This window comes from Sipha flava, unplaced genomic scaffold (genome assembly GCF_003268045.1).
Source record: "Sipha flava isolate LNK unplaced genomic scaffold, YSA_version1 36_pilon_pilon, whole genome shotgun sequence".
Classification (NCBI taxonomy): Eukaryota; Metazoa; Arthropoda; class Insecta; order Hemiptera; family Aphididae; genus Sipha; species Sipha flava.
Window position 1 is genome coordinate 3,523,875 of NW_020273076.1, and position 72,089 is coordinate 3,595,963.

Genomic DNA, 72,089 nt, shown 5'->3' on the forward strand with positions numbered 1-72,089 from the left:
TGTATGTGTGACAGAGAGAAGGTGAGTGCGCGCTCGCGCGCGTGTGTGGTGCGTTGTATGTTAAGTGAAGGTCTTTAGATTTCGGCCGACCGTGAACCTCTACGGCCGCCTCTCGATTTGTCCTTAAAGGTGTGCGCGCACGCGTATACGTTACGAGCCGTTTTCATTGTCAAGTTCGTAACAGAGAGAAACATCGCGTGTGCTTTGCTCTGTGCGAACTGCAACGGTGGTAGGAAACAAATGGGAAACGACAACGCGGGGAAAGAAAAGCCGCCGGAAATCTTCTACGCGTTACGAAACGTTAAAACGTACGCTTGCTACCCCGGAACTTACGCGCATGACAATATTTATCTGCAACTCGACGCGAGAACATCACTTTATAACGCATATCCGTTGACGATATGTTCGACATGGACCGTAAAATTCCAATGCTATTTGTGAGCTGAAAACAAAAAATCCAAAAAAGTCGCGTCCACAATTACGGTAAATAAAATTACGAGTATGGAGTCATCATCGTTACAGGGTGCAATAGAAACGTCTGACGGACTTGGTCGTAGTCCGAATTCGATGTGAAAGTGTTAGGACTACTTGTTACAGTAAGGGCCGTCCCTAGAGCAGGGTGAGTGGGGATCTCGCCCCGCGCTCTCACCACAGTTGGACAGGCCTTGCTTTCATAGATCATAGATACAATTAAAAAAAGTTAAATTGATGAGCAAAAAAAAAATGTGCATTTCATTTTTTTTCCATGTAAAATTGTTTATTATATAATTAATTTATTTACTTATTCGTAGTATTGTAAGTGTAAGGTATTATATTTGTTAAGACTATTTGCGCACATTAGAGTTTTAATATGCAACTGACGCGTGATAGTGACATTTTCGAAATTTAAGGCCCCGCAATTTTACTCTGCCCCGAGCCCCGCAAATCATCAGGGCGGCCCTAATTACAGTACACGCGTGTATTCTTATCATATCTCGGTAGGTGTAACGTACGGAATGCACCGGAATCTACGTTTCTTTAAATTTTCTTAGAGTGCGAAAAATCGGGGTTCATTTATGTTGCTTAAAGTAAAATGTATTTTTAAAACAAAAACAGTCAAAAACGAAATATTTCAACGTTACTGTTATTTCTACATTTTCCAAAGGAACCGAAATTTGGTGATTCTTCTTAGCTGCGTATAGATCTGTCTACGCCCAGCAATATTATTTATCCGATTACTAATTACTGATTTCCATAGGGATAAATAGAGTACGGTGTTGACTCACATCTGACAAGAAGTCACATTCACTGTAACATCGAAATTACATTTTTCTAATATTTGATATTTCTTAACAATTCTTCAAGTTTTTTCCGAGGGGAGGGTGTGATTTTGGCCACTTTCCGTGCTAACGAGACGTAAAAATCCGATCGATCACCGGTACGCCATAAGTGGCTGCACTCAATGACGTGCCGAGGTGTTAGAAATATACTACGCACACTAAATTTTGTTAATTTAATAATTTGATAATATTACGAACTGAAGCACCCACACAACGAGAACGTATAGTCCATTTATTTTCATTTTCTAGCCGAACGAATATTTACTTTTTTTTACGTTCGATCCGGTTGTAACGAGTAAAATCTGTGACCGACCTGTTACGTGTATTGTCACACGAACAATATCGAAAACAGTCGATTATTATACGAATATAATAGTATAAATGGTGAAACATAACGTTTGTCGGCGGCAGTATTTTACGAATAACATTTTTCACGATTCTCATTTACCCACCCACAACGTCGGCCGTAGATAAATTACATAATCGGCGCCACTGGTCACGCTCCTAAAGTATCCCTTTTGGTATCCCATGCGCGCGGTGGTCCTTTCGCGGAACCCAATGACTGCGGTCCGCCCAGAAACTCTGCTGGCGCAAATGCAGCGGATCCGAATGTATGCCCCGGTGCAGATTGTAAGGAATTCTCGCTTTTTTGCAGCATCTAAATGGGTACCTAAATGGATATGCAAAAAAAAGAAAAAAATCAATAGTTTTTAGCACAATCAACTTCAGTAACATTATTATATGGAAAATGGAAAATTTGAAACACTCACCCGATAACATTTGCGAATTGTCAAACTATCAGCTTTAAAAGTTCCATGTATTTTCATCGAACCGTGTTTTTATAGCATAATTTTTTTTTTTTATTTAATTTTCAATCACTTGTACTGGAAAAATAGCTATTATTACAGTTCATGAATTTAACCATAAACGGTTGCGGAATACATGCGCTTCGAGGGCGTAGCTAGATCTTATCAGAGGGAGAAGGGGGCAACAAAACAAATTCAGTATTATTTATTAAGTGTACGAGTATAATTGTTAAATTTTACCCTAAACTTTTATCTTATTTTATGATATATAATTATAACTTGAGAGGTAATAACAAAAAAAAAAAAAAAAAAAACAATCACGGTACATCAAAAAAATTCATTTAAAATTGTATTAATAAAAAATAACTTAATTAAAACTAATTTTTAATTAGAATAAAACTGATTTGAATGCTTGTAATATAATATAGTTTCAACAGAAATACATTGAAAAAATAAAAATTTAAAAAGTTATAAGCAGTTTAAATATTGAGTCAATATAAGAGTAATTTGAACATTTCGTTAAAAATAAATATATTTTAAGCTACCAGGAAGGGGGGAATTCCATATTTTCACCATTTGTACACGTCATTGATGCGCTCTCATAGTCTTGTTGTCTGTAAAGTGCCAAGTTATATTTTATTGCATAATAGGTATCTTGTGCTGGATGGCGATTAAATCACACCTGAAAACAAACGAATCTCTTCTATATAATTACATACGAACACCCGACGTTTAAATGACGTATAATAATGTATATGATGCTTTATAACACATTACGATTAATGTTTTTTCAAATAAAATCAAACGTACGCTATTCTATTACGGAATTAATTATTTGGTACTATAATAAAGTATAGTAGAGGTTTTTTTTTTTTTTAATTTCATTCACAACTAATTGTTCCGTAAGCAATTCGTGATAGTAAATTAAGCCAAAAATTGACCCATTAAACTTGACGAATTTGTGTAAATAGGTTATCGAAAAAAAAAACAAAAATATATTTACATAATACTATATAATATAGTGATTGTAATGATTTTTGATCGCTCAACTCGATTTGTTTGAATTCAGCCCAGGTCAGTAATAAATTATCATTGCTAAACATTCAAAATCGATAGTCAATTATCGCATTTGTAATTTGATTCTGAATGAAGCCCATCGATCAACTGCACGTAAGTATCTACAAATAAAATAAAATGCTAGTAAATTATTATCAAGTTACATGTAAAAAATATATTTTTCATAAAATATTAAAATATTTACGACTGAAATTTTATTAATTACTATCAAGTTCAAAAATATCAAATCGGAACTCTCTTTTAATAATTGGTGTCATACAAAACCAATATTTTCCTATTTACATTTATCTAAGGTAATCTAAAATATTTAAATCACAAAAATAATCATTTAAATGTGCATAACATATATATATATATATATATATATATATATGTACATATAATGAATTAATTACAATTTTATAAATACTCATTTTCTATGATTTTAATAAAAAGTTACAAACCATTTTATTTATACACATTAAAAATATAATTATTTTAAGACAATTATTTTTCAACTGAATAATGCATAGTTTTCACTGTTTATAATAACATAATATATACATTATGATATCGTAATACATGAATAATTATAAAATTATTTATAATTTTTTTTTTTTTTATATATATAAATCAATGTTACAACTTACAAGAAGAACATTTAAATGGAAAGTAGAAAGGTATTTTCCAGGGTGTAATACTGTCAAATAGAGCTTTAAGGCTACGACTATAAGAATACTACTACTATACACATCATAAGTATTTATAGATATTAATTTGCGTACGTTTTATTTATTCCCAACGAATAATAAACGAAATATGAATTAAAAGACGCAAAACACATGTGTTATAAAAAACAAAAAAAAAATAATCCTAATATTGCTTTGATTAAATTGTTTTCGAAGCGTTCATATTATTTGTATAATTATTGAATAAAACACATATTTAAAGATTAAAAAATAGTACAATGTATTATGAACAATCTTCTACGTTTTACCCAAATGTATAATATCCGTACTTGGTATATATAACCCCCCATTCACTCACTATCTAATCTTTTTAATTCCATGTAAAAATAATTATGGGCTTTGTAATAAGAATGATTTATATTGTTTCTACATTTTCAGAATTGGAAAACATTTAAATACCACAAATCAAACATAATTTGTTAACATTAAACAAATAATAATAGAAAACGAATAGACTTGGAAATAATTAGTGAATAAATTATTAATAAATAATACACAGATCTTTAGATACAAGTATACCAACGCTAATGAAACTATTATCGTAAATCCTCTTGAAGCGCTCTGTACATGAAATGTAGGCTAATACATGTGAGTGTGTGTATTTATGTGTTGCGTAATCGGTAGAAAAATATCTTTAGCACACTTATTATGGTTTATTAATTTATCATGCACTATGCACACATTTTCCGAAGTTCAAACAAATTAAACACTTATCATCCAATGTACTACGTAGATGATACACCATGGTATTCTATCAATGGGATTCGATACAAAAAAAACGTAATACAATGATAATGTAATGTTTAGCGTACAACAATGTCCACACAGAGTTCCGTGCGTGCGATAGCCCGGATTCAAGTAAAAAAATTTAGTTTATCGATTACAATCTTTGTCCTAAGTCTACGGACGTGTTTGAAAATCACGTAAAAAGTGTATCACGAAAATCGGACATTGTACGACGGTCAGTATTAATTGACGTAAAATGATACATAATAATATATACGTAACAGATATTATAATATCTGTTCGTATTGCACAATGAGCGTTGATTTAGTAGTCCTCGGCCGACGATGGTGAAATTAATTCTACGTAACATAGTATAATATAATATTTAATTAAGTTTTATTTTCTTTTTGTGTCCATTAATTGAATACAAATGTATGCAGTTATATTCGTTAGGTATATACTCCCTTCCACGTCTTTTATCGTCATTTTATTATGCGCCGTGGTACGAAATACGCGTTTATTGTAATATGCTGTGTGTTTTTAGTTATTATTATAACTAGTATGAAATTGAAACTTTTGAGATATGAAAAATAGTGATTTGCTATTATCTCGTTCACAACGAGTTTACCCTCACTAGTGATGAATCCGTAAATGCGGATCCTTAGAGAAGATTATGAAATGGTAAAATATCTTCTTAACCTATTGAGTTAAGATGAATTAAAGACTCTTCCAGTTTACAGATTGATAATGCAACGTGATGATGATGATCGTTCCTAACTGCGACGTCAGTCGAACCGAGAAAACACGTATACACGTGCTCACCTATCTACGCGTGTATAACACGATGATGCGTTTCGATCAGTGGAGACGAAATGTACGTCACACACGCACGCACACATACACTCGGAGGTGGAACTAGAATTTTTTACCTCCGGGGAAAACGATAAAATCACGCCCTATCATAGACCAACGATCGAACACTCTTCTCGAGCATTTTTTTTTAACAATCAATACTCAATTGAGTTCTAACCTAATAGCAACACAAAGTTAAAAACATCATATTGGTCGTCAATAATTACAGGAATCACACCCTCCGAAATTGTAAGCCCGGTTATGAATCTCCTCCCCCCCCCCGTTTTGGTCTAGTGCCACGCCTGCATACACTGTTGGTGACGACGGGGGTGGACGGCACCGGCGGTTTTCGACGGTAAAATCGCGTGGACCAAGGCAAAAGCACGTGCAAGAAAACTACGGGCTCGTCGGACGTATGCACCGACGTGTTGTACATGTATGCATACGCACGTGCACGGGCGCGTTGGTCGTGCGTTAAAAACGTACGCGCATCGTTTAAGGTCCTGGTCGAACGCGCACGCGTTCGCCAGTACGAGCAACAGCTGTTGTACCGGTAGTACTGGTAGGTAGTTGTAGAAATCGTTTTCGTCGTCGGCTAGTCGTTTGACATTAATTTCGTTCCATTATATTCGGTAACACAACATCGGTGTGGTGACATTTTCCCCCTCCTTCTCCCTCCGCTTCCCATCGTTTCCCTCTCTTTACCCCGCTCGCGTTTCCTCTATACTTGTATGTACTTGTGTGTGTGCGCGTATACGTCAATCGTTCAGTCCATCCGGAATTCGGTACCGCGTTCGTACGCACTCGTATATTATGCGTAACGGGCTTTAAAAACATAACACCGAACGTATTCCCGAGACCGCACTCGTGTCGTTGACCCACCCGGGTTCGCTCGCGCCCGAGGTTAGACACGCGCACCGCACGCGGTACATCGGGCACGGGAGCGGCTGACGTCGAGCGGTACGAGTGCACCGTCGCCGATATCGTCACATAGTGCAGTCGCACGAAAAACGCTGTCGTGCACATGGGTTAAACCAGCTGGTTGGTGGGGAAGAAGTGCCTATGACAAAAAAAAAAAAATCCGATCGTCGCGATCGCGTGATGCGAATTACGTAACTTCAATGATGTGTGTGTTTGAAAGTTGACCATCGAGTGTCGATCAGTTTACCACTCACCTACCGAGTTAAGCGATTTCCCCGCTCCTGCTGCCCTATATTTATAACCCAACCGCCCGTACAAGAGTCTCCCGCGAATTCGACGGGATCATTACCGTGGGCCGTTGCTCCCCCTGAGTTCTTTCGTGTCGGTTTCGAAATGAGAAGTGCTTTCTGCGCGAATCCGGTCCCGACTCGTATCGGTTACCCCGAGAACCGTGCTATTTGCATTATGAACGGATTCGATTTTTTCCCATCGACATCGACACACGAATTTCACGCGTCCCTCCAACCACACGAATCCAGACCTGTTAGAGTGCCGGACCGAGTACAAGACAATTGTAATGTTTACCGTTCGGCTCTCGGAAATAGCAGTACCCGTCGGCCTTTCGACAACTTCAGCGTGATGACGTTTCGCAACGACCGTCGTGACGCACATCCTCCCCTTCGTCCTCCGTGTTGTCCGTCGGAGGATTTACGTTCGAACGTTTTCAGAAAGGATAGTCGAAACTTTTTCACCCGGTGAGTTCGAGTCCGGGTACGGGCGCGGTACGAAAACGCGTTCGATCGTCTCGCGCCGTCTTCGAGTAACGGACAAACAGCAACGTTGTTCCCTCGCGAGTTCGACAAAGCCGTCGGATGAGAACAATGGTTGTGCGCGCAAATAAGCCCCCCCTTGTCTTCAAGTCTCGCGCAAGATCGTAATTTGTTTTCCCGACCGTTCTCCCAAAACGTTCGCTCCGGGGCAACGGGAACGGTATGCTGAACATACGACCGTCGACCTTTTTCGCCGTTGCGCCTTAACGCGATCCTACGCGTACGGATATCAATCACGTTTCATCGCACGTTATTATTTCGTCCGAGGAGAACAGGAGAGCGGTTTTTCGAAACCGTAAATACCGTTCGCGTTACTCACCGGACAATAAACAGATCAGTGCCGAATGATACAAGATCATAGTCCCGTGACGGACAACGTCCCTTTAAACCAGGGGTGGCCGACCCAAATGATCTTCGGGTTGCTTTGGAAATACATTAAGATCCCGCGGGCTTATATAAAATTATATTAGTATTTTGCCCCGATACAAAATAATTTGGAATAAACATTTTAAACAGGATTAATTAATATTAAAAAATTAATTTTGGTGTATTAATTGTTTGAAATAAACAGAATGAATTATTATTGTTTTGATCACCGTATTATGAATCCAATTCTTTTAAGAACTCTTTAAATTGTCGGTGGGAAAATTCGCTGTTTTTATGACTACTTACATAACATGGTTCATCATGCTTGGGAATAAAGATTTTGTTGATGAATCAAACTGTTTGTTGCGATTACGTTGTTATAATATGGATTTCGCGTTGCGCGGGAATTCCAGAATATTTTATTGGGACAAAAATAATTTTTTTTTTGTAAATGTTCGATAAATCTCGTGGCCTTAAACTTTCCAAGCTGGGCCGCATGCAGTTTGGCCATTCCTGCTTTAAACGGAAATTTTACTACACCCGTCGAAACACCTACTTTGAATGTATGTTTTGCAGTCCGACGTCCATTTCAACGGGCATTCATGTTCTACCCCTCACAGTCCGGTCATGTGTATAGGATAAAGTAAGGTATCCTAACAGCATAGGCGATTTCGTAATATTTTTATCTTAACTTTTACTTTATTAGTACTGCACGGCATGACGCTTTACACAGTACATCTTGTACAATAAAATAATAGTTGGCCAATAACAAAAACGAACACAAACTGTTCCAAGATGTTGTTGATAAATAACAAAGCGATCAATTCAATTTAAAGTTAAAAATGTAACAATATCCTTGGTGGGACTGAGATTTATGTCAGCAAGAGCTAAAATGTAATTTGGGGTACTTTTTTCCCCCAATAGCTCCCCCCAAGTCACGTCTATGATGTTGATCGACGTAAGTTGCTACAAGGCCGATATGAAACGACTTATTAACAACGTATATAATATAATACAACCCGTTACTGAATGACACCGATATCATTATTATTATGATTCTTATAACGGATTGTGATGTATTACAGTTAAACGGTGCGCTTATCCTTGCACCCTCGAACAAATTTACATTAATGCATTGCTACGGCTATAGGATTATTCCTTCTCTAATATAACCGAATCACTCGTCTACGTTTAAATATTCTGTTTGCCTCTGTAGAAAAAATTAAAAATTAGTATTCGAGATAAAGTATCTAATTGCAATGTGTGATACTCGCGTTTATTTTATTTTATTTTTTAATTCGACCCTACAATCATCCAGAGTAAAGACATTTGATGTATTTCGTTTTATTTTTACGAAATTAAAATCGTTAAATCTACATATTAACATATTTGACTGTATTAAACAGCGTTCTTATACATAAAAAAAGTTATTCATGAAGTCGATGATAACATCATAGTGTAAAATTACAATAAAAATTATTAATTATCTTATTTGTGTACCATGACGAAAATAAGACATCAAATATAGTCCCAGCCGTTATCGGAAATACAGTATTACGGCGTAGACGATGAACAAGAATATTTCACTGAGAATACTTTACGAATGAAAATCTATTAAGAGCTTTTAATATTTTATTCTATTGCTTTCGTGAAGAATTCGAAAATATTTTACGTAAACTTTAGAATTATTTGAAGTACTGAACAAAACGAAAATCGCATTGATTCACCAACGATGCTATTTGTTTTATTTCTTATTAATAATATTCTGGGAAAAACATATAAGATCTTCATACAAAATCTTATATTGTAAAAAGTTGAAAATTGGAAACGCAAAGTTCTCCAAACAGGTTATGTCTTAATGTTTTAAATATTTATTTAAAAACCTGAAGAGGGATAAATAATTATCTTTGTGTGTTATAACTAAGATTAGTTTTAAACAATACTTTTAATAGACTGGAATATTATTTAGTGTCATGTTTCAAAAGACTTTTCGCTAAATATCTCTTTTTTATGTTTTCTTTTAAAAGTTTGAAGTAAAATTAAAGTAATATCGAACTAATTAGTTCGACGAACATTGACGATTATTTTAAGCAATTTTCGTTACAAATAAAATGTAAATTAAATAATGTAGAAATTAGAACTTTATTTTATATGTTTATAACATAATACTAAAGTATTATCATATTATATCAGAGCCGTACCTAACGGTACTTGAGACAAAATTATTTATCGATTATATACAAAATAAAAAATCTATCCAGCCGGTAATACTTATCGTGATTATATAACAAGAAAATGTTTCCGTTTCTGTATAGTTGAGGTTCCGAGTAGTTAATTTTACTAGATGTTTAACCGGGTCAATTTATATTTTCCATTTTATGGATAATTCCGTATTACAGGGGATCCGGCATAGAGAGGTTTAACTGTACTATACAATTAAACGAGTGGCGTCATTCGTTGGTAAGGGATATTTACCCCAATGTTGTATTAATCACAACCTATAATCGGTACACTTATGAAATACAATAAGTCTTATTTATTATACTATTGGAAGTATACTTGCGTTTACCAAATACCTTATACCCCCTGAAACCAAGCTCAAAAATAACTATAGTCTCTAAGTTGTAAAAATAAGTAAGCTTGTGTATTTTTAATTAATTAATTTACTCTCGTAACTTATCACTTGATGAGTGATTTTCTTTTTTTTTCTTTTTTTAATTGTATCATTAGCCAGTAGATACTTGACAATATAATACTTATAAGTGTTCATGAATGATTTATTATTTTTTATGAATACATAATAAATATACTGGCATGATTTAATTGTTGTTTTTATTTTTTATTTTTTAATTACCAAAAAACGTATTTAGTATTTGTGTATACATTGCTTAATTGTTCAATTTGACTTAAAAAACTTGATAAAGTTTAATGCTCTGATTGTATTGGTGCCGGAAACAAACACCTCAATCATCTCATACTTGTTACGAAGACTCTGCATATTATCATTAAATTAAATTAACCGTTTAAAATGCCGTTCATTGAGTGATACATTCGAATTATAATTTTCATTGTTTAATTAATAATCCATTACAAATTATAACATGTTACACGTTATCCTTTATGCATCTAATACTTCTTAAAGCTGATTTTGTTTTCAAACCTTTAAAAATAGTGTGACTTACTAGGGATGGGCATGAAAACCGAATATCTGAATTATCCGAATATCCGGATATCCAAATCCGGATTTGAATCAAATTCTTATCAGGATTTCCCGAATTATCCGGATTTATGGATTTGCTTTTTATGTGACTTCAGACTAACAAATATTTTTAATGTATGGTAAAATAAATTATTTTATTATAATGAATATTTAACAAAATGTTATATTATTAAAATATTATTAGTATATAAAAATGATTCATTGAACAGCAAAATCGAGTTGAATAATCCGGATACTCCGGATAATCCGTGAAATCCGGATTTAACAAATCTGAATAATTCGAACTTTTGAAATCCGGATATGCTCACCACTATGACTTACATGACCAGCCTCCAGTGTATCAACTTTCTGAATATTTGTTTTAATTTCTACCTTGCACGCGTCTACCACCCAGTAATCTTATCCATGTAACAACCAAGGACAGATTGTGGTTTACCACGTTTTGTAATTTTTTTTTTCTTTTATATATTTCGAAGATGGTTACAATGAAATTGCTTAGAATTTTAAAAACCTCAATATTCTTGAAAGTTATAAATCTCTCTCTCTCTCATATGGTCTCTGAAATTGTAGATAAATGTGTATAGAAGTGTAAGAAGTGTAATTCATTATGCACCACCAATTGTCCAATATCCTGAAACGTATACTGTACCACGTAAGTGTATCGTTTTATACATCCTCTTTCTTAACTTGGCCATATCTGCGCTTACTAAATATTTTATATGCCCTGAAATCATGTTCAAAAATAACTATAGTTACTAAATTGTAAAAACAAGAAAGCTTGTACCTTTATAATTTATTTATTTAATCCTATAACTTGTCACTTGTGTGATTTTATTTTTCATTTCTTTAAATATATTATTCACCAATAGATACTTAACAATACAACATTTATAAGTGTATGCAAATAATTTATTAATTTTATTATATATGTTACGGTGAATGATGTTAACGTGGTAAAAGACGTCATTCCCCGGTAAATGACATAATTTATCTAAAAATTGGTAAACGTTGTAAATGCAGACATTCTCCGGTTATTGTCGTCAATCAGCAGTTTAATTGGAGAATGATGTTTAATACTTTTATAAACGAAAATCCCAACTATAGTACGGCCAGCGAAACTAGAAGCTTGACGGTTACGCGCCCTAGTGACCGTTTTCGTGTAAACCAGGGGTTCTAAATATTTTGGTTGTTTGTACAGCTGCGTTGTTTTTCGAAATGAATATAGTGAATATGTTATATAGTAGTCTGGCTCACGAAAAGTGGTTCTCATTCTATTGTAAATAATCAGTAAAATGCGTTGCTACGTTGTGTTTAAGAATATATGATAAGCACGCGTATCGTACGAGTAGCTGTGAAACAGGCCTATACAACAAGTGTAAATGTGTTTGAAATTGTTTTACGCGGGAAATCATTCTTCGTAGCCCTAATGAAAAACGGCCACTAGGGCGCGTGACCGTCAAGCTTCTAGTTTCGCTGGCCGCACTATAGCAATAACGTCGATAACCCGAGTAATAATGTTAGATAATCTTTTAGTTTATTAGTTAGTATCGATGGGTATATTATAGCGAGTTGTATTTGCTACAAATATGTGTTTTACAGACGCGGATCCAGAATAGATTTACGGGGGGGGGGGGGGCATCAAATAATATCAATTAATTATCAGGGTTTATTTTGTTACATTATTTTGACACTAGCATAATAATGATTGAAATTAAATTTAATGATAATGTTTTATTATACTTAATATTGTAATAATAGAAATAGTCAATGTAGTATGTGTGATTACGACGATAAGATAACGTGAACGATCTACGCCGTCGTTAGCCAACGCCGATGCGATTATAAAAAAATAGAAATTACAGAACTATAAATAGAATCGACCGAAACCAATATGAATTTTACAAATCATTATAATCTAATAAAGAAAATATGTTATAAGAATAATTTTAAATATTGTTTTAATATATTATATAGTATGTATACATATAATTTTTTCCCCGACCTTTTTTTTTAAAAAATTTGGGGGGGCCATTGCTCCCATAGCCCCCCCCTTGTATCCGCACCTGGTATTTTATAATATTATTTGTAAAAATTTGTGACAGAAATGACAGAATATGAGGTGTTGAAACACAAATATACACGAGCACAAATTTCTCCATGTAAAGAAAAATTTCTAGAGCTAGATGAAGCCATGGAAAAAATTAAAGACAGAGAAATAACATAAAGAGAAGCAGCAGGACATGGAATAGCTAGTCATCAAGGATTTAACCGATGCAACTGCAAAACTGGTTGTGGTGCTAAAAAATGTGCTTGCAATGCAGTGGAAATATTGTGCAGTACAAAATGTCATAGTAACCAAAATTGTACAAATAAATAATTTGTAATATGCATGTATTTTATTATTTTTTTATTTTAACAATAAATCATTATTATAAATAGTACCTATAGTAAAAAAATCAGTGTATTATTTTAGATGTATCATCATTTACCACTAGTTTTGGTAAATGACATCAATGACCGGTGAAAGATGTACATTTGAATTTAAAATCTGGTTTTTTACATCATTTACCTACATAATCGAATCATTTTGGTAAAAGACGTCATTCGCCGGAGAATGACGACATTCACCAATATTCATCTTTTACCGTAACATATACATAAAATATGATCGTCCTAATAATATGAATAACTTCACTTACACATACAAATTACAATAAATTATTTTATTATATTTGTAACAGTTGTAACAAAAAAAAAAATCATACATTTTCTAGTAAATACTGCATACAAAATTACCTAATTACTATAGTTTAGTGTATTTATATATATATATATATTTATGTGTGTGTGTGTGTGTGACGGGTAATGTTAACATTTGGCTAATGTTATATTATCCATGCATATTGGCTATTGTGTGTCATTTTTGAAATATTAAAATATCAATTTTAAAAAAAAAAGTAATGGAGTAAGACACAATTAGTAATTAGTTATTATAGATTATCTTTAATATATTAAACATAGCACAAGTATTTTATTTTAAATATTATTATAAATATTGATTTAAAATAAAAATAAAATAAAAATAGTGTTAACATTTATTATAGCAAGATGATTTAAATCTCACAAAGTAATAAATTTACACTTATAATTATTGATATCACATTTCCTTTTACATGAATACCTTTCATATTATTGACCACCACCGTCTGGCATTTGACTGGCAATTTCCCTCAATTATTCTTTTACACGTACCGTCTTACGGACAAACATCAAACTGATTTATTAAGTACAATTGTTGCATAGTACCATATTTATTTCCAAGTTCACAGCATTGCCTATAAAAATTGCAATAAAAAAATGTCTTGGGTCCGCTCATCCTCAGTTGACATCAGGTTGACTACCCGTCGCACTGTCTCCAGTGTTAGCTGGGACAACTTATGGATAGATATAAGTACTTATTTATTTTATTTAACATTATCCGAATAAGAGTTGATATTTTCTTGATCAAACTCGAAGAATTTAACTTTAGCCAACATACATGGTAATCTACATTACCTACATGTTAACTTTTTATATAATTGAAATTTACTGCATGCTCATAAAGTTGAGCAACTCGCTCGGCTCTTCCCTGTGCACATATCCACGGCCATAATTACATATAACGTTAACAGCTAAACATATTTAACTAAGACAAATAAATTATTTGAAAAAATCCAATTTAAAATTTGGCTCGACATTTGAAAACCGACCGGATTAGAAGCCTGAAATGCACGGCTTAGACAATAAGCAATAAGTTACCGTGGTTATCACGTCGGTCGTGTCAAACGAGTGAGCGATCATTTTACCATCCAATGGATGTGAAAAAAATCTGAACTGGCCGAAATGGTAACAACCACCTTAATTACAACGGCGACCGTGCAGTGCTGAACACTACGCGTGTCGTCCGCCGTGTGGATCGGAAAGAGAATTTGAATAATAAACGATAACATGTTCAGAAACATTTAAATGGTCGGATGAATAATATTTTCAACCATTGAAAATTGAATTCTTATCGTTTAATAACGTTTTCAACGTCTATACACCGTCAATGATTGATAATAATAATTATTTTTTTTTCAATTCTTTTTTATGCTACGTAGTCAATTCTAAAAAAAAAAAAAAATGTATACACATGTGATATAATTTTCAACTTTAATGTATAACATTAAATTAGCTTACAAAAGTAATCATATTAGATAATACTAAATAAAATGTAGTATATTTAATTTGATATAACATCATTAGTTTATTGACGAGTTTATCTGAGTCATTATAAGGCGGATAAAAATGTAAAAACCTTATTAAAGAATTAAACTTCAATAAATTGCTACACCAATTTAAAATACCTTTACGTCATGTCTAATTTGTACATTATTATATTTTATAAGTGCACAGGCCACCAACATTGATATTTTAATTATAGAGTCTTATTACGTTTTTTGGGTCGATATTCATGTAGAATAAGAAACTATCCGAGTAATCGTCGCCATTGAAATATTTGTTATTACTTTTTTTTTTATTTCTGTAAAATCTAAAACGGAACAAGTGTTGCTCTCGAAAATGGTAAAAATTAAATATTACGACTGCAAAATTATGTTCGTGGAATCTATTGCACTTTATTGGTACACTTGAATAGTAAGCTGCTATGATATTGATTTGAACTTGAGTCCATTACGCTCAAAAATGAAGATTCTGAACTAAAAAAAAATATTTTCTATACTTTTTTTTTCTTCCTCTTTCCTTAAAACGTTTTATTCACATAGTACCTATTTAATATATAACATTTGTACTCATTATTTAAAAACTAATTGTATTTTTTCTTCTACATATATTGTGAACTAATTTAATCTACATACTTGTTCTCACCAGGGCGTTATTGATAAAGTGAAATTAAAAATTTATGGTTGTACAAGAAAATTAATTTAACGAATTAAACATAAATAAAAATAAATAAAAATAATATCTATACCAGTGGTGGCCAATCCACGGCCCACAAAGGCATGATACAATTTTTCTTTAAATAAAATAAAATATTAATAAAAAAAAAAGGTAAAATTATTATAAAATACGATTTTTTTAAAATTAATAAATTAAATATTTTCGAACATTTTCAAATGAAAATTTTACGATAAAACCCGTGCACTTAAAGGATGGAATTAATCATATTAATGTGTACCTACAACGTGTACCTCAATTTGTAATCTTTTCAGTAGTCAATAAAATATTTGAAAACAAATTCAATATGTACATTCGTACCAACATGTATATTGCTACTATGCATAACAAAATAACATTATTAGGATTAACGTTGATATTATTCGTACTTTTATATTTGGCGGCGGCCCGCTCTAAGATAATCGCTTGCCAAAGTCGACCGCCGAGGAAAACGGGTTAGACATCACTGACCTATACGTAACCTATTTCATGTGCAATGTAAAATATAATAGAAATATATTACATTGAATATGAACCAGCTGAATAAATCGTTTCTTCAATATTGTACAACGTACAATACTATAGTTGTCAAAATGGTTGTATTAGTTTTGACTATTAGACTATTAGACTATATATATGACTATTAGATAATAATAAAATGATTATGTTTACGTTTTAAATTTGATATCAACCAATATTGTATGTTTTGCGATTCGCGCGATTAATGTATCACAGATTTTACCGATGGAGGTTTTTCGATATCGATACAAACACTTAGCATTTTGATTAAAAAGCTATTTAGCCGATAACGTTCACGATTTATTAGTTTCACATGTTTTCATGTGTGATTTACATCAATATATTAGCAACGCGTTTACAAAATCGTTTCGGAAATATTCTGAGACGAGACAACTATGACGCATTTTATAAAGGGCCGTGGAGAGAAATCAAGGGCCCCAGGGACAAATTCTCTAGGTCCTCTTCACACGAGGTATTAAATTTGCCACTGACATCCAGTCTTCTTTTAAAATGTGCATACCAAAGAGATAATGTAATCGCAGTCATGGTTATTCCACTGACTAAATGAAAATAATTATTTATAACCTATGGGTCTTTCTTGAACATTTTATTTGTGTAGGTTTTAGATCAATATTGTAGTGTTCACTTTATTTTAGACTCCTTATAACTATACAACATACGTTATAATTGTTTGGGTAGGTTATTAGCACGATTTTATTGGTGATCCATAAATACCTCGACACCATGACCGTAGTGAACTTGGTCATGCCCCTGGGCTACAGCCTTAGCTGCTCCCCCCCCTCACATTGAGCCTGGTTATATATGCATAATTAATTTGGTAACATAATACGTTTATTTTAAAAATACAAATTTCTATATCACAATATGTTGTGATCCACTTGTGGGTCACGGCACGCAACGGTTGAGAATCATTGAATCTCAATCATCTATTTCATTGAAACATCGCTACAACGTTCGCCAATCTTGGTTCTATTCAAACCCACCAATTTGAAAATAATCTGTTACGACTGCGTAAACTACCGTTCGTTTTTTACTTCTCCTCTGTCGTTGATAATATATTATTATTATATACGATTATTTTTCACTCTCTCCCTTTCTCTCCCTCTCTTTGTCCCTCTTTATTGCCACGACTATATCATTTTATACAGACGTATACTATGAAATAAAATAATGTTCTGAAACGATAATACCATTTCTTGGAAATCCGTATTATTAACTTCGCATCGTAGGCACTCGTAAAACCATCACCATATTATGTCGCCTTTTATCACACTTTGACCACGTACGGTATGAGTAATAAAGTTAAATAGTTTACCGTATATAAATGTATTCATCTGACACATATGTTTACGTAATAGAATTGACCGTCGAACTGTAACCTCTTAAAAATTTACGTAGGAATAAAAAGTTGTGTAGGTACGTAAAAAAAAAAAAAATAATAATATTTAGGAACATCGTGCTCCTTAATAATAATTGATCACGCAGCGTATCAGATGTTCAATTACATATTATGTTACCATGTTGCATATCAATGCCCGATCAAACGTTTAGTAATGATTAAAAATAAAAACATAGCAGAATCTGTTGTAGTAGTATATATATTCTACGTCGAAGTTTTTATCGTTCACGTTCAGTTCGTATCAAATCGTAGTTATATTATAACAAAATTTAAGTATAACCTACCCGGTGCATTGCACTACACCTCCGCTAAATCTGGTATAAGCTGCGTCACCACAATAGAGTTTAATAAGATATGATATATCTGATCTCATGTAAAGTGCTTCAAATTTAAAATTCTAGAGTTACAAATAAGTAATTACAGTATTCTGTAATAGCAAAATTAGATTTTGTAAATATCAAAAATTACTATCATACGTTTGTATGACAATTCAGTTATCATTTTCAACTGAAATTAATATTATTACTTTTTCATAATTTTGCATTTTCATATAGTTTACCTTGACGCAAACTTTTGAAAAATATTGACCTTGACTTGAAAGAAGCAGTTAAATTTGCTGAAGCCACTGTTTCTACTGTTCAAAAATTATGTGAAAACATAATTAATTAGTTTCAAAAATTGTTTAAAGTAGTTGAGGTAAAGATAACATATCTCCTGATTAGCTAATTGGCCTTCAAATTGAATCTATAAAAATAATTTTACTTTAAAAAATGACTTGAAAGATATCTTATTTTTATATAGAATCTTATATCGTAAAAAACATTTAAACCCCCCCCCCCTCTCACAATTCAAAATTCCTAAGTATGCTTCTTGGTCGAAATATCGTAAATCTAAATATATATATATATATATATGTACAGTATAACCTGGATTATTCGAACTAATTAGGAAATATATATTGGAAATATAAAATATCAAATTTTTTATAATTATGTATTAATTGTTTATTATTTTTAAAATTAAATATTTATTATTATTAATAATATTTTATTAGAATTATATACATTATATTATTAAAAATACATTACATTTATTTTATTTATTATATTTTTTTGATAAAATTATCGTTTTTAATTTGACGATAAGTTGCAGTGCACTTTTCTGCATCCAAGTATCGTAAACGCTTAAAAAAAAGTAATTGTGTTGGACAACATTCGGTCTGTTTTTTCAAACCACTCAAGACCAATTTCAAATGCAGCAAATGCTTCAGCAGATGATTGTCCTTTTGGTATACCCATACTTCCGTCATTATTGCTGTCGTTTTACGTATTCGATAAACCGGCCGGATACGAGTTTTCACGTTCGATTACGCTAATTATAGATCGGATAATCGAGGTTCTACCGTATATAAATCTTAGATATAATGTTGTTCAATTAAAAAAGCATTTAATTAAATTTATTAAAGTTGTTGTACTTTTTTTCTTCTTTTCAACTTGTTAATTTGTAACTTACACAATTAAATAAAAAATGAGAATTGACTTTCATCTCTTAACTTGCATTTTTCTTGATGAACTTAATTAAATGAATAATAAAATAGTTAACCTACATATATAATATAAATTCACATTGAGCATAATAATAACGCATACCATGTCGGCGATCGTTGAGAAAGCTAAGTCCAAAAAAATTTTAGGTCCTATAGCATATACATAATATGAGAGGTACAACACAAACATTCCATTTTTATTATTATAAATATGTTCGCGTCTCCACATGAGTGTACTATGTATGTATAACAATTCGAGATGCTGAATAATGCATTATTCGTGAGACGTAAAAATGCATTAGAATTTATATAATATGTTTATATATATATTTATACGTGTACAGAACAGCGTCTTAAGAAAATACGTCCTAATAATATTATCGGTGTTTCAGGAGACATTTTCTTGAGGCATCGTTTCATGACATTGCGTACGAAATACTATGAGAAGTAACGTACATAATATGGGTAGGAGGTCAAATCCTCCTTTGACAAATTCTCGACAAGTGAATAAATAGGTATTAATAAAAATAATTATTACCCAAGTATACCATTCTCCCCCCCCCCCCCCCCCATTACCATAAATGATCTTTACCCACGCTCTGATGGTGGGGCTAATCGTCGCCGACGTTACGTGCAACAAAATACGCGCGTTACATAATACTCTCACGTTCTCTGATGAATTATACGATTTCCCGGCTTTCTGTGTTCGTTCCGTAACATCCGATACCGTATTATTAAACATAATTTGTCTTGACGTGTACCTCTGCTTAGACTGATGGACTAGTCGCGAACGGGAAACGAACTGATACGCCTGTGGTGTACAATGTATAAGCACACAAACTAATCATCGTGGCACACACCGAACGTAATGTATTTCTATTTCACAAACCGATGACGTTGTATTGGTTCTTCAACGTTTAAAAATAAAAGCAACCGATATTATGTACTGTATCTGTATTTGTTCGTCTAAACAAGTAATCATTTATGTGTACTCTGTATTACATCTAGTGTATCAGAAACTAAAAACACAAGGAAAAATTTCAAAAATTAAATCGACAACCCTGTCTCTCACCCTCATTCACCAACCACTCCAGAAAGCAATTAAATAATAATAACTCGTGATAACAAAAATTAATACAAAATTATTTCTTTAGACAGCAATTTTCTCCTAATTTCTAGAAGTTTTTCTTTTTGAAATAATACGAACACGAAAAATACATATCACTGAAAAACTTTCTCAATTGTCAATCCTCCCCCTTTCATTTCAAGAAAATTTTAAGAAAAATATTCTAACGAAATTATAAAAATAAAAAAATCAACTTACGTTGTAAACTTAAACACACACGGTGACCTTCGTTGTTTCGCAAACAGGATAAATTATGGGTGGATGTACACAGAAATAAAATTTGAACTTTATAGGGTCACTAGAACGTGTTGAAGTCGTATTTTTATATGAATTTTAAATCAATGATGATGAATCGTCGTATTCGGAAAACGATTCTGAGCTAAGGTGGGAGAACAATACAAAATGAATACGTTATCATAAATTAATCATTACACAAACGTTTTACATCAAGAAAGAAATTTTACATTCATAAGTAGTGAGCTCAAAAGTTTCGTATAACACAGTGGTTCCCAAACTGCAAGGCTCAAGTGCTTTTTGAGAGAGGCACAAGTCAAATATTTATATTGTATGTTACACCACCATATATTTATTTTTAGTGATTTGCTTTTATTAAAATAATAAATAAAATTTTGTTTTATTTTTATTCAAAAGAGGCACGATAATTTTTTCTTTTGGGGGATGTGTGAACCAAAAAAGTTTGGGAACCGCTGGTATAATAGATCATAAGGCATAAACTAAAATATCAACATAAATCACGCTTGTGCGTGCAGAGAAATCATAAAATCGTACACATTCAAAGCTTTTCAAGATAGTGAATATAATGGGAGCAGTGACGTAAATATCGTATGGGTTAAGCGGGTGAAAGTCGGGGATCACGGCTAAAAGGGGGTCTCAAAAACGTATTAGCTGGGTATTCGTAATAATGACGCTACATAGGGACATAATTTAAAGTATTTATATGTTAGAGTTATTAGAGTATTTTGTTTAGTTATTTTATTATTTCTGTTTTAATTACCAATAAGTAACACAATTATTGGAACTCAATATTTTTTTTCTTCATAGTTGAGACCCACGTACCTTCTTTTATCTATTAACGCCACTGAATGGGAGATAATATATCTACGTTCAGGTACGACTTTGGGATCTTAAAAATGAAAACGTAAGCGAAAAAATAACCATCATTGCACCGGGCTAACGTTTTGACGAAATAGAAGAAAAAAAAAGATTGTAATTAAAATCCAAGATTATATCACCAGATCCGTTTTTCGTTTTGTAGCCAGTGAACCGAAAGAAAAATGATTTGGAAAAAATAATTAAACCCCGTACGGTCTTTAACAATCGGATTTTCGGTCGTAAACGTTCAAACGGAAAAACGAAGAATAAAAAAAAAACCTCGATAAATAAAAATGAGACCGTACGCCGTTGTTGTTTTACGAGGGTATAATATATGTGCGACTGTACGAATGTGTACGCGCGCGCGCGCGCGTGTGTGTGTGTGTGTTTGACGTTATTGGAGAAATCTATGCGTTCACCGTTATAGGTTAAGGTATAATAATAATATGTGACGGCGGCGGCGGCGGCGTCGATGGACGGTGAAATAATAATAAAAAACCGAAAAAACTCATTTGGTCTGCCGATTTGTGTGTCGGTAAATAGTACGTATATGATATGTATACGAGAATAATATTAATATTTTAATATTATGTGTAGATTTACCGGTCGGCACACAGTCGCGTATGGTGTGCGCATAATCATATTATATTAACGAGACCGAGAGAGATCTAGGTTCATGACATTTCCGAAACAAATAGGGAGGTCCTCGCCGCCGTCGTCGCCGATCGTGTGTGCCGGAGCGCACTGGTGTACGCGCATAAAGAAACCGCAATCTTATTTAGAAAACAATGGCCGAAAAAAAAAAAAAAACACCGGCCTCCGCTGCTGTCGCCGCCGCCGTCGCAGCGGGCCCAGGAACAAGGTTAACCTCATTTCGTAATATGATTTCGTACATAATATTATCCTTGGAAATACATTACAGACCTATTGTGATTTTTTCGGTGCTCGGCAGTGTAAAATTGATTTTTTTTCGCTCTCCACTTCTCGTAATAATATTCTTTCTATTCCTTTCTTCCCGTCAGGGTACTTTGGGTTTTTTATTATTATTTATTAATCGTTGTCGCTTTTTACCTCTCGTTTCGTTCCGTCGTCAATCGAGCGCGCCTCGTCTGCTGCGCGTACATCGAAAGAGATCATCACCACGGCGACGGTGAGCGCTAAACAGCCATTGTACGCGTGCAATCTATCGATCATCAAGACGAAGATCCAATGGTGTTACGCGTATTCTGTTACATAGTAATATCTCGCGATATTCGTTGCGATTGAGGAAACCGTATTTTCCGGGAGGGCCGGTCGAAGGGATGCAAAACTATGACCCGCTGTTCCGATGCGTTGTCGACCAACACAACAACGTACGACGGTCATTGAGCATTCCGAAAGATATGTAGATCTTATGATGCCGGCGATGAACACGGTTTATTCAAGAAGAAATGATTCTGTCGGCCTATGGAGATCCGAGATGAACGCATGAGTTTCACGCTGTTACGACGTTACGGGGTTTAAATGCACTATCGAATCTCTAATGAACGCGACTAAAATTATCACAACGTGCCGGCGATCCAACTGGGGAGACAGCGTAGGAAATGATTCGTAATGATTTCTCCTTCTGTCGCCTAGGACATGCGATCTCGAAAATAATTGGACGAAAATCGAAAAACTCAATCAAGTCGAAGCACCCGTGTCACCATAGTGTCTATAGACATCACCCCTTTCTGTCGAGTCCGTCCCGTTTGTTTAACAACACTATTCCACTAACCCATTGTTCATAATTTGTGCAGATTGCATGCACGACGACATGATCGTGTTTTCGATTGAAGCAAAATAATCAGCTGTAACGGTTTATTAAAATATAATCAACATTGTTCACTCGTATTTTTGATTTAGCAGGTATTTCAAACACCTGTTTGACTCGTTTTCATAAATACTGAAATAGAGCGTCGATGATATCTTCTCGGTAAATTGAGTCCTGAAAAAAAGGTAGTAGATCCTACGTTGAGTCCTAGAAAAAAAGAAATTATACAATATAATTGTATTATTTGTTTAATATACGATAATATTTGTAGGAGTAAAATTTTATAATTATGATATAATAAATCAATTTAATTTTTATTATTAAATGATAGTTAAACTAAAATATATGTTTTTTTTTTATAATATTATATTTTTGGTAAAAATATAATAGATACGGGTTTAAAAAAATCAAATCGGGTTTATCGTATTATTAGAGTATTTTATTTTTACTTGTTTTGATCGCGAATGATATGATCCGCCACCGATTTTTGTACGCGCACGGTGGTTAGGTTACAAATTTTGACCAAATATTTTAGAAAAATATAGCATTTGGTGAAATATAAGTAAGCAACTGAGTTAATAGTCGAGACCCAAATTACCTACCCCCCCCCCACCGAGACTCAATTTACCTCTTTTAAAAGGTATACTAATTATCGCGGACCCAATTACCAAGCCCCGATTAGAGTCCCGTATAGGCTTAATTTGCATAGAGTTGAGAAATGTGTTATTGCATTTACCACGTGTCTTTCTATCAATACGTAACGAATAATTACATTATAAAAAATTACACTCTAACACACGTTTCAGACATGAGTAACGGACTTTTTTTTCTCTCGTAATATTCGGTTGGCTGCTAATCACATGTAATCTCAATATTATGTTGCTATAAAATCGTACACGATAAAAAATTACAAATAAATTATGATGCTAGTCCTAAAATTATATATCACTCGATCTCAGGGTTCTACTACATAATTACAGTATTTAATTATACAAAAATATCGTAAACGAAATGAATATTTAAACCCGTCTGAATACGGTATAAATTTCCAATAACAGTTAGTCATGCCGAAAACCGTACGGATAATATAAAATATGTTAAATGTGTATTATTTCATTTACACTGTCCAAACAATATTTTCGAATTTGTAACCTGTTATGAAAAAAAATATTTTACAATACCTACGTTATTTTCAAAAACAATTTCAAAACATTTTACTCGGACGTGGCTGCCGGTTTATTAAATACAGTTTTCTTTGTTTTCTGTTTAATTGCATTGATTATATAAAAATGTAGACATGTTATGCCCGCAGAGCTTTCGGAAATTTAAAGTGATAGATATGAATTTTATACATTTTTATAAGTAATTATACCAGAAGTCCGTAAAATAATGTAAACATTATTGGGAGATATAAGTTATTGTCCAACACAAGTCTGTATAATAAAACTGTTATGAAATTGTGAGTCGATTAATGGCTTTTTAACATACAAATGATGATTGTAGTGATGCACAAATAAAATATACGATTTGTACATGCCTATATTTTTTTTTTTGATATGTATAGCTTCATAACCTACTTCGTTACTATTTATAAATCGTTATAAACACCTTATTTGTGGAATTTTTAAACGTGACTATCTAACCCATATTAATGCAACTAACTGGAAAAAATGATCTGCGAAATTTTGATACGAAGGTATCAATTATGTAAACTGTCTGTTGTATTAGGCATGAGATTATCTATTATAATTGGAACATAATTTAAATGATAGGTTATGCGCAATTCCGATGTTAATTGAAGTTGTATATGAAAATAATATACAATTACGAGAACAAAAGTGATATTAGATATCGATTTTTAATAACGTGGTCCGGGCAAAATAACCGTTATTTTTTTTTTTTTTTACCCATAAAAAATATTGTTGTTTGTATGAAACATAATTGACCATATTAGTATACGTCTATAGAGATGCACGTGCGTTTTCAAAATAATTGTTAGAACTGCGAAATTAATTTCCACGATCGAATCTAGTGAAATGTATAATGAATTCCAACACGCTCGTTATCACGCGTCAAACAGCCACAAGGAATACTCGGTATTGTTCGATAACAATATTTAGTGAATTAATTATAAGGAATAAATAAATTACATGAACATTTTTTTGTATGAGAAAGAGAGAGAGAGAGAGTGTATGCAGGATATGGTGAGAGACCAAGTGTAAGTATTAGAGGAAGTGAAAGAAAGAGAGAGTGAGAGAAAGAAAAAAACAATAAATTACAAACTCTGATGCTTTGTAGTAAAAAAAAAAAAACTAACGATATAAAACTTAATAAAACAAAATAACGCATTTAAATGCTAATCTAATCTATAACGTTCATTAATAGGTCGACAAGCAGTTTGTACACTGATGATACATGTTAAAATTATATTTCTCAAATAATAATTTACAAACGGGATAATATTAAATGAACCTGCTTTTGGCCAAATTAAACGTTATTATGTGTGAGAATACAACAAAAGTTTAAAAGTATATAAGAAAACATAAGCTTCGAGTAAGAAAACAAAAGTGGATTTAAAAACGTTGAAAAAGTCACAATAATACGGACGAACAATGTCGACCTTAATCATTATAAAACTATTGTTGACATTTTAAGTCGTATATCAACATTGCGATATTAAAATATACCTACAAGCGATTTAGTATATTAATGTTCATGGTGAAGACCCGTGATTTTACCTCCTGGAAACGAAATCTAATTGAAAATCCCGGATGACCCGGGTAATCGAAAAATCGAATCATCCATGTATTCGTTGTGCTGAAAATAGGCCGATCGCCGAACGGATAAAAGAAAACGCTACTACAAAGTCCACCTACGATGGTGTAACCAAAAATGTTTCTTTCGCCATTCCACGCGTGTCTTTCGGATCATCCACGGCTCATATCAATTCATACGTTCTCATACGCTCATCGATCAGCTGTCAACAAGTGTCTTTCGGTCAGAGTTCGTCTTCCGTAAGCTACTCGCCGAACCTCTCCAACCCGTTCGGTCCAGTCCTCCGTTACAGCGTATCCCGTCATCCGCGGGCTCGACGACGTCCCTCGGTCACAAACTCGGCGAACCGGTTGTACGGATACATGAACCACGTACGAGGCATACGTTAAGCGTACGAGGCGGCTTAACTCGGAATATGTCGCGCACAAGCACACCCCACATACCATGAGACACGATGCACGCGGTACAATAACGATACGTAATTCGGACGTAGCGTACGACATCCACCGTGGTCGGAAGACGTGGGGTTATAGATGGAACTTGGAATTTTTACGCTTGGGGAAAATGTTAAAATTACACCCTATCATAGATCAAGAATAAAATACCCTTCCCTACTATTTGTTTTTAATAATTAGTATACAATCATACTTAAAGAGTTTTAAACACATTATCAGTAACAAAATTAAAAATATCAAACTAACCCTCTACAATTTTTTTCGCTCGGGGATGAAACCCCGTCTTTCTTCCCCTATTTCCGCCCCTGCGCCCCTGTATGATCCACATCCGTCGAATGCGATTTATCGTCTACGATATGGTCGTTATTTTACTACTGTTGTTGCCTATTGACCGGAAGCGAACAGGCCTTAAGGCAGTGGGTAGGTGGACAACGTTTACACATGAGTATGAGGTGTTCGGCAGGTCTCGCCGAAAGCTCGGTCAGGCGGAAAAACCGCAGAACGGTAGCCGCACCGTCAAGGAAATTCCTATTAAAGCCGCGCGTTGTCAATCGCGTATGTTGAACGTGTGTAACATCCGCTAAATAAGTCCGGGTTTCGAAAAACCAACACTGCAATTAGTAGAAAACGCGTCGAAACGAAGCGGTAACATTACAGTTGTCCAGTCTTTCGCCCGTTTAAATGTTCTGTACGGATTTCTTCGGCAGTCCGAATGATGAGATAATGTGTAACGCACTCTTGGCGATAGCATTCACCGACCGCTATTGCGATATATAATACTAGACGTACACCACGAACGCGAAAAAAAATCCGCGTGACGTCTAGAACAATTGCGGATATTCAACCCGACTCGATCACGTCTCTACGGCCAAGCTATCACTAATCTAGCATAACTAGTAAAAATGATATATAGTCTATCGCTCATCAATCGGTACACGATTAAGGTCGGCCCCGCTACGTTTTGCCGGTAAGTTTTAGTTAACTCGGAAATAATTTCGTATGCATTACGTAGATCCGAAGACGATGACGACGAGGGTACAGACGGTGGACGTGTTGTTGTGGTCGTTATTGTTTTATTAAAGGTTTTGTCGATCGGATGACGGTAAATCCAAAAACAATATAATAATAACAATAATTAATACACATCAAATTTTTTTCGACAATACACTCTTGCAGTGTCTTCGGTGATAAAAACATAATATAACATAAATATACAACACGATTTACTGGACGATAATAAATAATTGAACAGTTATAATGTATATAACTTGTACCTATGTTGGCGTACAATATATCCAAGCTATAGGATATGAACAAAAATATAAAAAAATATTTACGGGATCGAAACGTGTAAACACTTGCACGAAAAATTTTTTTTTTAGTTTTCCCCTCACGCCTAAATACCTTCTCAGGAAATCCAACACTGACTGCTATAAATAACCATCAGAGTCTGATTTTTGATCTTATAAGATAAGCGCAGAGTGGGCGTAACTTTTAACGCAGATTTATTACCTTTGAAAGTGCTCGCAGATAAGAAAAAAAATCTGCAAACCAATACGTTCCCCTCTCCATTCAAAAAGGGCGAACAGCATTCGGGTAGTTTAAATATTATAACAAGGGTGCACTGCAGCGCAGAACCACATTGCCGCGCAGCACGTGCGAGTGTGTATTTTCCAGCAAACCAATCTTATCGCGGTACTCGCTGGTATCGCACATCACGGCCGCGATCGAATTGGTCATGTTTTCTCTGCCGCACGCCTCTTTTGACCCCCGTGCGCGGCGACCGTTCGCAGATGCATTACAAAACGATCCATACGCCGCGGGGACGACGAACGCGCGTCGTCGTAGCGATCGCGGACGATCAATTAGCGTTTCTCGACGGGAGAACGAGATCGGCCGACCATGTAGGTCGTCGCAACGGATTAGCTGTTATTCGTGAAACACACACCGTCCGCTCGGGTCACGGACGAACAGAAAACATAAACTGAACCGGCGGGCGGAGAGCCCGTTTTGGAAGCGCGTGGGCGGTATCGCGCGTTCTACAGTTTCCCGTCGGTGTCTACGGTCAAGATCGTGTATCGGAGATGGGCTTCTGGTACGTAATCGTGGTTAAAACGGTTTCGAAATGTCATCGCAGATCACCGATCTAATCTGTCGAACATCGATCGTTTTGCGAGTCGGGACGTCACGCAGTAAGGCTCGTTTAAGACGTTCCCGCTTAAAATGTCTTTCCGCGTAAGGCGCAGTTTTCCGTCGGTCCCTAGACGATTTCTATACTAGTCAACGTCAAAAACGCCTTTAAAGACGCTCGGTTTTCTCGGTCTGATCGGATAAGATGGTTTATCGTTCAGCAGATCACGATAGATCTTAGTAATTGTTCGATATTAAACATGGAATTTTTACACGTTTACGTGTACTTATCGTATTCATCGTTTTACATAATCGCTGTCTATCAACTTTATCGTGAACAGTTTTACTAGATTTTAGCATGTGCAGTTCGTACGCAAGAGTACAATCGTTCCACGTCTGAAACGCATTCTCAAGATGTCGAGCAAACAAAAACAGATACTTTTATTAATAAAAATTGAAAAGAATTATATAAAAAAAAAATATATTTATTTATAAACGTATTACATGTTAAATTATGTTAATAGTAAAAATACTAATAAATATGTAAATAAACTCAATAATTTAATCACTTAATTTTGTTCCCGATCAAGACGCTCTACACAGCTGGTCCCCCAAGGAGCTTTAACGAGTTTTAATGTATATTATGATGAACGTTTCTGCGTGATAATTTTCTAGAGTTACCTAACACCTATATACACGTCCGATTGACATTACACCGCCTGGCGCAATGCTAGCGCGGGATATGTGATGTTTTTAATGATTTCGAGTTAAAAAAAAAAAAAAAAATTATATGTTTCTCGGCTTGCGTTCGACCACCGTCTTCAGAAAAGCAATAACAACGCACGCGATCCATCGTCATAGTAATAACACAACGATCGCAAATGGCCAACGCAGCTCCTAATTATTAGGACCTAATATAAAACACTTATGTTCGACGCGTGTTCGTGTTAACCAAATGCGTCCGAATATTTTACTATCGGTACGAGGTATTATGAAAACAGATCTAGCCAGTCAAGTGGGCGAACGTGTGCTCTCGGGTATCGCATCCCGGAGGAGCGTGGTACAGTATTAATCGTCAAAAACTCAAAAATCCCGAAAACCTAAGTTCAGAAGCGCTGTCGGCGGGGACCGTGTCGAGATTTAAAAAAAAAAAACATTTCCCTGGCACTCCCACTTTTCAACTTTGAAACAAAACCAAGAACCTTTTTTTCGTGCATCATTTGCACCCCGGGCGAGACAGTGCCTTTAAGCCCTACATCCCCTAAGACAAATAATTAAGACTATTTTTACATAAAGATTTACGAAAAACCTAATTTTAAAATGTTTTCCTGTACTGGCTATCAATGTCGTAATATTACGACGATATATCAACGCATATACTACGCATAGGCGTGCGCACGGAGCGAGCAGGTAGAGCCCCTGCTCGATTGGAATCATTTTTGGGGCTTAGTAAAATTTCAAATTTGTGTAAATATCTATTTAAATATGTTCGATGAGATCGTGGCAATTTTATATCGTAATAGTGAAATAAAATAACAAATATTTGTGTACCTTTACATCAACTTTATTGATTTATTCATCTAACAAAAACATTGTTCACAAAATAATATGTAATATGACTATGGGCATTAATAGGTTGGTTATACATAAATATATCGTTTTATTTTTATATACATCGTGTATATTTAATAATTTTAATATTAAGATAAGCGGACCTGCACCATCAGGCTCGTGAAAAACACATACGTTTTTAATAAATCGCTTTCAATTAATGAAAGACCGTAAGGTATCCGCTCTGTAATAAATTAGTCGGTTAATTGTTTACAGTTGAATGTTGACACTTGTCTGGTCAGTGTTTAGCGTTTACTGTGTTATTGCGTAATGTGTTAATTTTTTAGTAATACTTAAATTAAAGTGCCGTTAAATTATAGTGTGAAGTATTATTATAATTCATATTCAAACATTTCAAAAATGTCAAGTCAACGATATGGTCGTGAAAATAGAAAACGTAAAGTCCGTAAAGAAGCCGAACAAGTAAAAAATTAATAGTCTATATTCAATAAAAAATAATTGTTCATTAAACACATTACATTTTCAAGATCGTAAGTATTGTATGAGATATCGTATAATAGGTAGATATATTATTGTATTTGTTAATAATTATTAATGTAAGAAATTAAATCAGTTTATAATCAAGAGTCTTATATATATGTGTATATATTTAAATTAGAAATTAAAATTAAATTTGTCTAGATATTAGCAAATAAATGTTGTGTGCACTTACATCTTGATTCTATTTATACAGTTTTTAATTTACAATTAAAATGTATATTAGTGCGTTAAAAATAATAGGGTTACTATCATAGTATTGGGGCGTTAATTTTTCTAGGACCCAAAAATTGAAGTCTGCGCACCCCTATGATACTAGGCAATATTCAACGGCAGTAATATGTCCGGGAGATATCGATAAGATCAATATTAAATAAACTTTACCGTACCCTTTAAATTCAAATCATTGAAACGTGGTAAGCGATTTCTGACTAATAAGCTCTAAGTCTATACGTTGTGGACGATTGCGAAATGTAATGTATTCGAAGATTAGTATAATATAGTCAGATCAACGTGGAAACAGGACATGTGTCAATAAGTAACAGAATGGATTATTGAATGAGCGATTGCGGTGGGGTACAGTGCGTTTCAGTTTCTGAGCAGTCCCAAAGTTTCTTGATGGATCGGCTATGAATGATATACAACATTATAACGATTATGATGTCCTGTCACGGTTACCATGTATAATAATTCAGTCCTTTTAGGAGACTCGTTGCGTACCCAATAGCTATAAGGTGAACACCTAGTTCTAGTAACCTATGAGCCGCTCCACGAGTACCCGTGAGGCAGAGCTCTTTAATATTTTTGTACTGGTTCTGTAATAAAAAAAAAAAAAAGATATGTGTATATAATGCAAAAGTCGATGATAGACAAAAATGTGTAAATGGCGCGCGCCGCGTGTCGAAACCTATTCATTCCAATGTCTAATCGAATTTTACGTTATTTTTGTGAATTTTAAATTGTACCAACGCGAAAAATACGTATAAGCTCCGCGGACATATATCACGGGTACACGCGACGTGTATAGACGCAACTAGGAGGGCACAACAGGGTTTTTAGCACCCCTGATTTCAAATTTAGCACTCCTGTTTTTTTTTTTCAGATCTATATAAATCATAATAAATACAGTGAAATATCATTTAATTTTTATTTTCAGAAATTTTAGCATCCCCAATATTTGGGTTCAAGTTGCGCCCATGGCGACGCGGCTCATAGGTCACTACGATTTCCGTAACTAGAGCTGATAGAAAACAAGCGCACCATAAGGAACGAAACGTCACACAACCTGAATTACAACAGTTTAACGACGCGTGCTTCTTCGCCAGACTCTGTTTAACCGTCGCCGCCATGTATTTAGGTGGCAGCGCGTGACGTGGTAATTGAAACTGAATACATACGGTTTTCGAGCGACGCGAACGAGGGGGAAAAAAAAGAAACGAAAAAAAAACCACTCGACGAAAACGAGTATTTAAAAATAAAAATTTACCTCCAAACTCCTGTGTGCTACATTACTACAGCGTTATGGTTTCCTCCCTCCCACCCTCCCACCACGGTCTATAGATTATAACCACGATTTTCTCCGCGCGGAACGGTTCACGCAGCACACACGTGCGTGTGTAAATATTGGGGCACTTGCGCATAATTTGTGTGCCATTGTAGTCTATGATTTAAAAACGTTTGTTTCGTTTGTTTTTTTTTTGTTACAGGCTGCCACGGCGGCGACGCGGGAGACGTGCGGCGAAAAAAAAACTAAAACGAATTCGAACTCGTACACACCATGTGTCTCGGTATACATACCACACACACATAAGTTTTATACTATGCGTGTGCGCCATTTTTGTGTTACTACGTACGGAACGAGTACGGAAGGTCAACGATCCGAGAGACAGGGCCAGAGATGGATAGAGACGATATCGTCGTGGGTGGACTACGATGACCATACTGCGGGCAATGGGACTGCGGTGCGCCCGATGATCGACTTGACACACACGGGGTGTGTTCAGTTGCCGAGTGTCTGAACGAAATGCCACAGACCGTTAAGAGCGACGAGGGATACATTTACTCACGTACCTGTGGAGATCCCTGTAGCTTTTACTCGTCGAATGCGTGACACGTCCGGAAATAATTCGATCGACCGCGATACCTACCCTGGCACCCCTTCGTCGCGCGATATTTGATTCAGACTTTTTTGGCCATGTACGCCCGTGGAACTCGTATGGTGTCCTTCCGACGTGGCTCTTATTTTCTGGTTTTCGGTGATTTGACGAGCTAACATTTCCGTTGCAACGATGCAAAATGGGTTCGGTTTGTACATTTGTTATCATAGTGATGCTGCTGCCCACAAGGATGCGTTGAGATACTTGGATTACTAGTTTCCCTGAACGCTACGGCGATTTTCCAAACCAAAGGTCTGATAGATTTAAAATCCAGATGTTGGAGCCGTAATCGGTATGTTTCTCGCGTATATGTAAGTGATAGGTCATAGTTTGCGGGAATGACAAGTATTTCGCTTGTTCCGGTTTACCTTTTGCAAGAACATTGTTAACACTTCGACCAGATAAGTTTTTCAAAAGTTACAATCGGTATGGGCACTAAGTTTTCTCGCGCTCCTGCTTCCCCCTGCCCTAAACCACTTGGAGCCCGCGTGGTACACAAAATGTCCACTGTAGGGGTGTTATCCGCAACTAGAACATACTCGAACACATGGGTACCGAAAGCGATTTCCGTTATCGAGTCTGCACACTGCGTAACCGACAATAACGACGGTGCGGCGGAGGGAAGGACGAGGATTTTTTCGCTAAACACATTGAGCGTATTGCGGCCTGGACGTTTGAACGCATACCGATGACGACCGAGGTCGACGAAACCGTTTCGGGCGGGTAAATGCGTCCGGCGCCGATAACCGTATCGTCGGACCTACGTGAAGGTGTGCGCACAAGTGTGGCAGTGGAATCAGTATACTTATGTATAGTGCCTTGACGTGCAATGTTTGGCGAAGATAACGAAGACACGCACACGTGCGTACACTTCTACTCGTAGGCGCAATTAGGGTGGGCGCAATAGGGTTTTTAGCACCCCTGAATTCAATTGTAGCACTTTATTTTTCAGATCTATACGATCTATAGTAATCACAGTGAAATACCATTCGATTTTATTTTCAAGCAATTTCATCACCCCCAAATATTTGGTCTCCAGCTGCGCCCATGCTCCTATTCGCGCGCACCGGTGGATGACTAATAAACGAACGGAAGGGCGAGCAGGAAAAAGTTTCGAGGAAAGCGCGCACCGATCCCTCGACACCGGTACAGCGGTCGCCGAAGCCGTGGTGCGCGCTCCCGTTCGGGATGTAATAGTCGACCGTAATCCGAGTTTGAAAACCAATGCAGTAATCCGAGTTAGTCACTACGACTGTTTTCCTTGTACTTATTTTCCTTATTATTTTACCTTCAGCTAACTAACCACTTCTCTAATGTTTTAATGTATTTTATTAATTTTATAGTATAAAGCGTATCTAAATTGTATTACTTTGGAAAGATAACTTTTGAATATACAAAATTTTCGAACACTTTTAATTTCTAGTATGAATAAAAATACAAATTATATACTTTCCCTCATACTTTAAAAACAAAAAAAAAATCTTTTTTTTAATTCATAAAATTATTGATTTTTAATATATATTTTTCCTGATTTTGGAGAGGGTTTTGACATTTTAATCAGTGGATCCGCCACTGATCACGAACGTAGTAGTCACATTACTCGTAATATTGCTGGTAACGCCTCGAAATTGAACGTTCGACTTACACGAACTTGTAACTTTTTCGTGTTTTGTTTGTTCTTTTTTTTTAATTCCTAACGTACAATGTTTTTGTTTGAAAACTCGATTGTTTTGATCACTGTTCATACAGTTATTAAAAAAAAAAGCTATCTCGTAATAAACTTATTGTTATTATTATGGCGGTGATTTCAGTGCATTAATTCGCAGTGTTCAAGACGATCGGAAGTACAAAAGAGCCCGGAAATAATGGTAAATCGGTATACGGATAGCAAAATTGATCGTTTAACAAGTTAGACATAGAAGTAACACAATAACACGTTTACATCCATTTATCTTTCCGCATCGTCCCGCGTAGTATTATACTTCTGCGGTTGAAATCGTTTCACATTCGGCATAAAAAAAATTTAAACCGTATAAAATAAAAACTTATATTGTTGACATTGAATTAAAAACGAGTTCCGCTTTTAGCTATTGAAAACAGAACTCAAAACGTGTAGAAGATGAATTTTTTTTTTTTATTCTCAGGACATTAAACCGGACTGCACTTGCACGGCAGTTACGGGTGAATCACAATATTATCATGGCGTACCAATCAGAACACGCAGTTGTATATGTTGTTCGTGGGGTATTCATGATCAAATGTGTATTACAAGACTTACGCACATGATCTCTCCGTAAACTCAGTGATATCAGGTCACGAACATTATAATATTATTATGTTTCAGTGGTGACCTCAGTACGGTTTTCGATAAAAAATAAACCCAGTTTTCGAGAACGTAGTTCCAATAGTTTGTGTATAACATATGCTAGCTATTGTTTTTCTCGTTTTCATTTCCGACCCGTGAACTGGCGGAGGAAGAGAAACGAATTTAATCGCGACCGCGTACGCGTAACTGGGATTCTTGATTTTTCGGTGCAGATAACGACCACTGATAGTGCTCACCAAGCAGAAAGAGTGAAAGCTGTACATGAGTACGATTTATGCGCACGTAACACAGGGATTTGCGCCAACAGGTGAAATGCGTTCAACGTCGATTTAACGGTGATACTTGCATACTATTATTGTGATACAGCCGACGGATCGATAGACGTCGTTAATGACGGTGTAGGTCTCCGATAATGGTCGAACGATGATGACGACGTGCATCAATCGGTTTTCTCGAGCGAATATTGAAGTGACCGCTGCGATGGTGATGTGCCATCCGCGCAGATATTCGGAAATTTTAAAATAAATAAATAATAAATAAATAAAATAAATAAAATTGCAATGATCACTTGTTACAGAGCCATACAGATTCATTTTTTATCCCGAGGCAGAACTGTAGCAATGCGCCCCTTAGGTTGTAGGGTTGTCAAACTCGCAGCCTTTAATATGTATATAATACGATTCAGAAAAATTTGAAAAATTGTATTTAGGTTTCTAGCAAAAAAATAAATAACATTTATTAAAATAAGTTAATTATTTAATGTTTTTGCGCCCTCCAGCTTCAGTCACCACATCAACCTAGTTACGGCTCTGGCTCATTACACCGCGCGTTGCCTCGTGCCCGGGAAAACGCGTTGAACGCTCAATCATACGGACGCACATCCCGCGATACGTAACCACGGGCGTCCCTCCAGGGTTTCGACCACAACGATAAGATCTTTCGTCGTTCCGTACCACCCAATGAGGGGTATCACGCGTTAAAAGTATGACCATCTCGTGTTGCCCGGCCGCCAGTGCTCGACATGGCAAGATTAAAGAAGGGCGACTCTGTTTATACTTTAAAATAGCGTCTCCGAAACTTGTTAAGCACGTGCGAGCTGTTTCCATATCTGCAGTTGGGGTGGGTTTTATCACTCACCAAGGGAGGGGCTGATGGAGATTCAAGAATTTAGTTAGTTGTTTTTTAAATCTAAATAAAATTTTAAATTATAGAATATGTTTTTGAGTCCCTCGTAAGTAAGTCATTTTTTTCATAATAGTGACAAATTTTAAACAGTTACATTATTGATATCAATTTTAATCTGAAACCATTTTAAAAATATAGGTATACACATATAATAAACAACAAAAATGAGTATTTATTTATAAAAAAAATGTATAAAATAGGTACCATATTGATCAATGACAATTGACGGATATCTTATAATAATTATTAATATATCAATTTATACCGTAGTACTTGGCTTTGTAAAACAGTTAGCTTAGTCCCAAGGGAAGGGAGGGCTAATTCCTTGTTAGATACCTCCTTAAATCCACCCCTGACGATCGTTCGGGTTCGGAGAGAGACTTTCGAAAAACGACAGCTGTGCGATGACAACGCGTCGCGACCAGCCCGGTTTACCCGTGCAGCCCGGTACGAGCGTACGCGGTGACAATGCGTAAGTGGCCAATTACACAGATAATGGTCGGCGTACCGTGGGTAATTACTCGCACGACCGCCGCCACGTTCGGAATATCAATTGATTTATTTTTTCAACGCGCACACGGTGAACGAAATTACCGCGGCAAAAAAAAAAAAAAAACACAAACAAATGCTAAATGAAAAAATTCGAAAAGCACAGAGGAACGCTCGTGTTCGAAGGACGCGCGCGCTGACGAATAAGGACAGACTGCTTTTCGGATCGCCAAAACCACACTACTCCACATCGTTCGTACGATGTTTCACGACGTCACCGCCGCCGTTGCTTTTTAGACTCTCCGGACAAAATCACCCCCAAGGAAAGACCGTATCGACCGACGGAATATCACCACCGGGGCGTGTGAAAACCTGTACACACTATAGAAAACGAGTGGGAGTTAATCCCTGAAAAACGGTCCGTTCGCAACGATAACGCGGTTCGTTCGGTTTCAACGAACACGTGCAGTCTCCGCGTACGGTCGATGGAATGTTTTTTTTTAGCAATACACGTACCGCGAGAAAAAAACAGCCTGGGAAGTTTATTATGGGTATCTATTTTTAATGATTTATATTGATCATTTCTGATGTCGATAGACCTTTAAACGTGCTAAATAGTCTATGATACAGAACAGTGGTGCCCAACCCGTGGCCCGCGAAGGTAATCAATGTTGCCCGTTATAATTGTTTTTAAAATAAAACCAAATGTTAAAAAATAAAAGTAAAATTATTATAAAATACGATTCTTTATAATTTATAAATTAAATATTTTCGAACATTTTCAAATAGAAATTTCACTATATAACCCGTGCGCTTAAAATTGAATACTGATCAAATCAATGTGTACTTACTGCGTGTTCCTCAGTTTGTAATCTTTTCAGTACCTATCCAGTTAATAAAATATTTGAAAACAAATTCAATGTGTACTTACATGTATATTGTATGCCTACTATGTGTAACGAAATAGCATTATAACATTAACGTTGATATTATTCGTACTTTTAAATTTGATGGGGCGGCCCGCTCTAAGATAATTGTTTACCAAAGTGGCCCGCCGTAAAAAAAAGGTTGGACATCACTTGTATAGGTCAACGCATTCATTAGTGTAATGTAATGTAGTTAAATAATAAAGAGTACAATCAAGAGTGATAATTCGATGTCAATAAATATCTAAAATTTAATTGTATATAATTTAGTTTAATATACATTTAACAATGAAAGTAAAAAAAAAAACCATGTTTTGTTCCTGTAACTTGAGTCAAACGTCGAAGTACATAATAAGAAAAATCGCCAATTAATTTTAAACTAAAAAATAACATTCGATTACTAAAAAAAAAAAAAAAAATTATGCAGTTCAGATCTGCTGAAAAATTTTAGCCGAATTAACGATGTCCCTAATTAGAAACCGAATGTTTTAATCATTAGTTGTACTAGTTAAAAATTGATAATATCAAAACATGTAATTGTGAACACCGTGAACGAAACTGCAAACCAACATTATCGCAATGTATTTATAGTAATATTAGATCATATGCTGGACTATCGAAATTCGTGCAGGCGAGTATTGCGTCCGTAATCGTTAGTGAATCAAACGTCTAAGTAAAATATACCTACTGCGTAAAAAACAACAAAAAAAAAAAATCGATAAGACAATTTAAATAATGTTCATGGTCGCGGCGAACGCAAGAAGTGCACTCAAGAACATTTGGAGAGATATGAGTAACCTAATGATCCAATTGTTAAACACACAGACGATAATGTACTATACCCAACCGGGATTAACTCGAGCGGATCGAATGTAAAAGGTGAACAAACTGAGGATATAAATCTATCAACAACGTTCGAGGCACAGGAAGATTCATTTGAAAAACGTGAACGAGTACAGCAACGTTCGACGTACGATTCTGTGCGAACAAAGTCATCGAGAACAGTTTTCAACGATCCCAGTTGTCGGTCAGGGGTATATTTTAGGGAGGGCGTCGATGGCCCCTCCTCCTGAAACCATATTTAAGGAATCTATTATATGTGAGATAAGCATTTCAAATTTTTTTAATGTAGATAATTTTGTATCGAAATCAAATTACGCGTAGCTGTGAATACTGAATTGGGCTTTTTGTCGGATCTATACTTAGTGAAAAATCAAATAAAACACAAGCATAACCTTCAAAATACAAACAAGTGTTAAAAAAGAACAACACAAAAGTTGATTCTAAGTGGACCTGGCATTAGATTAAAAAAAAAAACCACAAATTTTAAGGATTCACCATATTAAAATATTACCAAAAATCAACCCCCCTTGATATTTTTTTCCTTAGGAACGTCTTAATGGACTAGCACTTTTATCAGTTTATCGGTCAATAAACATAAATACTAATCAAGTAACTGATGAACTAGCAACTAAACAGAGAAAACGTGATTTTGTATTATAATTGCAAATAATAAATAATCATAATAAAAATAAATATTTGCAGTGTACATAGAATAAACTATTTTTATTCCATAAATAAAATATGATTATTATTATTACTATACTGCATTTAGTGAGTATTCTTTTAAAAAACTTAAAGGGGGTTTGGAGGCGTAGTCCTCACTTTTATGTATATCATTCAATGGCCCATCCCCTCCCTATAACAATTCCTAAATACGCCGCTAGTGCCACTTGTTTACCGTGAACGAAACGCACTCGTAAAGCCGCGTATACATGAAAGCGAGCCGTACCTACCGCGAACCGCTCGTGAAGAGTTTTTATCACGTTCGATAATGCCACGTATACCCTTGGGTTCGGCTCACGAACTAATACCGACAACGAACCGACTTGTAATGTGTTCGCGAGAGGTTCGTCAAAGAAAACCGACCCTCGACGAATCGGCACGAACCGCTCACGAAGGGTTCATCACGCCGTCTCAATTATTGTCGCGAGCGGTTCGCGACAGGTTTGGCTCACACATGTGTACCCACTCGTAACCGACGGTCGTCGAAACGTGAAGGTTTTCTGTGGGAGTACCGATTGATCCACGGACGGCGACGACGATCGATGATCGAGGCAAATGCAACGATGACGGGGCGTTCGCCGTGTCCGGGGCTGTATTTGAGGGGTGGTTCGGGGAGGCAATAACCCCTCCACCCTGAAATATTTAAGAGGACGTCAATATTTTTACGGTGATTCTGAATAATATCGATTTTTTTTTTTTTTATATCTGAGTATTTTATTGAGAAATAAGTATTAGTTTAATCTTGATTTTTACGGGGATGGGACATTCAGACCAAAAGGTACTAAATTATTTAAGGGCACTACCATCAGTTTTATAAAAGACAATTGCGAGCGCCTTTTTAATGAATAGTTGGACACACACTTACACTTCTGGCAATAGGGGCGGCAAAATGTTGTTGCCACTGGGCGGGGAAATCTTAAATACAGACCTGACTATATCAGTTTACTAAAAGTTTAACCAAAAGAAACTTTTTCCGAACGTTTTCTCCTGCTGGGTTCGAGTCGGTTTTCGGAGTCTACAACGGTCCAACTGTGATGCAGTGAACGAACGTCGATCGGCAGATTCGGGTCATCGGCCACGAACTAACCACGCTCTCACGCCATTCATTTTACAGCGGACCCCCGACTGCACATCATCACCGAGCGACCGCACCCCTCAATTGTGGCCGAGAAAAAAATGGGTACAAATCACTATTCCATCATCGCTCTTATTGACGTCGATATTTTACCATCCCCGCCGACGTCTGACGCAGACGGGTGCATATTTTTTCATTTTTTTTTTTCCTCCCCAGTAGTATGTATTCCTTTCTTCCGTAACATTACGCGAAATCAAATTACACCACGGCGGCTCTCGAAACCACCTCCCCCCTGACCGATGTACATTACGTATATACTACATGTAGCAACAACGGTGGTAGAAGTTGTTGTTGTCGCAACAGCGGTGCCGGATCGTATTGGCTTTCAACGAATAATGCACTTTAAGCAAGGGGGATATTTTTTTATTTTTTTGTAACCAGACGTTAGAAACGTTTTTACGGCAAACGTACGAGTGCGCGGCGCAGAGATGGGAAAATTTGAACGGAAAAATGAAAACGATTCGCAAACACGACTGAAGCGACGGACGAATAAGTACCGCGCGTACGTTTATCGTTCGGGCTTGCACGACGTTCGTAACAATCGGACGTCGGTGCGTCGTCGCTTGTTTTCTCGACGGGAAACTGCAACGTGGTTTTCGATTGAAATCAATCGGGCGCCCGGACTGCAGTGCAGCGATTCATATGTACCGGTCGAACGATACGTTTGTCGTCCCGATGTACCTACCGCGTTCTAACGCGACCGCGACGGGCCTCCGGTCAGAGGTGGAACTAGCAGTAGCGTAGCAAGCGTATGGTGAACTGTGCCTACGCCAGGGGCACGAATTGCAAAGGGGAGCAAAATTTTGCAAAAGTCGTATTTTTATTCTACAATAAAATCAAAATTTTCCCATTATACATTTTGAAATACGTAGATGTTGTACACGCTACGTGTGAATTTAATGATAAAATTATGAAAATAGCATAAGAGCATTTAAATAAAAAATTTCATACGAAGAAATTAAATCTTACTTGTTGAGTTTTAACGTAATATCAGTATTAACAAAGTAAAACATATCATATTAGTTGTTAATAATTACAAAAATTACACCCTCTAAAATTTCACGACCCGGGGATGAATCCCCGTCTTCCACCCCCTAGTTCCACCTCTGCCACCTGTATTCGGTTTATGAAGCGGAGCGTCAGGCTCAACGCACATGACTGCGTCGCCGAGTTAACAATACGGCGCGCGAACGAAAAATCCGATCATCGTTTCATGTTTATTTTGTTATTTCTTTATGTTTTTTATTTATTTTTGCTGTCTATCGTCCTCCGGAAAGCGTAATACGACGTGGAACGTCTACGTTTATAAATTTAACGACCATCCTCTTTCCCGGGCGACTCGACAACCCTTTGTGTCTCGTAGCGCGTGTTGAACACAAGCGGGGTACGCGCCGAACGAGAAACCCGAGTGGGAAATCTACGGAAAGCGGATTTCGATCAGCGCGCGGTCCACTATCGAAATCGGTCAAGTGCGCGTTTCCGGCGAGAGCTCGCATCATCTACACCGGCTGTTGTAACAGTGTTTCAGGTGTTTTCGTTGAACTTCGTAGGACGAGGAGAAGTGTACTGTCGACGGCTGTGATCAGTGCCCAGCGGAATGTGAACACGATTCCAAGCAGATTACAGAAGAAAAACGTCTTTAACGCGTTCGCCTTGAGAGTATTAAGAAAATCAATAGTAACCGCTATGAAACAACATGTGCGTCGTGTTTTTGTTCGCAAACAGGTCTAACCGTTGGGGCGTTTTAATTGTCGCAAATCAATCTCAACGGTACGGCTCACCGAACGGACCGGCGATTTTTTCGGAAGTTGATTTTTATCCACGTTGACGACCTGAATGGATTTTGAATTGATGAAACCGTCTGTATTTAATGTAATTTATCGAATGATGCAGCGCAAGCCCGGACTGGTATACCTACGTATGGACAACGCGTTCGTTCGCTGCTAAAATAGAACATAACAAACGTTCCCACAGCACTGCGGGTAACGTTCGTGTACACATTATAAACGCATACCGTTCGCCCAAATTGATTTAACCGTTCGTGCCACTCGCAACATGTTTGCCGTACTCAAATACACGCGGTGTACGCGTTCTCTCGGGGCACAATTACGATTTTACAATAAACTTTACCGTCCGATTCGTGTCTGAAAGGTTAACTGCAACGTTCAACGAGGCAAAAATTAAATCGTTTCAATAGGTTTGGGGGTTTTCTTTTGTGCAACGATAACGTTCTTCTTTGATCATTTTGAGCCGAAAACACGAACCGAATACATGCGCGTGTACCTACTATATTATTATTGCCGCGCACGTACAAACGTTTTAATTGGGCGATTTTAAAACGATTGTAAACGTAAAGTAGTTGTTACGTTTACGAAACTTTTACCGACAGCGTTTGTTTCGCGCAAGTCTTAATGCCGTTGGTACCGGTTAACACAATGAACGTTGTTTCGTATTGTTGCTATTTCTTTGTTGTATCTCAGAGGGTGGGGTGTGGGGATGGGGGTGGAACAACCATCTCGAGATAATTGTTTCGTTTCGAATATTATGTTATGTGAATACGTTTTGCCCGCGGAGGGTAACAACAGTAGGTAATCTTTACTATTACAATATATTTTCATATCTTTTCATGTCGAATTCCTTTTTTTAAATATATTCGATTTTCGTATTCGCATCTTTAGAATACGACACAAAAGTTACACTTTTAAAATACAATACGACTTCGCGTGCTCGTGTGTTTGTATACGTGTTAAATGTAATTAAACAATAAATACGTTTTGTACTTGTGCGCACGGCATAAGCCGAGTAAAATACGCATACGTTAGCACGCGGATCGCTGATATTGTGCTGTTGTTGACACGTTGCACAAATCGCTTTATATGATAACACCAGAGCTTAATACTCGGTTTAGCATAATCTGAAACGTACGGAATGCATCCACTCTTCCCCTGAAGATATTGATAATTTCTTACTTTCGTAATTATCATCAACACTTAACGTTCAAAAAACGTTGTCTGCGAGGCGGATATTGCAAACCAGTGGTTCACGACTGCGCGCGAGTACGTGACGTTACGGTTAAATAACGAATATTCGTTTGACCAACGGTTGTCTTATTTATCGTCCGCATGGTCGTACGAACAATTTTTATAACAGTACGCGACACACGTGATCTCCCAAATAATTCGATTCAAGGGTTCCGTGCGTTCGAGAAATCAAAAACAATCCCTATTCCTTCCCCACGCCTTCTGAGTACCTGCACCGCTTTACGTGTCAGCATCACTCCTCGGCGAACGGTTAATTTACCGACGTCGTATCGGTACAAATTATTGTCGTATCGCACCGGTTTTCATATCGTTATTGTTATGTGAGCTTCGCACGCACGATAGCATACGTCAAGGTACAGTATGTTGCGGCGGCCACCCACGGTCCGGCATTGCGAACGCGTATCGCAAAACGTATATTGCAACGACAGCAGGTAGAGTCGGCCGGACACCACGATTACTGGATGAATGCTAGTCGAACAGTCTCAATCGTTTTCCGGCCGCGGGGTATCTGCGTTTCGATGTAATTGTGCACAGTCGGTAATCGTATACAATTTAAAGTTTCGTATCACGTGTTCTTTTGTTCTCGTCTCTTCCGAAGACTCTTCTCGACTCGCCGACGTCGGTGTTGATTGTTCGTCCACAGGTCGTGTAGTCGTCGCGACCAGAGCCACGTTTAACGAGGAACAAAAGGGGGGGGGGCAATTGCCCCGAAACAGCAAATTTTATAATGTTTGATGGGACGGCAAATCTTTGAGGATCAACATAAAATAAAATAAATATATAATAATAACTCTTATTTTATAATTGTATAACTATAATACATATTATTTCTATTACATAAATTATTTTTTATTTTGAATTGTAATTTTCTTAAGGACGTCTACATAGCTTAACGCGGCACTGATCGCGACGATCGGTGTCCAACAGCCCCGTGTACACGGGTGATTCGATTGTCTTCGTTCCGGGGACCATTACGCTGTTAGATCGAGTTTAGTTTAACTATTATTAGTTAACCGAATGCACAAGATACGGAACGCGAAAACGCGTTTTCATTCGTCGCCGGTCGGACGCGGACGGGCGCGACGCCGGCAAACGACATCGGCAGCGATCTCCGAGTAAACGGGAACGGTAAGTCGTGATACGAGAAACACACGTTTCTACTATACACCCACGCAGTGGTGTCCCATAGGATATACTACGTATACGTCGTATACTCCAAGACATTATTACAAAATTACTCAGATAATGCCTCGAAAGCAAATGTAGATTATTTTTGAAATCACATTTTTCCCGTGTTAAAGTAAGCCAATAACTATTTACGATATTCATAGCTGAAATGTTGTACCTACACTATTTGGTTATAGTGATACAGAGGTAGACTGGAACTAAACATTTCATCGGGATTTAAACAACTAGTGAACTGGAGTAGCCACATCTAAATATCTACCTATTGTTTGCGTAGTACATGAAGTTCTATTTAATAGAATACTTTTGTACATACGTAACCTATAACTTATAAAAAATAAGAAAATATTTAAAGCAATTTGATTTCAATTTATTTATTTTTATCTGTACACGTCCTTAATAGACCAAAAGATACTTATTCGTATTGCATTAAAAGTCTGTGTTTTGGTACGTAATAATGGCTTAGTATACTCTCAAAAAAAATGTATGGGAACGTACCTGCGCCAGCGACAGCTCCGCCGAGAACGTTCGTCGGACTTCGGAAGGAGAGGAACGTAAAAATATTCTATGAAAATCATACCCCTACTTCGGTAATATTTTCTAGGGGTATAATTTACCTGTTACACCGATCAAAGGTTTTTTTTTTATTCGTCGACCAAATCTTATGGATCACACGATGGTTCTTCGATCGTACCGTTACAGTCGACCGTGCGATCTAAAACGCGGCACGGGGCGACGACGTAATATTGTTGTACGCCGTCAACGCATGAGATAACAATTATCTTATTAGTTAATTAAACGGGCCCTGTCGAACGAGCGAAAAAAAAAAGAAACCGGCTCTTTCCCCGAACGATTACCAACACGTATTTCTGATGTACCGCCGACTCGCAAGCAAGCGGTTATGATTGTTCAGCTGGCTGACGTCGAATAAAATTAATAGAGCCGTAAAAACGTTCGTACGACTCCGCGTCAGACGTATTGTATTGTTATAATGTGTTTTATATGCGATGATGCAACGGATCTCGTGATCAGATGAACAGAAGAGTGTCTAATCATATACGGCCCGATGATATGGTTTCCGTAAAAAGTTTTGGCCCACTCCAAAGGCTAAAATATATACCTTACCGTACTGCACACTTAAGAATTTTATTCGACATCCCTTTCAAACAGTAGCGAGTAACACAGTTAAAATATGTGGTATTTTAGATTTTGCTGATGATACTTGGGTATTAAAAAATGTGTAAAATAATTTAATAAAAAAATGGAAAATTAAAAACAAATACCATAAAATTAAAATACCGTAAATACGGATAATAGAACCACAACGCACATTTTAATTTCGTGTTACGCACAATTTTAGTCTTCGGCACACCCGCACGATTGCTCCTAATCTATAAAACGTATCGGAATGGTGCATGGGTGCACTCCAAGACGAAGCGTATTGTTACGCCGGAAATTCTTAACGTCCAAGTCGTTATGCAACGAACGCTACTGCGGACCACTCAAACGTTTCCCCACCTCCTTCTCCTGGGCGAGATTTGTCGATGTCGAAAATTGAGTATTTGAAACAAAGCGCGCGCGCGCGCGCACATAAACGGAATAGTAATGCGTGTGGTATTATATCGGTATTTGTGCGCACGCACGCGTACGAATGCCGCCCGGACACAATAAAACCCGAACAGGAAATGTGTCCTGCGAGTCTTTCTCGTCGGGTCGAGACAAGCGCCACCACCACCGTGTGCAGCAGTGTGTCACGACCAAAGGAGGCGCGCGGAGAAGGACGGTAACACGTATAATGTGTCTACATATTTATCGTGCGCTCCGGAGTGAATGAATACCGCGGCGTCGCAGGACGCGTAACGAATATCGTTTTCAAGTATATCATTATATAAATAATTTAATAACGCGCCCGTGTACGTGTGCGTACGTGTACGTGTACTTACAAGTGTATGTGTGCATCACCGCCGATGATCTGTTCGGAAACAATCATAATAATCTGCCGGCCATTATTACAATGTGTACATATATTTGTATGTATGAATTCGTATTACGATGATATGTGAAGACGATCGCGGGGTCGTGGGAACGGGCACAGGAAACGGACGAGTCGCGAAACGTAACCGTTGCTTGATTACGTACCCGCAATTTTTTTTTCCCCCTCTCCTTTTCCGTCCGCGCACTCGGAATGCAAAGTTTCTATGATATCGCGTGCGGATGTCGTACGAAAACTCATCCTGTCCCCGACGTTGACGCCGTTATATCTTACACTCTTCAACCGCCTTTATCGATAACGACGCGGTATTATCGTCGTCGACGGTTTACTTGCGTTACTGGGAAGAGGGGCGGTCGTACTGCAATGAACGACGGTAGGCTAAACAGGATAATACTAACGTCGGGAACGCTTTTGGAATAATTTACGTCAAAGAACACACGACGTTCCCACGACGACCACGTTCGTATAAAATATTGTACACAAAGAATTAGATTTCAATTTTTTCTCCCAGTCGTATTGTAATGATACGTACGCACGGGAGTCTGGCCGGTTCACGGAGACGTGCATAAATCCTTAAATATATTATTAATTTTTTTTTGTTTTAATTGGTCTGCGGTTGTGAGGATAAAAATCTAATATCACGTCTGCAGCGGTTCGTCTGGCAACATGTCGCAGTAAATAAAATCTCAGGAATGTCGGCGAAAAAACGTTGAGCACGACGATCTCTGCAGCCGTGTAACGTGCAACGGTGTACAATACGTTTTTTTTTTTTTTAGACATAACTTTTGGATTTCGAAACATAATAAATCCGATACGTCGACCGGGAAAAATAGTGCAATGATTTATTCGTCGATTAAAATATCGGCTATGCGAGCGCATATGGCATTGAAAAAACAAAATATCCGAAAAATGTGCCCTTTAACAAACATAATTCTGTTTCCTGTATTGCCATTGTAAATGTTATATACGCGCTGCATTCGTGCAGAATAGAATAGCTAATTGTTATACGATAGTGGTAGTAGTTGTAGTATCCGCGTACGCCGTACGAATCGAGATTTATCGTAATAGTAAGAAAAAAACAAAAAAAACAAAACTTGATCGTCCGACCAATTGTATTAAATATGCAAATCGTTTATTTATCATCCGGGCCCGTGTACATTCTTTTTGAGTGTACCGAAAACAAGTAATTATCGACAAGAACACGCACGAATCACGGACGTTGATAATTACGATTAATTTATAAATAAGTACTACGGAGAGCGTAATGAGTTATGATCGAGTATAATGAAATGTAGCGTGATTCTCGACAATGATGGTTCGAAATTCGGTGAAATATTGAGTTTCGCTGTGTAGTGACTAACTCTACGTAGTGCAGTGGTTCTCAACCTGGGGGGAGCCCACTTCCCTAGGAAGGAATTACAAAATTTTAAGGGAAGCGTGAAAATGTTGAAAAAGAAACATGAAAAATGAAAACGTTGCAGTTTTCTACGCCGTGCTTTGCGGCCGTTGTGGTCGATTTTTTTTTATGCAAATAAATTAATTTAATATTAAAAAAAACTTCATTGAAGTTGTATTCTTATTAATCCAATGACCAACATTAAAGCAGGGACTGGTATTCCGGTTCTCAATTATTTTATTAAAAGATTCGTGTTCGGGTTCCGGTATTATAGGGTTATAAATAAAAATTTTTAAAATTTATTTCGTAGTATTTTTTGATACATATTTGAAAATTACATTTAATATATTATATATTATTATACCGGTATTATGGCATAATATACTCGTATGAAAATAAATGTCTCAAAATGTCTCTCTTCAATTAATATATAAATATATATTATATAGTTATTGTGATATATATATCGCAATAAATTTATTTTAAAAGATAGATAGTAATGTATATATGTATGTATGTATGTATGTATGTATGTGATGTAATATGAGAAAATATGCAAAATAAAATTTCATTTTTGAACTCATTATGTTGTGATTCAAATTTGTATCTAAAATAATAAATAATAATAATTTATTTGGCCAAAAATAGAGTTTTTACATGTCGAAGAATAGTAATATATATAATAATATGTATAAATTAAATTAAGTTTTAACTATACATAATAAAATATGTTTCCCAATTCAGCACTGAGAAAACCCTCAATTTGGTGAAATTGAAGTATTAACCTGTTTAGCTTTTAGTCGTCCATCTGTCAGATAACAATATTAAAAATTAAGATTAAAAATAAAATTTTGAAAAACTTATATCTCAGTAATTTATTTATGCTTTGAAATTTTAAGAATAAAAACAATTAAAAATGTTTTTTACATTCGATATTTTTCATTTTATAATAAGTGTTCCGGTTCGGTTCTGGTTCTTTGAAAATGTAAAAATTCGGTTCCAGTTTCCAATATTATAAGGGTTCTTGGGTTCCAAAAGCGGTTCTTTTAGGTTCGGCTCCAGCCCCTGCATTAAAGTATAGTTTACATATAAATATTATGCATACATCAATCTTAAAGTAGCGAGGGGATGAGGCGTGAACTCATAAAATTGTTTTGAAGAGGGCGTGTACCTTAAAAAGTTGAGAACCCATGACCTAGTGGAAGATTGAAAGTACCGAATAAAAGAATTTGTAAGTGTTTGTTGTTGGATTAAATGGACGGACGCGATTCGAGTTTATGTGATGACGGACAATCGAAATGGATGGCTGCTGTAGTCGATGAGTCAGCTCGGCCTTAGTAGGCTTATTTTCTGAGAATTCGCGACCTTTTTTCGGTCCTTTTAGATACGAGAAAAACGTTGTGCTATATTGTTACAATGCACTCATGTAGGAGCAGAAATAATTATACTGCCAATGCCGTACAACAACGTTTCATTTCAAAGATTTATAGATAAAACACAAAAAGAATAATACAGCTCATAAACTGCTTCACATTTTTTTTTTCCTTTGTAACAAAGTAAAATATATAATTATTTTATATATATATATATATATATATATATACTTAGTAGGTTTCAGTTTATTAAAGCTAATGTCAAACTGGACGTTTGTAACAAGCTATGCATTTGACTCCGAAGAACCATTCATCGATAAATCTAATTTATAACAATAATATCCCACGTTTTCCCGTGAACATAATAAGTGAGAAATACACTGCGGTGTTATTCGAAATTATATGGTATTTAGGATGTTATTGGCTTTGACGGTATAGAAAGGTAAGTTTTATGGCCACAAATAATAATAGAATACGATCTTACGGGAAAGGTCACAAATTTAAAAAGATCGTGTCTACTTTTTTCAGTCATTAGATTAACAGATATGACAATATATTTACGGTAAAACTTCGTTACAATACGGTTTTCGAGGATAAATTCAGTACAAAGATAACATCAAGGATGAAAGAACGTTTTTATGCCGTTGTATATGAGAAACGAGAATGCTTAAAAAAATATCACAATGTATACCAGTATATAGTGATTATTATTATTTTATTTTTATTTGAAATCGAATTCGTACAAAACATATCCACCGAATACTATTTATTTTGACGGAACACATATCATGCATGAGGATTATTTTTTAATTTAAATGTTGAAACACTTCTTTAAAATATAATTTGCTATAAATGAATACAAAAATTCTACAAAAATTGTTTTACGGTCGCGAAAAATAAAAAAATATTTTAAATTTTCAAATACCATTTGAATAAATTATCTAGATAGGTACTCTTAGATAACCAGAATTTTATCTAGATGAAAATAAAGATAACTGAGTAGAAATTTATCTGGATAACTTATCTAGATATTTCTTTACACTGCATATTATATCAATGAATCAAATTATCTAATCGTTTCGAAAACGAAAAAAAAATCTAAGTACAAAACATGCACACCAGGACACGGAATAATTACAATTTTTTTAAACATCCATTGAATCCGTCCAAGAACGTGTTCACCAGTTATTCGAATGGCAGAGGAAAATACGCCAATACAAAAACAACAGTACAGGTCCGAAAACCAACACTCATACGATCGTAAAATAATTTGTAAATAAATAACACAATAAACGCACGCGTGTGCATGCATGGCATTCGTTGTCATGTAAATTGGTTATTACTCCTAATTGGAGTGCTACGATCGAACAACAATCGATCTTGATCGTGAACCTTTTAAGCAGTAGAAGTTACATGCGTGTACGTATTAAAAAAACAAAACCAATTTTTTATTTTATTTTTCCCAATGTTCCTCGTTCCAACAATAATCGTGTCTGCACGATGTTCTGATACGCACGATAACGGGAATGAAATCGTTTGACGAACGAAACGTTGTTGTTTGTTGCGCTACGCGTTCGTTCCGAACTCGGTTAACTTTTTTAGTGACCATCGACCAGTGTTTTGTAGAAGTATTCGAAAGAATAGTATTAAGAAAAATCTTCGAATCTAAGAGAAATAACAGTTAAGGATATGTAATGAGAAACAGCGTAAATCAGATAGTCTTTAAAAGAAACCTAAAAATTACTAAAATAAGTTGAACGGAACACGTATGGAGATCGAAAAAAAGGATAGGAAACTGCATTATGGTAACCTAGCACTAAGAAACCAAGAGGATACAAATATGGATAGATATAATGCAGAAATACTTAAAAGCTTTCAAATGTCGGGAGGAACGCAAAATAATGGGCGGAAAATAGAGAGGGACGGAGGCGACAATGTTGTTGCAGCGACGGGGCCGTAAAAGCCGAGAAGAAGGAGTAGCAAATAAAAATGATTTATAAAATTATATTTTATCGTAGTCTAAACGGTATTTGATAACCGTTGAGATACGTTATTGTATACGTCGCATAAATAAGCAAATATAATAACAATATAGTGACTTGGACGAAATGGAATTTAATAGATTTGAAATCGAATCGCGTACGACAGCAACGGTACGCAAAATCATTCTCGCTCGGTGATGGCTTTTGGTGTGCACTGCCACGACGAAGCGAACACGGGTGACCGGCTCGAATGTCGTATGTCAAAAAGGTTATTTTCTTCTCTCGAAATCTTTGCTCGGCCAAACCACCCGGCTGCGTCGCAACAACAACGTGAGAACGGTGACGACGTATCTATATCGCGATAACAGCAGTGCTTGACTTGAGGGGAATGGAGAGAAACGGAGTACCCCAACTAATTTTCAGACATTTTAGCGTCCCCCTTCTATTATTACGTTATAATTAAAACGCTTAATAAATCTTTAGGACGCTATTTTCTTTAGAGTAAACAGAGTGCCCCTCTTCTTTAATTTTGCCAAGTCAAGAACTGAATAGCAGTGGGCGTACGCCGCGACGCGGTACACACAGAGTTCCGAGAACTCTCGTCCGAAAAAATATCAACGACAAAAGAAATATCGGCAACAACACCCAAAAACACTGCGACGGTACAGCGGATCAAAAACCGATTGCACGCGGCGAGGACCGGCGGAGACCTGTTCACGGGTTCGGTCACGTCGCCGCTCTTTGTACTCTTTTTTGCACGTTTTCACACCAACCCTGCCCACAGCGCGTAAAAAGACCCATGGCAAAAGAGGGACACGGCGGTGGTGGCGATTCGTATTGTTCGCGGCGAAAAAACTGCCGAACGAGATATAAGGCGCTCCCAAGAGGGATGCCCGGGACACATTTTGCGGGAAAAAAGATATTGAAAGCCGACGAGCACGGGACGAAAATCGATACTGCACCTGCAAACAGATGACGACGATCTGCAGAGAGGTGCCGCGCGTTCGCGAAAACGTCGATTGGACGACAACACACGGCCGTCGGATTCCAACGCAGGGGACAAGTGCACCTGTACGGGAACGAACGCATTGCAACACACCGATATGGAGCCGTGGCGGGACGTAGGGGGTGGAGGACGGGGATTCATCCCCGGGCGTAAAATTTTATAGGGTGTAATTTATGTAATTATTAACAACTAATTTTATCTTTTTCACTTTGTTAAATACTGTTATTGAGTCAAAACTCATTAAGTATTGAGATTGTACATTAATTATTAGAAAAAATATCCAAGAAGAGATTATTGGTCGATTATAGAGCGTAATTTTAACATTCTTCCCGGACGTAAAAATTCCTAGTTCCACCCCTAATATGGAGGGAGTACACGTCAACTGCAGGTATAGGTCCATGTGAGTTGCGGATGAAACTTAAAAAAAACACTTTTATTAGATGGTACTCGACGTAGTAGATGAAATACATACCAAGTAAGGTAAATAATATTGACAATAATTATAATGACATTGACAATAATACAAATGTTGAATGCTTCACCACGAAAAAAATTTAAATTTTTTCATAAGTGTGAAGCTGTTTTGATGTATAGTACATTTCAAGCTGTCCATCTCTATTTACTCAATTATTCGTGGTTCATGGCATAAAAAAATAGTATTTACGTACCATTCTTTTTTCGTCCACAACTATTATATACATATATATGTCCAACGAAACTCGTATCCGCAATTTTTATGTATATAATATTGACCTGAATAAATTCGTCCACAACTAATATTTGTCCCCCACGATCGCCGAGCGCCCCGTCGTACGCAGTAGCGGCTCGTAGTAAACATTCCGGAGAGACTTAAACTGTTTAATATAAGCTGAACACGAACAAGAAAAAACCTCTGTATTGGAAAATGTATTATATATCATACTTAATTTGAAATTTCTTCAATATTTTTAACTTAATTCGATACTAGATTTTTTTTTTAGTAAACTAATTCAATTCTGCCATGTTTTTTATCTGCAAACTCCCAGATAAATGCAGATGACGGCATGTACCGACTGACCACGATACGGAAATTATCGTCGTGAACTCAGTGTTTTAATAGCGTCTACAGTATGCGGCTCATTCTCCCCGGCGCCTTCCAATTGAGCCTGTCGGGCGTTAGTTTCACTGAAATGGCGGCCGTCGTCGAAATGGCTAAAATAGCATTTCCATTGAAATAACTATTTATAGGTTTTTCGGCTTTCAATTTATAATAATGAATAAAGAAAACGATATATTTTCAATTCAATCAAAAATATTTCTATACATCTTGATTTTCAAATAGTTACGAGTATTTGTAGCTGTTTTTTATGAAGGGAAAACGCAGTCTCAAAGTCTCCTCTGATGAGCCGCTCAGGGTCGAACGATTCAGGTTAAGTTAGGTTACTCGAATCTCGGGCGCTCGAACCGTTTGCGCTGCGGACGACCCGCGTACAACCGTACCGCACCGTACGGAGAAGGGTACGCGGAGAAGACGGCTCGGAAAAACTGAAAATACGTTATTATGTCGGAAGCATTTTTTTTTTTTTTGTTTTCACCTTTGACAATCGTTTCGATAATGACCTCGGGTTACACGAATTCCGACGTGATCGTTATATATTGTGTTTCGTCATTTCATTTGCATTTTAAAATACGGTTGTTTTTTTTTTTTTTTTGTCTCTACCCGGCTTCGCTTCGACTGGGTTACTACACGGCCGTGACATTAGTCAAAAGAGGTTTCAGAATTTCGTGTTGTACAATCGCTTGTCCCAATATTCCGTTTCGTATATCGAAATCGACTACTAATTTTCCATTGTTCACGAAATGCTACATGCGTACGGATTGAATTAAATCGAAACGTTCGGCGGTGCACACGCTTGTCCGCACGTACGTCGTCGTCGTCAAACTTATCGATTGCTGAACGATCGCAACACTACAACACTAATGCATATGATATTATACGGTAGTGGCGTACGCGTATGCACAGCACTTGTCGACGAGAAGGGGAGGGGAGGGGGCTAAAATTACAACAACAAAAAATGTACATCACATAGATATGGTAATGCGACATAAATACAATACGTTTAGTATTGTGAAAAACGCTGATAAAATTTATGAGATGGTGTCCTATATTTTCGAACAAAACATTTTCGAAAACGCAAATATAACACGTACCTTAGGTTGTATTATGTATGCGTATATTTTTTATCTGCGAAATTTGTCATAAACATTGTAACGAAATGTGTAGACCGTGAAATAATCGAGAAACCGCGCGTATCATGATAAACAATAATTAAGTTATTAAGTTAATAATTAAGATGAGAAAGTCGATTTTTAATAAACCTTATAGATAAATACCGATTTATTAATTACAGTGAGAAGCAATGCATGTACACGCGTAACAGTACACATTGTAAGTCGATTTAATATATTCGCGCTTCCGAATAAATACTATGGTGTATAATTTAATAGTTATCGGTCCGTTTTGAGGTCTGAATAATATTATTACTGCAATGATAAAACCTTATAATAATACGACTGTGAATAAATTACGATGTAAAGTTTTTTTCGAAATCATGTCGTTTTATTTCGCGATGTATTCAGTTAATATTAGATTCGTAAAGCGGAAAAATGCGAAAAAAAGCGATTTCTACAAGAACCGTTAATTAAAAAATCATGTTTTCGAAAATTCGAATGCGTACGGACGAAACGTATAGGTTTATCAGATTCTCTCTGCAGTCAGAATACTGCGACGCTCATATTACTGCATTATGTCCGATTTGAATTCGCATTTGAAACTATACATAGAGTTATTAAACCGCGTAATATCAAGATACGTATACGATTCATTTCATTATATATCATTCGAATCACTTGGCTTCGGTCTACGGTAAAAGATTTATTTTATAAAAGCTCCACAACTAAAGTACAAGATTCGGTAGAAATCCCGAAGGTTAAGTGGATGCAGCATAAAAATCGATATCATTGTTTAGGGCAACCAAATCGAATAATATTAATGTGAGGGGTACACATATCTTAGAATAAACACTTAAAATTAAATCAACAATTATGAGTTCAACGAAAAACGATTATGAAAAACAATACGGTATATGAATTGGTTTCCATTTGCCGTGAGAGTAGAACGTTCAGAACATTTGTATTGTACTTTTCCCTCCATAACCGCCGAACGAATGAAAAGTCAAAGAACTAAGTGAGAGTGGTACAGCTCTGCAAAAAAAAATCGAAATATTCAATAGTGTCGTCAAAAAAAAAAAAAAAATAACACGACCAAACACAATGAGTATCCACTTCTAACTCGTCGTGATAAAAGTTGAAAAAAAAAGGGTTACTTAGGATGACACTCGGGGAAATATATTATTATAGAATATCTAAGCGAAAAAAAAAGTCAAGAGTGCATTCAATACAGTGTGGTCAAAAAATGGTACATCCACATAAAAAGTGGTCGAATACAATGGGTCTCCCCTTCCCCTTTGCCGTATATTATAATTAACCATGCCTTTGCCCTTTGTCGAAAAACGATTCCACAAAATACGAAAAACCGCATGTGAATCGAGTCGTGGTATATTATAGTTTCGGAGATTATCCCGAACGAAAATGGGAGGGGGGGGGACTTTCTTTTATGTGTACGAAGATAAATCGCATATTTCGTTTATCATGTTTTACAATAATATGTGCTTTTTATCTCGGGAACATCTGCTACCGTGTATAGACATATACACGCGCTTGTACACGAGTGGGTGTGTGTAAAACTCACTTTATCATGTAATAACATTAGGTACATATGAGTGTATTACATAGATTGTGCCGTCGACGGTGACTATTGAATTTCGCAAAATGTACCCCAACAGGGGTGTGTACGTGTGGATACAGAAAGAGAAATAACGTTTCCCGGATGACGGAAATAAATTATGCGAATAGTTTCAGGGCACGACCGTTTAAACGTTTCGTATGACTTTAACCGAGCGGCTCCGGCTGTTTCGGAGGCAGTTGAGTCGCAGCCGCGCGCTATTAACCATCGGTTTTCTGTAAAAAAAAAAAAAAACGTGTAATATAAAATGTGTCACGCAACAATACAGGCAGTGGTGTGCACAACAATTTGTTCCTCGTCCACTCTTGGTAAAAATAGTAATGCCATTATTTGTCTTTTGTGACGTGACACCGACACGATAAATATACCTCGGTAACTATAGAATTTTAATTTCCAAAAAACAACAACACGGCAATCCACTTGGACACCAGCAGTGGAATGTGTAAACCGTAACGACCGCTCGAAAAATAAAGACATTCATTTGCAACAATCTCCACTCAGCTCGTCCATAGGCATTCACTGTTGACCGCGCGCCAGTAATCGCGTCTATAAACGCATCCCGTTAAACATTAGGTTTTCGTACAACGCTTTCTGTATCGTTTGAAAACAATACGTTAGCTTACGGTATGTGATCAAGGTGCATAAAACTAACACTAAGATTCACAGCCTACCGTGAAATAAGTTTTCGGTTAACAAAATAGGGTGCGCACGTTTCCGGTGCAGTACTCATGGACCAAACGATATTAAACCGATGGCCGAAACAATGTTTTCCAAACCACGGGGTCGTCGACTTCAAAACATAGGAAAATACGGTGCGTTGAACACGTTAAGATTATTTGAAAAACTCATTGTAAAATAGAACATTGAATACGAATAGCAGATTCGGACGGGATTGCCGTCGAAAAAAATTATCTGCATTGCTTGGTCATCGATATCCGTAGTACAGCGTAACCAGGATTATTCAGTCGTCTTGCGAAAATGGTGAACAGCAGGTAGTATCAAGACGGTTGGGAGAAACATTGGTCTCTGAGGGGACCGTCATCCCTAGTGGCCTGGTCCCCGGATCCGCTATTATCGCAGTGTTATTGTTGTTGTAATTGAACCGCGTACAGCGCACAATAACATCGCAGATCCCGTTCGTATTTACGAACGCGGACCGAGCTGAACGTGATTTTAAATTCGCGTGTACACCGTGAACCGCGTCAACAAACGCAAAATTGATTGGAATACGTCAAATTACGACCGTAACATTTACCGTATTGTGGAGACGACAATAGTGTAAAAACGATTATTTCGAGACCGCTTGCGGATTCTATCTAACTTTTACGATCGGATCAATCGTCGGCGCGTCTTGTAAACACTCGTTTTCAAACGCGCGCCACCTTTGTAAAGGTGGTTCGGTGCACTCAAGTGCAGTTACGCGTTGATGATTGAATCATCCCGAACAAATGTTGTCAAACATATTAATAGCTCGCGCTGTGTTTACATGCGCACGCATGTAAACGCGCCCACGCGACGCTACGTATCGTAATGAAATGTACACAGAGTGGTTGAATGTTCAAAGTAAACCACCGGTGGGAAGCGTTTTAGACTATAATATAATTGTTCGTTATTGTAAGGAGGAAATCCGACCGCAAGTGTGAACGTGTTCATCATATAAACTCACCGCAATGTGTTCACGCCCTTCACGAAAAAAAAAATAAAAAACAAGAAAACAATAACCGCGTCGCAGCCACGTAACGTCATATTGTCATGTTTCACGCGCATTTAATTAAATTTTAACAAAACGGTATCGGCACGCAAATCATAAACCGACGCGTATTGTACCCGCGTAGTAAAATGATATATTATCATGTTAGACCGTAAACCGTCGCACACGTAATTGATCGAACAGTAATTCCAAAAGAAAACATTTTTTTTTTTCGGATACCACAGGCATATAGAGACAATTTTGGTCATCAGAACCGGAATTTTTATGTATTGGATTGGTGATAACGCGCAGCACCCACAAAATCGTCGTCCGTCGTAGTAAGTGGTACACGGGAGTTTAATTTTACAAGCACATATACATTATACAGCGATTAACAAGCTTTTCCACTTTCATGATACTTTCGGATTTGGCTATTAACCAGATGATTTAAATGTAAACTGTATTATTATTTTAATTTTAAAATTCGTCTCCCAGTCGATTAATGTTTCTATAAGTTTTATAGTGTTTATGTTAGTCAGATGTTTTAGACGTGTACATACAAACGCACATATAAATATAAATGTGTATATATACACGACTTGACTTCTTCAGTTTTGGTCACTTATGCCACTATTGGTATAGCCTGCCCGAAGTTTCCGGTCAGCAAAACCGTGACACCATCCACCAACTTTTTTATTTTTCATTATATAATTGAGAAATATATTTAATATAAGTGTTGTTTATTTTATCGTAGTTCGTGATCAAACATTTTTCAAAGGTCGAACATACGGCAATACTTGTCAGTGAAAAAAAAAACTCGTTCGTTTTGATGTTATTTAAATTAGAAGAATTTTAAGTGCAATCGAAAATAGAAAGTTTTTTTAAATTTATTTTTAATGTATTTTCTTCAAATTAATTAGAATTATTTTTTATTTAATTTTAGTTTTATTTTAAGTATATGTACGTGAAAATATAGTCATTAATTAAAAAAAAAAAGGTTTTAAAGAATCAACAAGTTAATTGAATTCAAATAATCTAAACCAATGTGACCACATTGGGCGGAACTGTATTACAAATTGGGGTCTTAGATGTTGTTAAATTCAGTGATAACTCAAAATTAGCATGAGCAATTCGACCATCCTCGAGCAGTTTAGCTGTAATTCCAGAAGCAACTGCAGTCAAGACAATGCCGGAAGTTCTTCTAACATTCATTAAAAGCAAATAAAAGTTTTTCCAGTTCAACCTAGAGCGTCTAAATAGATTATTTGACTTTCATTTACTTATATTAACACTTGTAATCATTTTATTATAAACTAACTTTTATTCGTGATTGATAGATCCTTCATTATTTCGTACATCGTCTTCTTAGGCTACTAAGTCATAACTGGTTTAAGATACCCTCTATTTTCAAATAGTTGTGATTTTTTTTTGGCTGCGGTAAGTTATGGTCTTTAAGAGGTCAACCATATAATTTTAACTCAGTATTTTTTGCTATAGATAGCATTTGTTATATACTACGTCCGCTAAGTGTTTTACATCCACGAACACCTATTCGTATTTTAAAATATTCAAATAGATATTTATTAAATTTCTCCCAAAGCTACAGAGGATCTGATACTTGAGCACGAAACTAATCGTAAATAGATCCCAAATCATGTGTGGTGATTGTAAAAGTACTGTTCACTTTTTCAGTACTGCGTGCAAACGCTGATCATCTTCAATTAATCCTAAAGCCTAGCACGTGTAGATTTAAAAGTGGGATATAACTGACCATTAACAGTGCTCAACACTTCAAACGAAATTAGGTCCCGGATCTCATACAAAAGAAGCATACATAAATGATAGTTATCAGTCAGCCTTCAACATTTATTTTTCTCTTCTTTTTTAAAACTTTTTCTTGTCCCAAGCGTAGTGCGCAGGTAATATTTGTTTTGAAACAATGTTTTTACAAAGTCATCCACTTTACACAATTCAAAAAAATAAGATTGACAATACAACCAAGAAATAACGTTTTCCATTTTTACCCCTTTTTATCCCTTAGGGGTTTAATCTTGCAAAATGAGGTTTATTGACATTTGATCATCTATATTACAAAGTATCTGTATTCAGTTTCAAAAAAATCCGACCGATAAAACGTTTTAAATTTTACTCTTTTTAACCACTTCGAGGTCGAATTTTCAAAAGTCCTTTCTTAGCGGATAGCGACGTCATAATATCTAACTGTATGCCAAATTTTAGCCCGATCTGCCAAATGATTTGAGCTATGCGTTGGTAGATCAGTCGATTAGCTTACTGTTTCATATAAACAGTCAACGAGTTTAATGCATTAAAAAAAAATGAAAAAAAAACCAAAAAAATCGTTAACTAAAAATAATTGAATAATATCAAGTCTCGCGCGTGCCATTGCCGATGCGTAATGCGTTGCATTACGTAACGACATTTTGTGTGCAATTTTGCGCGTTGGCGAACAGTGTATATATTTTTCATTTGTCTGTTATCGTTTTGTTTGTTTTCCACTCGCAACAGAAACGGCAACGACTAACCTAACCTAAAGCGGAAATATAAAATTTGTAATGCACTGTAAAAGGGGTGAATTGGCGATACCTCAAAACTGGCCGTAAACCTATGTGATATTTTGCGACGCGAAATTATTCGTCGACCGATGTCCGACATATTCAGACGTATACGCGCGCACTACATACTCGGCCACGACCCTAGCCTTGATACCGAGCCAAATGGGTGTCTTATCTTCTGTTTCGGTTCGTCCGAAACGTATTCAATACAGCGAAACGAAAAAGATGTACAGGAAGTCGTTTTGCGACATTACGGCCTAATTTATCTACTTCCGGGTGTCTGATTTTTCGCCTTCCTTGTATCGTCATTATTGTTTTTAGTATTATACCATTTTTATTATTATTATTATAGTTAAGATTATTATTATTATATTTTGTTTTACAAGTACATAAAACCGAAGCAATAAATAAAACTGTGAACGAAAAAAAAAAATATTACGTACTTCCTTACCTATATTTTTATTTTATTTTTTTATCGATTTGTGTATTTTATTTTTGGCGACGGTGGCTGATCGTATCCATACAGCCGATGTATTCAGTTCGTTAAAAAACGCACGTAAAATCCGTGTAACAATGACAAAAAGACGATTGTCGAAATGAACGCGATCGAAATTATTATGAACGAACGACAATGTATTAGAATAATCCGTATGATACATCGCATTGCGTACTCAACTGCGGCGCTCTTTGAAATTTTACCGTAATATAAATAAACAATAACGGTTGTAATTTATTCCGTCCACCCTCACAGTAATTTACGTACAACGTAAATAATATGGACCTTTAATACGTGCGGATAATTCGGATTTTACGCGATTTCCGCAGACAATACATCGTGCATACGTATGGGGACACTTATTTCTAATTTTCCCGTGTAATCGTCATCATTGGTCCGATCGCCAAATAATGATGAGCCTTCGTGTACGCAACACGACAATTTCTGATTAGAGCGTGAAAAAAAAATAAAATAATACAATAATTACAGACCTGTTTAAAATATTAATATCATTTTCGCTTTGGCCATCACTATCACGTATGGCGTACTTGAACCGTTGTATCGGGTGATAATTATTTGTTCTCTTTTCAACGGAATTACAATGCTGTGGTACGTGGTCGTGTGTTCGGAAAACGTTCGGTCGAGGTCTTCGATGAGAGCGTGGAAGGAGGGTTATTGTTCAACGCTGATCGGTCCGGCGGTTAAGGACTCGCGAGGATCGCTCAGGTACAGACCTGTTAATGTCCTGCTGCGGCCGAGTGTTGAGGTGGCGGCTGCAGTAGCGACCCGTTGCAGGGTACAGGTACTCTGTCCCGTACACCGGTGTCTTTCGCACGGGTAAACGAGTGCGGGTGGGCTACGGGTACGCGGTTCACACGCAGCGCGGGCGCAATGGTCGCGCAACAACAAAATCTTTGTTCGCGCGCTTTTGTGTGCGTACTATCTTCGTGTAGCGCATTGAGTACGTATATTATACCTTTCCACCGTCGGACGGAAAAACAGTTACGACGAACGGAAAGGGATGCAGAGACGTACCTGCGCGATAGGTACGACGTATTATTATAATATAATACATTATTACCGACTCACCCGCAACATCGATGCCGCCGAAGAGACGAAAACGTAAACGCGAAGACCTACACCGGCGAACGATAACAGAACGCACGTACACAGATGTTCAAGAGGTGTTCAGATCCTACACGTGTGAAAAGACGTGGTCTTGTTTATTATCGCTCATTAGAATAATACATTATTTAGAATCGAAAATAATCGTTTTCGTACAAACGGAACAACGTATGAATTCCCACGTTCCGAAAGGTATCATGTACGCGCGCGGAAAACGCGATGAATATTTTATTTCAATTCTACGCAACGCATATGTATATTATTATGTATTATGTTGCACGTACTCGCCTGTATTATTCAAATCCTCCGATCCAGGAAGTCTGCCCGTGTCCTTTACACGCGCATTACACCGTCGTACACCCGGCCCGCGGTGTGCTAGAGGTACGTCGTACCCGGGTTCTACCTTAAGCCGTAGACACCAGATCATAGGCGTGCACAGCCATATATGCGTGTGAACCCTTTGAGACGTACGTCCGATCGAGGTGTTCCTCGAGAGGTTTTTGACGAGTGTGTGACGTGAGCGCGTATATGTGGTGCGACGCCCATGTCTGCGCGAGCTGCAACGTCGGTGCTGAATACCCGTTGGTACGAGATCGGTATGTAACGAAATTCTCTCTCAGTGAGATGTTTTTTTCCCTCCAAGCTTATCATTGTAATATATCCATTGACGAGGTACGTGACCCGCGAAAACGTTTACTGCAACTGTGTAATATTTCATAAGAAAAAAAAAAAATTTCTCAGACCGTACCCGAGTAGACTTGTTTTGAATCACGACCGCGGGCATCGCACGGAAAGAAAAGATTGAACGTTTGTCGGAGAGTTTTCGTGGAAAATCACTTTTTCTACGTTTCACGCGAAAATCAATAGTGAAAACTTTCATCGGCTTGATAAATTCATAATTTTTCACCAGAGCGGTATAAACCTTTTCGGGAACTGTAAACACCGCGTTTACTATTTCCCGCGAAACACTCCGACACAAACTTTCAGCTTCTGTGCTGATGGTAAATGCCATGCAGCAGTACCTTTACGGTCACCTGTGGTCACAGTTCAGTCGTTATTAGGTATAGATCGGTACGGCGGCGGTGGTGCTTTTAGTATGTGTAACCAAAATATGTCGTCTTTGTATAAATATTGCTTTACAATGTGGCTCGTTTCAAATTAGCTTTATAAATTTGCGGCTCCCAAAGTTAAGGTTAGTGACCACCCCGGTATATACGTATACGTATACCATGTACACATCAGTGGTGCATTCGAATCCGAAATGCGTTCGAACGGTCTCAAGACGAAACAAATAGCGTAGCCAACGCGCGAGGAGTGCACGTGATGGAACGCATATCATATCATCGTGATATTCAGCTGTTGCAACTGCGACGACGATGTTAATTGATTTTAGTCCGTCCGGTAAACATTTTGCAATGCGAAATCGTCGTGTTCCGCCGTCGTTATTTATGCATAAACGCACAGTTGTCGCGCGAGACCGTTACACGCCGTCATACACGTCAGCTGCACCGGACAGGTTTGGTATCATCGTTCGACGTTAAAACGTCTACAATACACTAATTAATACGATATTCGATCATTAATAATATAATGATAATTTTAACATCCGTTCCAAGGACACACACACACATTGTTCGGATGTTCACTTTAGCCACTGTAATGTTTTACGCGTTAATTGGTCTTACGGACTCGAAGGCGGGAGACGTGACAACAATCGTTTCCCCTCGAGTTTTTAATTAGTAATCATATCAGCGTATCGCGTCTTGAGCGTGTGAAATTAACGCTCGACATGCGTTATTACAACACAACTAAACTTGGGGGGGGGGCTGTCGAATAACGTTTCGTTTAAGAGCATCGCGGTGAGACCGATGCCCTGGTACGATAACTTTCCGGCGTAAAATCACGAAACGCGCGTACCCACGACCCGGGTCCACAAGGCCACGGTGAAACGTCCGAGTCCAGTACAATAATATCAGTCGTTTCTCCCATCACCGGATTATAGGTCCGGGCAAGGCCTCCGTTCGGCGTTCCGTTCGTCCGCTGCTACGGATAAGAAGAACCGAAAAAATTGTCTGGAGTGAGTTTTATCATGTCCGCCGTGCATGAGACCGACCAGGGAAGGTTTACTTCGATCGTTACCGGAATACACAGTGAACCATAGGAAACAGATTCTGGATGGAGCCATGAGCAGATGCGAAAAAGGTTGAAAACCACTATTTTGCGAACCGTTCGGAACCAACGAGCGCTGTCGCGATGTGACGACGACTTGACGATCTCGTTGCAAGCACGTCGGTGCGTTTATTAGTACTCACGCCCGTAACGTTTGTACACGGTGATGATACTTTATCCGAATCGGCGAACGATAATTGTTCCATGTGTTGTACCGCACGCGTTTTACTGGGTGGAATCACAGCAAAAGAATAATTTCCAGCAGCGCCGTCGTATTTCAATCCCGTTAAATGTTAATAAATGGTGATAACACTTCATAATTATAATAACGGATTTCCATCGTCTAATTTATTCGATACTGGGCACCTGGTCGGTAGTCAGCTTAATCGAATTTGACGGGGAGCATCAATATCCGTCGGATTAGTCACTAGGTCGAAGAATACATGGTACGGCTCAACGCGCTTAGCTTTCCGAATGAAACCGTGAGGGCACGGGCAAACGAAATCACACATTTTGTTTTTTACGCGCGCACTGAGTCGCACGGGCGTCACAAAAGTCGAAATGTTATGGTAGTAAAGTTTATTTTTAGAAAGTTAAAAATAAATTTTCAAAGGTTGAACATGATAACTGGCTTAACCGACTTACTTAAATGGCTAACTCTTCTTCATAAATATTGGTATGACGTATAGTGTGTACACTGTCTTACTATCCGTATTGGACTTATCACGAAACATAATTATTTTGGATACAATCACAATAATAGATGGTCTATGTTCGTACACAATTGAATAATACAATTTGAATATATTTTTAAAATCCATAAATGTTTCTGGGGTAGCAAACATACCCCTTGATACCACTTAGTGTCGCCTATGCTGGGTCGTACACTACTCGATCGACACGCGTTTACGTGTATTACGATACCGATGTCAAGTGTGCCGACATGTTTCGATCTCGCGTACAGATTGTTTGTGAAACGATGACATACGTGCTCGGAATCTCGAACCGCACACGCGTACACGATGACGTACGCGTGCCGTCGCCACCGTTGCAGTGGTCGTTAATTTCAATTTGTACTTTTGTCCAAAACGAGGGGAAGACACTTTGTCTCGGCCCGCGGACAATCGGTTAACGCCTACGCACGACAGACGTCTCTCGGCAGGGGACGACAGCAGCGACTACGACTACGACTATAACTACAAATGCTACCGCTGTTACATACACTGTGTTGTACTTGCCCGTCAAATCAGCGTCTCGGAAACCATGTCTGCCGTCGTGGGTTTCGGGTTCCAGTTCGGTTAGAAATAGATATGTATTTGATAATTTGATTAATTACGCGAGCACCGCAGTCGAAAGGGTTCCGTATTATATCGCCGCGGCATTACGTGGACTCCAATTACATTTAACATTGAAAACGAATTATTTACAGTGCAGGGAACGGGATTTTTTCGTACACAATAGTGCGTGCAAGCGGAGGAGAGACGTGAAGGAAGAGAGAGTGAAGAACAACAACAAGATGAAGAAAAATTAAAGGGAATGACCGACTGAAGCGGCCCCCGAGCAATGGAAAACACCTGTTGCGCACGATAAGACGTCGACCGTGGCTGGCAGTACGTAGTGTGTACAAATCGTGCACAACTAGAATGTTATTCTCGTGTGCAGTGGTACCCACAGGTTTTCCGTAAACCTATGAAGTTATAATTATATGGCCCCCAAATTTGTTTTGATCTACATCCATACGAGACCATATTCGTTTGATTGAAATAATTTTTTTTCCAACGCATTTTCAAATGGATTTTTACCTTAAAAAAATTTAAAAATATTTTCGTTTTTTAATAGGAGTTTGAATTTAAAATAGTACAGGAAAAAATCTTCACCTGTTTTTATTGCTCAGGGCAGTTTTTCAAATACAATAACTTATTGATTATTAAAAATTTCAAAGATAATAGTACAACATGCACAATAGTTTTGATCGGTGATTTAATTTAAAGCATTGAATATGTGATGGCTTGTTTTACAAAATGTATCCATTACTCCATCATAATTTATTTTTGTATAATAGTTACATTACATAACAGCACATAAATCTTGGGGTGGCTTCCTGAGCGCTGACTACGGACACAATCATTATCATTATAGTTATCTGTATTAATTGTTATACATTTATATGTGTTTGTATATTTAGCGCTGCCAACTCTTTACGTTTTATTTAACGATCTAAAGATCCAGAAAAATCCAGTTGTGTGTGTATAGTGTTTGCTCCGGAGACCAGAGCCTAGCCCTTAAACGTACGTAGGTCCTGACGAGAAATCAGTGTGATTGCACCACTTGGTAACCTACGTGTGCGGTTTGTCTGTACCGATTTCAAACGGTCTGCGAAGTACGCCATTCACGCGCGCAGACGTACGTTTCGACTCGACGAAATTCCAGCAGTTCCTTGCAAATAACGTACAAACTGTTTTCCGGTGCTCGAAGCGCTTTTCGACCGTTCGAACGGAATTCGTTCTGCGCATGTAAAACGATTGAGGGCGACATGCGGTTTTTCTTATCGTTTTGCCTCGACCATGCGAACAAACACCGTGCATTACCTATGCACCAGATCTAGGAAATTTGACGTCAGGGGCTAGTAAAAACGCAACGCCCTCGGTGAAATTCACGGGGTATGTCCAATGGCTTGTTTTTTCGTTAACTCAATAGCGCCCTTATACCAACAGCGCCCGGGGAAAGCATACCCCTCCCCTAGATCCAGCACTGGCGTTACCTATGCGCCTCGGTTCGGTTCGAAAACATACGAATCGTACGCATTTGTGTTGTCACGAACGTTCTTTTTTTTTATGCAACGGACTGTCGAACAAGGGTTGCCGTTTTCGTCCGAAATGTTTTCACCGGGAACGCAGATCGTCACCGGTGTTCGCGCAAACGTTGACATCGGTTATCTAACGGCGCAACGGATCTCTACCGCGTACCAAGTCGATCGTTTCGTAAACGCGTTGATACCATTCGACGAGACAAACGTTGTTTTAAATTGCGACCGGTCAACGTGCACCGGACGACGAGCTCAGCACACCGTTTCGCCGTCGTCAGACGTGCGCACGAGCTCATACGGACTCGCGTAAAAGATTATTAATTTTTTTTTTTTTTTTTTAAACCGTTTTCACCGACATCGTTATGCGTGTACGAACACGATTTTTCAACCCGGTGAAATGTGAACCGTACACAATAAAGCCGCGAGCACATGCGTTCGCGTATCGCATAAACATACGAGTACGTACAATGCGGTACACGTTTCGTTGATGTGTTGTCCGTAAACACACGCGTGTACATACGTTTCGTACACATTTCGTACGTATGAGGTGCGTATAAAAAAAAAAAAAATATAAGTATGTGGTTCGATTGTTGTCAGAGAATTTTTCTAATTACATCAATCATTTAGTGAGGGGAGTGGCTTCGCGGAGCGTAAAATCCAATAAATTACAGCCAGTTTAGACGAAACAAAATAATACATGTTTGTACACGAAATTAATCGATGCACGAAATCTTTCGGGTGGACGTCTGTCATTCCGCGTCAGCCTTCTCCGTGATTTCAAAACGTGTTCTGATAAGCAACCAAAGGCCACGAATATCGTATCGTTTTTTTACGGACGGTAGGTCGAAAAATATTGAACGGAAGTATTCGAAGCAACTTAATAATATTTTCTGATGTTTCATGATTATTTTAATTTAAATTTGTCTTGTGTACATAGTATATTATATATATATACTCATATATATATATAATAATTCAAGTTTGTCACGGAAAAAATTAATAAGAAAAGTGGAAAACTTACAGGAACGAATGTAGTCGCGCATCGGTGTAAACGGTATGACGAGCGGTCGGTACGAATTTATCTACTGTTCGGTCAAATGATAAAATATTTTGTTTTTGCAGCCGGTGCGAACGACCGAATCCATCGGCCGAGTCGAGTACGACCGAGTTCCGTACATTTTTTTATACTTTTTTTTTTTTCGTCCGCGTTCGAACAACGCGGAGCGATGTGTATCGGATGCTAAGCGTCTCACGTCACGACGACAGAAGTCCGAGACCATAAAACGACGAAGAGGGCAGGTGCGTTCGGACGCCGCAGCAGCCGCGCGTGCATTATCATTACGATAATCGTTCGAGCTACGTTCTTGCGCGCGCGCGTGTTTTTTTTTTCCACTATCATAATGTGTTTCCCGTTTTTATTATTGCTAGGCACGAGCTGCGCGCACTTCACCGTGATATCTCGCCGTTAATGGTCATCTACACACGTGCCGGGCGAGAGCGAAACGCGCGCGCGACGGGTGAGAGCTCCCGCGCCGAGACATCGACGTTGCGGAGGAGACACCGCTCCCGGGCTGGTGAGGCGCGCGCGTATGCGCGGAGAGCAGGTGTAAACGCGAACGTAGCGCCAGGTGGCCCCGACCACCTTGCACCCGTCTTCATTGTGGAATTTTCTCTATCTCTTTCTTATTATTATTTTTTTTCCCCCACGTCGTCTTCTTCTTATTATTATTTTTTCGTGTAAAGATTTACAACGAAATAATACATCGTTGCCCGGGAAACGCGTACCGCTGTTGCGCCCGCGCGCGCGCGTAAAACGAGACTTGCTCCGAAACCGGTACAATGCACGCGCATGCACGCGCGTTTACGCCCCGTCGACATGTAATACCCGGTCGGATGTAAGGGTGAAAAAAAAATACACGTACCCAGGGGTGCTGCGCGCACGCCTTAAACGATCCGTAGAGAAAAATCGACGGTCATTGTGTTTGGTTTTCGCGTGACAAAAATTACGAGGACAAACGTCCCATTAAAACGTACCTCGGGTGTGTGCGAGCGCGTATTCTTTGCCGTCGTGTTGCGTGTACGTACACGCGTGGAACATTTGGAAGTCTTTTAACACCGCTTTAATCGCGGGGCACATTCGACGACGGCGCATCGTTATTGTTGTTCGCGCGCACGACCGAGATTCGATTTTTGTGTTAGACGGCCGTTTTCACGACGAAATATAAAGGCGACGCCGGATTCGCGTTGGCACGTAAAAAGGAACGAATCGCAGTTTCCCGCGCCGTGTGCGAGACGATGAACCGTATTTACACGCGGCACGTGTACAATATCGAACTAATGACAGTGGTCTGTAGAGGCACATATTTCTATACGATCGATTGCATTATCCGTTCGAAAACGTATAATATTGATAATGATAAAAAATACATGTTATTGAAAAATCATTATACGTTACGTGCTTAAAATCGTAAGTATCTAAACGTAGTAGTGCATACGTACGCGACAAACTTTAATTGTACGAATGGAATACGAGACAGCATTTAAAAGTGTCTACTATTAGAAACTACTTCTGCATAACGATATCGATTCCAATTTATAACTGTAATAAATTATTAAAAGCGCATTCAAGTGTAAATCAAATCAATTTTAATGTATGGAATATATCAATCTTAACCGATAAAGACGATTGTCTGTACGTATTTGGAAATCGGACGCGAATCGCGACGTAATGGACGCGCATTAATTGATAAGTTTATCATGTTATTCGACTTGTTAATATGGATCACAATGTCTGCAAACAGGATTATATATTTTGTTGTTTTATATTCTTTTTATACCGATATCGATGTGTAAATAATATTTTTTTCAACCAGTTTTTAACGAAAAACAGGCATTAATATGTACTACATTTTGACATCATTACGAGTAATTAAAACGTTAGTCGTACCTTATACTGATGATAATTTTACGCAATTAGAAGACATTGTTGTTTGAAAAGTTCCAATTCGAAATAATAGTAATTGCTGAGGGGATAAAATACACAAAAAAAAACGGAATTTACATAAAACCCTCCGAATCGTTTACTCGTGTATATTTTTTGAGTATACAGAATAACATACGATACATATATTATTATAAACAATGGATGTAATTACAAAATATAGTAACATATAAAGTATAACAAATCGAATGTGGTTCTATTATTATACATTTCATATATAAGCGCTCGAAATGCAATCCTCGTGCTGATTTAGCAATAACAGTATGTAGTTAATACACATTTAGATAGCGTCTACGTTAACAATCCCCGTGACATAAATGGTAAATGTACTCGTTGAAATTATTTTTTTAACTATTATATATCTATCGGTGTTAAGCGCATAAATCTGATGAAAAAAATGATATTCACTTGAGTAATTATTTTATATGGTTCGAAATATATACGAAGAAAATCCGCCCAACCTAAAAGCTCATGGACGAAGTACAACGTGCATCAACTTGTTATGTACACGCGGAGAAAGCGTTATTATATATATTTACTGTTAGTGTATATACAGACATTTGAAAATCGTCCGCTCTAAACGAAACTAAAAAACACAATTAAATCGTGAAAACTCTATTTGTAATAAAAAATAATAACCGAAGCGGAAACTTTTACCCAACAAACATTATCGAATACGTATTCGTAAGAGTATTAGCAGGGTCCGTTCATTTTCTTGAAAGTGGACTCGCTATAAGACAAAAAAATACATCATATTTATATTCAGAACGCGACCATTGCAGGTGTTAGACAAAGTTTGTTTCAACGAGTTTGAAATTAAGTATGAAAGTAAAACTTAAAAATATTTTCATAAAACTTCTCGTCGCTTTAAGTGTTGGAAAACTGACGAGACGTTGAACATTTAGTCTGTCGATTTTTGAAAAGTATCAGAATAATAATAAAAAAAAAACTAATAACAAAATATATAAGCAATTTGCGTAACGCGATCTTGAGAATCGTTCTTTCGAATATTCCTCCCATCTCGTGAAAACGAGACCCTCGGGCGGCGCGGTGTTTTTTTTTTGTATTTATCGTATTCGAATTTCCATTAACTTCAAATCGAACGGTACAATACATTCGGCCTACACGTACTACACGTGTAAATACATAGGTTTATTAGATCAAAACTTTGGTATTGAACGATAACGATGCATTAACGTATTTTACGTATCGCTTTTCGACTTGTGTGATTTACATATTTAATTACACATAATATGCTGTGGTTGGCGACAGTAATTCGCAGACCTATTAAGTACCAAACAACCAAGCGTTGTCACCGCGTGCCGTCAAAACGTTAAAACGGGCACAGGTTTTCAAGTTAAAATTGGTTTTTCTGTATAAAATAAGAGCAAGAATATGGATCACGAAGGGTAGTTACGGCACTGTTTATTATGTGTTGATTATTCTACGCTGTCGCATACCAATCCGCGGTTTAATAATAATGACAACGTTGTATTCAATCACTGTTCACTGTTTGAAAATCATATTGTAACAAAATACACCGTATGTACCGTTGTGATAGCTGCCCGTCGAGAAAACGTGTGTAAAAAATTCCGGTGATTCCAGTTCACGTAGTGCGGTTATCGTACAGGCCGACGGTCGGCAAGTGATTTCTATTGGAGCTCGGAAGATTAAAATATCAAGTAAACGAGGTCCCGTAACCAAAGGAAAAATATTAATATAGTTATATTATTTTATTATTATTACTACAATGTTTTAGAAAAAAAAAAAAAGCGACAATATTAATCCTGATAAATCCATAAGCTAACCAAAGGTTATTAGC